This window comes from Peromyscus eremicus, chromosome 5 (genome assembly GCF_949786415.1).
Source record: "Peromyscus eremicus chromosome 5, PerEre_H2_v1, whole genome shotgun sequence".
Lineage (NCBI taxonomy): Eukaryota > Metazoa > Chordata > Mammalia > Rodentia > Cricetidae > Peromyscus > Peromyscus eremicus.
Genome location: NC_081420.1, coordinates 59549618 through 59621706, shown reverse-complemented (window position 1 = coordinate 59621706; position 72089 = coordinate 59549618).

Below are 72089 nucleotides of genomic sequence, written 5' to 3'. Positions count from 1 at the left end.
TTCTACCAAGCTTGACAAGCTGAGTTCAGTTCCGTGGACTCACACAGCAGAAGAGAGACAACCCCTGCAAGGTGTCCTCTGACCTCCTCCACCTGCTCTCTATACTTTAGGCACGCTCCTTCCTCACCCACACCAAATAAATACATATAAAGAAAATGAAAAACAGAAAATCAGATTGTAAAATAATTGACAATGCAAAAGTAAACAGAAAAGTCCGTTTATACTGGGAAATCTGAGCATAGGCAGCATGGCTTCTCCCTCCTTTGACTCTTTTCTTCTCTATGTCTTGGAATTTGCATTTTGTATGATTAAGGTAGATTAAATTTGTGAATAATTTCTCTGATACTACCTGAGTAAGGCACTAATCTATGAGTTTAGCAGAATATCATTAGGAGTCATTTTATCACTACTTTTTTTTTTTTTTTTTAAGACCAGTAGTATTTGATCTTACCCTAGATCTCTGGGCTATCTAGTCTCTGGTTCTTGGTTACTCAAGTAGTATCAGGTATTGGTTCCATCTCATGGAGTGGGCCTGATTTGACTTATCAAATCAGACTATTGCCTCCTGAAACAGATAGGGACAAATATAGAAACTCACAGCCCGACATTACACACACACACACACACACACACACACACACACACACACACACACAGAAACAGAGATACAGAGACAGAGACAGAGACACACACAGAGAGAGAGACAGAGACAGAAATACAGAGACAGAGATACAGAGACAGAGAGACAGAAAGAGAGAGAGAGAGAGAGAGAGAGAGAGAGAGAGAGAGAGAGAGAGAGAGAGAGAGAGATTGGAACACACAGCTCTAAATGGAGTGTCTCCCTCAAATCCCTCCCCTCGGAGCTCAGGGAATCCCACAGAAAAGGAGGTGGAAATAGTGTAAGAGGCAGAGGAGGTGGAGGACAAGGACACCAAGAGAACAAGGTCCTCAAAATCAACTGAGCAGAGTTCGTATGAATTCACAGAGACTGAAGCAGCAAGCAGAGGGCCTGCTTGGGTCTGCACCAGGGCCTTCTCTGTGCACATACTATCTCAGTTCAGTATTTTTATGGGCATCTCTGACTGTTGTGTCTTTTCTTTGGTTGGTTTGCCTTGTCTAACCTTGATGTGATGGTTTTTGTTTTATCTTTTTAAATTTTATTTTGTTATGTTTTGTTGTTATCCCTTAGAAGCCTGTTCTTTTCTAATGAGAGACAGAAAGGGAGTGGATCCAGGTGGGAAAGGAGGAGGGGAGGAACTGGGAGGTGTAAGGGGAGGGAAAACTGTAATCAGGATATATTGTGTGAGAAAAAATATATTTTCAATAAAAAGGAAAATTGTTGACAATTTCATACAAGTGTATATTACATTCTGTTTATCCTCACCTCACTTGCTTTTTTATCTCATGCCACCTCATTTCTCTCATCCCCTTCTCTTCCATACAGTCCCTTCTCATAGTCATGTCTTTTCATTTTATTTTATGACTCACTGATTTTAACCAGAGCTGGCTGTGTGACCAGGGGATTAGAACTAGTCACTGGCTGGTCAACTACTGAAGATTATAATTGTCCCTCTTTCAGAATACATCAGTAGACATTTCCATCACGGTAGGGTAGGGCCCCATGAAATCCCTCCGCAAGCCATGATTGACCCAGTGCAGATAACTGCACAGCTATGAGATTATGACCACAATGACTGTGCTAGACTTAAAGTCAGCATGTGGCAGCTCTTCTTCCTATCTCCCACCTTGTGTGATTTTTTTCTTTAATTTTCTGTAATGTTTCCTGAAACTCAGAGGAGATGGTATACGTGTCCTGTTTCGGACTGAACACTCAATTGTCACACACTCTATGTACCTTGAGTAGCCACAGGTCTCTGTACTCACAGCTCTTGACTGTCCTAGCAGGGTGCAGGCAGACCGAATATGCAATTTTATCAGCCACAGGGAAACAGTTTAGTAGGTAAGCAGTGGCAAACTAGGACATAATCTAACTCAACATTTAAAGCAAGGTTCATTGATAAAACATAAACTCTGGACAGCCTAAAGCTGGATGTGGTCACCAATTTCTTAATACAAGAGAATGTTTAAACTTAACCAGACAACAAAACCAATATTCTTCCTCTCCATGCTGAACTATCAGACTCTGGGCCAAATATTAGCTTTCCTGACTTGAAGGATTATGTTTTATTCAACCACAATATGAATTCCAGTCATTGGCTTAACAATTAAATGAGTAATTTCTTGTTTTTAATTTCTTTTCCTAAAACCTTGACAAGGTTTGCTTTTTAGCAATGGGATTTTAAAAACATTTAAGTGGTCATTTCTTTCATCCCCCTCTCTTGGACAACGACATGGCAGAATCTAAGGACATTGGAATATCTAACACCAGGGACCTACCTTCTGACTTGTGCTCTCCAGCTGTCTGATTTGAGGCCACACTGTGGCTTCCAAAGTGGTGTGTTTCAGGTATATTGGTTTGATTAGATTGCCATAAGGGACTTTTGCAGACCACTCAGAATAAAGAACAGAGACCTTTACAGTTCTAGAGCCCACAAGTCTGAGTTAATGGATCCCTGGAATGATTTTTGAGAAGCTTTCCTTGGCCTACAAAGGCTACCTTCTCTCCATCATCCTGAGGTCTTCCACTTTCCCCAAGTCATCCTGTCCTTATTTCATTTTCTTATACAGGACACCAGTCATGCTTGATTGAGGCCCACCTTAACACTACCAGTATAATTTAATTATTTGCTCAATGATCACAACTTCAAATACATCTATAGCTCAGTGTACTAGGAATTAGGACTATATGTAGCACCAGGTTTTGAAGGAGACACACACAGCCATAACTCCAGGTTTTTAAGGAGTACTGCTTACTGACATATAGGGAGCACCTACTTGTTGAAATTGACAGAAGTGCTGCACCTGAGAGAGAAGTTATGCAGCTAAGCTGAGTATTATTCAGCCTTTCCCTCAGACATCTCCCTGTAGAGATCAAATTCTCCTCAGAAGAATTCAAGGACTAATACATATGTATATTTAAATGTATCAACATGTTCCAGTCCTTCTTCCCAGAAAGAGATCTGCATGCAAGCACATTGATCATCCCTGTGATGCCTTCAAAGCAACGTTTGTAGACAGCACATGTTTCCAAGAACATGGTAATTTACCTCATTTCCACTGCAACACATAGCAGGTGTTAATTACTTTGGTATTTCAATTGATTGAAATGCTCCCATGCCATGGCGACTCTGGACACACTCACCAATACTATTTTCTCTTCATTTGTTTCAAAAGGCTGCCTTGAATATCTCTTCGTGCCACCAAAATTCAGTGTTCCAAATCATCCCTGGCTTATTCTTACCATAATATGAAATAAATTCTCAAAGTGGACCTCTCAGACGTAGGTTTCTGACCCTAACTGCAGCAAATACATAAAGACCAATTAAAGGGCAAAAATCATCATATTAGACCATGTTTTACTACTTGCCATCATTGCCATTTTAGGGGAAAAGGGGGAAGAAAAATACAGGCAATTTAATATTGTAAATATTGTGGGCTTCTTCTATGCATGTACTTACTAAACGAAAATAAGCTCATGGTTTTTAAGAAATTATTCCTATCATACTTTTATTTATGTTGGGTGGTGCATATGGGTGCTTATGATGTGTGTGTATATCTGAGCAGTCCATGGTAGGAGTGTTAGGTCAGAAAATAACTTGGGGGCGTTGGTTCTCTCCTTCCATCATGTGAGTCCTTGGGATCAAACCAAGTTGTCAGGTTTGGTGATAGGCATTTTAATCCACTGAGCCATTGTGCTGGCCCTGACTGGTTTTTTGTTTTGCTTTTTTCATTTAAATGTGCAAGTTTATGAGGTCAGCAAATCACTAAAGCCATGGAAACTGATGCTTTCATCTCTAAATGGAAAAAATAATTCTGGAATGCTACTTTACCTACTTGAATCATATGAGAGAGGGAAAAATATAAAGCTCTATTTGAGTCTTTTAAATATGAAGCAATTAAAACTCAGTTTAAAACAGTGATTTTGGCAGCTAGTGGTTCCAGGTTTTCACAGATTTCCATCTGGCTTTGCAACAATTGCTAATTCTTTTCTGCAGTGTGGACCTCAGTAATGTCATCTGCCTTATGGTAACCAAAAGTCATTCTTGTCAACAAACCACTAACACTTTTGCTTATCCATTCTCAAAGTGGACACCTAGACACAGATTTCTGTCCTGAATGGAAGTGAATATATGAAGAGCAGTTAATATTTCACTAATGTTACACTAATCAGTATAGTTGGTAAATGGTACCATTCTAGACTCCCATCAACAACAGATGAGTAAAGAAAAATGGTACACCTACATGACAGACTTTTACTCATCCATAAAGAAAATTAGAATTATGACATCAGAAGGAAAAAAATGTGTGGAAGTAGAAGTCATTATTTTAAACAAAATAAGCCAAATTCATAAAGATAAATGTCATATCTAGGTTTAAATTTACATATTTATATTTTATGTAAATATATAAATTTTATATATTTTAGATGTAAACATATATGTGTGTATGATGAAATTATAAAGGGGGCTATGACAGGGGAAGAAGTAGTCTTAAGGGCAGGTGGGAAGAGAGAATAATGGATTATATATGGAATCTAAGCAGAAGTGGGGATTATTTTTGAATAGGATATGGACAGGCAAAGAGGGAGCAGTGGGGATATGGGAATGTGGTGGAGGAGCAGGATAAACAAGAGCAAAGTATAGTAACAAGGCATGTGATTGTGCTACAATGAAATCCATTTTTTATGCTGAGTAAAACAATACTACCCATCTGATGCATGCTTACTGGTTTAAATAAAATAAAACCTAAACCACACTTAAAGTTTGATGCCCCTAGCTATTAGGTCAGCAAACAGTGAGAAGGGCTTGTTAGTACTATGATCCATCATATGGTGTTCCGAGGGCTTAGCTAAAGCCTTGCTGTGGTTACATGGCTAAAGAATAGTGCAAGAACTCTTGTTTTCATGAACAGGTGGGATAAAGCAGATCTGCTACTGATGTCTCCTTCTACTCTGGGTTCTGTGGTTCTTTTTGAGAGCAAAGCAAGCTCTTAGAAAAGTTTGAACTAATTAGTGAGAAAAACTCACTAAATCCAAGTACTGTTGTTTCATACTAAAAAAACCCAAGGATAATATAAATACCTTAGTCTTCTAGATAATACAAATGCTATTTTGTTTGTATGCAATTGCATTGGAACAAACAGAATAATGTGTGTGAAATCATCTATAGTATCTGGATTCTACATGGTGCTCACCTTGCAGGCTAAATCTAAAATTATTGAATCTTTTATTTTTTTTTTAAACTTAACTGGGCCATAAATTTGTTTTTAAAATTAGTTTCCTGCAGACTGTTTCCCCTTTGTATGATCCATGAATTACTGCTTGAGAATATATCAGATTTTACAAATGGAATTGGTTCTTAGAGGAACTTGTTTTAGGACCAAGATGAAAAAAAATAGCTATCAGAGTTATGTTTGATCATTCTCTATTTGTTTTTTATTTCTCTTTTTTTTCCTTTTCTAAGTAAGCTTACTCAAGGCCTTGACTGAAATATTATGTTTCTTTCCAACTATTTGTTATTTTCATGGTACCTTAAATGGATTGTTTAAACAAATGGCATTGCTTTTTCACCTCTTACCATAGTAGGCTTCATTTGTCCATATATCACTGAGTAGTTATACCTCAGTTGCTTTATTTGTGTGATTCTATATAATATTGTGCAGGATCCAAGAACTCCTATGTTTACTCCTTTCATTCTTAGTAAAGTATAAGGAGAAATACATGGAGCAAGCTAAAGAGGGAGAATGAGCTCTAGAGATAGGAAACTAGAAGCTGGAATCACCAGCTAGTCTGTGACTGTAGGAAACTCCAGTGGCCTAGGAAAGGCTTAGATCTATTTCTTTCCAAAGACAAAGACTGAAGAGGAAAATAAGTTATAGGGTTTTTATGACCTTGTGAGTCAATACAGATAAGAGATCTACAGTGGCCCCAGAACTACACAGATGTATGCTTCTGTATCTGACAAAACTTGATAGATCACCTTCAGGGGCTCATTTTCCTTTCAGGCTCACAATGTATTCTGGTTCCAAGCATCCTTTGCAGTTTGGATGGCCATCAGACTGAGTTATGGATAATAGAATGGGCACAAAATGACAGCAGCACATCCAACTCTCATGCAAAAGGATGTGACATGAGCCGCTATCTCAGCTAGGTAGCTGTTGTTGGCCAGTGTAACCCTGGAAACTATACATTAAAAAATGATAGAACTTTCCATAGCTCAAGTATCTGAATGATTGTATGATAGTCTAATCCAAATTCCTCTATTGACTAGGCACAAATCTGAATATGTTTAAATGGTATTAACTCACTGATTAAAAAAATAACCAAGCCTGTACCTTGTCTGGCCCTAGTCAATATAAGCAACACTACTGAATGACAGCCAATATAAATTTTGTCTAATGTATCTGGTGATTTTCTGGCCATGTAGGCAGTATGCTTCTAAATATGAGAGACTTAGGTTGCAAACTTGAAAAAAAACACCCTTAAAAACCTGAAAAAACACCAGCTAGCAATAACTGCAATTATACTACAATTGCTCCTGCAGTATAACAGTATCCCAACATCTGTCAAATCATGTGGTCATTGCACTGCTCAGTTAGCCAGCCTTGAATCCTGTGCAGTTATTTGTTTAGTCTTGGCCTCTGCCCTGATCTTGTTTTTGTATTTGCTCAAAAGGCAATTTACTGCACATTCTAGTGACCAAATGAACTCTCTCTTAACTGATACACGAAGCAGGTTGTATTAACATGGTGCGATACAATATTAATAATCTCTGTAACTCAATGGAAGCTTTGAAATGTGCAGCTATAAATAAACAGGCTTTCATTTTCAGCAAAAATATGGCTTGCATGTCAATCACAAGTCCCCAACACACCTGTCTGATAGTGTTCCTTGAAGGTCCAGGGTCTGGATGTTTCAAATGAACCGTTACCTACTTTGTGGCAACCAAAGGATATATATGGAGAAGTGTGATGTGGGATTGGAAGCATCAGCAAATGTTGGTTACCCCAAGGCATGGCACACAGACTGCAGAAATTATCAGTGAGACCCTCCTAATTCATTCTATATTCCACTGATCAAAAGATTATCCCTACCACCCTCCCAGTTCTGCCACTCTGCTTTAGCCTGAGATTGCTTTCATATTTTCTTTGAGCTGTTATCTTTTATCTTTTATCATATTTTTCTGGCAGTTTCTTTTATCTTCAATACTTAACTTGTGGCATCTAACTCATGTTTATCACTCTGCAGTGCCTTGTACAGAACCTGAGCAAATTGGGGACTCAGCAAGGTTGATCTATTATATTCTTTTGTGAATATAACAAGGATTGCCACACCTTTGCACCTGAGGAATGGTCTTCAAAGCACATTCACACTCTGTCCATCATAATTATGAAATTGGAACAGCCAGACTCCCACTGAGAGAACATGAGAGACAAATCATTCTTTTATATTTCCATGACCAATAAATAGCAGATCTAAAACTAGCTCCATATTTCTCACTTCCAATCTAATGTTTATTCTACTGCATCAAAGGCAGAAAATACAACATTCAAGGTTTCTTAGTGACAATGGGGGATGTAGAATTTATTTGGAAGGGATCATAATCATGGACATTGTGCAAAATAGCCTCTAGAATTAAAGTTATCATGTGGTTAATCTTCACTGCCAATTTGATTAAATTTGGAATCATACAGGCAATTGGGAGGCATGTCTTTGGAAGTACTTGTGAGGATGTTTCCAGAGAGCAAGAACTGAAAGCCAGTGACCCACCTAGATATCAGCAGAACTATTCCATGATGTTATGCCTTTCCTGGTCATCAACTAAATTAGATCTGCAATCAACTGAATCTTAAGCTGCTGAGTATGCCTGTGAAGTAGTTTCTTGACAAGATTATTTGAATTAGAAAGACTCACCTAAATGTGGGCAGCACCTTTTGGTGGCAACAGATAAAAGGCTATGGAAGAATCCTGAAGACCAAGAGTCTGGTGTTTTATATTTATTTGTTGAACTTATTAGAAATCATACTAATCTAAGAATGTTCAAAGTCCCTAGGAATTCTGCAGAGCTTCCACACCAGATTGAGACTACTGATGTAGACTGAGCAGGCCAGGAAGCAGCACTTCTTCCAGGCCTCTGCTTCAGTTCCTCCAGCCAGGTCCCTGCCTTGAGCTCCTGCCCTGGCTTCCCTCCATGGTAGACATTATCCTGTAAACTGAAATAAACTCTTTCCTCACCCAAGTAAGTTTTTGCCAGCGTTTTATCACAGCAACACAAAGAACTACAGGCAACTAAGCAATGTTGAGAGTGGGAACAATAGTTTTCCTCGGGGCGGAGCATACCACATGGTGAGCCCTAAAATATACATACAAGTAACATTATACAGACTGAGCAGGACTATATTTAGGAAAACACATGTATGTACACACACTTACATGTGTGTAACAATTAACAAAAAAAAAAGAGGCCATGAATTTGAGAGAAAGCAAGAAGGGGAGGGTTTGGTGGGAGGAAAGGGATGTAATTACATGATAATGTCAAAATAAAATAAATAATAAAAATAACCTAGAACGTATGGGCTGAGGACTGCAACTGAATAAAAGGAGAAAAAGAAGAAAGCCAACCAAAGTCCCCATTACATTCCTCTGCTCCCTGGCCTACCAGGATATCAATCACTCTATTCTGCCACACCTCTCTAAATTCAACTTATATAATATATTTTGCCCTCTGAATCCATGAGTCAAAGAAACTCTCCATTTTTCAGATTGTCAATGCTAAATATTTTGTTCACAGTAATGAAAAAAGTAACTAGTGCAGTGATAGGTGGGTAAGACAGGGTTTAATCCCTAGTAGTCTACTTTGAACATTCTTAGATTAGTATGATTTCTAATAAGTTCAACAAATAAATATAAAATACCAGACTCTCCTGAATAAAGCAACCTTGATTTTAACCACACATTTAAATGAATTTATATACAACACACACACACACACACACACACACACACACACACTCACATGCATTTGAAGTTTGTCTGAAAATGAAGCATTTACGATGGACTAGAATATATACTGAAAGAATTTGTAGTATAAATGCATTATAAGCATATTAATTATGATTTAGTAGAATCTATTAGATAGCATAACAACTTCTTTTGGGTTAAAATGAAATAATTTCATGTCATCTGTATCAAAGCATACAGTCATATGAAGAGAATATACAAATAAAATGAAGGCAAAAATGGTATGTGCTCCATTTAAATCTAACTCAAAAAATGTCCTGACACAAAATACCTGAATTGTTCAAGGAGTCTTGATAGCTTCAAGCAATAAGGAGCCTGGATAACTGCCTGATCACATGGTGGAGAACATTCCTGTCAGCCTGTTTGCTTCCAAGCTTGGGTCTCTTTATTTCACCTGTATATTTCTACAGAATATATAAGTCAATAATGCGGATGGAAAACAACAAAAAAATCAGGCCAAGTATTTGTGTTTTGAAAAAAATCCTATCACAGGGATCAGAATTTTCTAAAGTAAGTTCATAAAAGTAGTACAATTTCAAGAATTCCTTCCTTATTCATTTATTTGAAAAATAATTATTTCTGTTTACCATCTAGGCAACTGACTGATTTTAAAACAAAAAATAAGAGACTGGAATTATATCTTCTGTCCAAATACCTCAACTTTTACTAAAAAGCTTGATGCATAGCCCATAAAAGTCTATAATTTCCTCTGGCTTGTTTAGGAGATTAATAATGGTCAGGGGAAAGATGCCCTCTCCCTCCCACCCATCAATATTTGAAGCAGGTAGGAGAACTGGCCCTGAGGTCACAAGAGCCCAAGAGCTGTCCCTGTCCTCCACCAGCAGCAATACTCGGGAAAGCAGGCCCTGCATCTCACCTGGGCAACACAATAGAGCCAGCCCTGTTCAGCAGAGGTGTGAGTGAGCCAGCCCCAAAGCTGTAAGTGTAGAAGAGCTATCCCTACTACTTGTCTGTCAGTGGACAGTGTTGGTGGGGAAGAGATGCTCCCCTTACCCCTCACCCCTTATCACCTGCAACAGACAAGAGAGAGGACCCTCCTCCTTATCATATGCAGCGCTCAGGAAAGTGGCCCTGCTCCTCCTCTGAGCAACACATCAGATCTGGCTCTGTTGTTGGAGGTGTGAGTAACCAAGCCCTGATGTTGTGTGTGTGGGGGGGGGGGCGGGAAAGCTGTCCCCATTTCTCATCTGACATGTGGCAGCATGGACAGAAGAGAGATGCCCTGCCTTGCCCCATGGATGCCTGGGACAGGTGAAGGAGCTGGCCCTGGGGTCACAGGCGCTGGAGGACTGTCCCTGGCCCTAACTAGCTGCAGCATTCTCAGGAGAATGACCCCTGTACCTTACCTTGTCAACACAGTGGAGATCACCGGGCTGGTGTAGATGTGGGAGAGCCAACTCTGAGGCATGATAGCAGGAGAACTGGCTCTGCCTCTAGCTCATTGCTGCAAGGGGGTCAACTGTCACCAGTGCTGGAGAGTTCACCCTAGTGGTAAGGACAAGGAAGAACAAGAACAGGCAGGCTGACCAACCCTGCAGCTGCCCAGGCCCGGAGCCAGGGTTAGAACTTGGCCTGCCCCAACATTCACCCCATCTATGATCTGCTGGAGCATGTGAAGGAACCTGACCACAGACCCAAAGCTGCAGGATCTCCACAACACAGGGCAACAATAGGACATCAGAGAAGAGTCCCAGTGAAAATCCAGCATCAATAGTATAGTAGAAGCCAGAGGCCTCAAACCAGACCAATGACTCAGCAACGAAAACTTGCAAGTAAAGATGTGTGGACAAAGGGTTTATTGCGTGACTCACTGTGTCACACTGTAGCTTCCGTGATGAGATTTTTATTTTTTTCCTTTTTATCTCTTTAGTTTTGTTTTATTTGGAGGGGTTTCAGGAGTGTAGGGTGGATGTGAAGCAATGGAGAAATGAATGGGATCAAGAAGCATGATGTGAAAGACACAGAATAATAAAAAGAAAGTAAAAAAGAAAGAATGATTAAATTAGCTAATGTTTGGTGCTGAGCATTAAGCACCGGGCCTTGTGCATGCCAGATAAGTACTCTAATAGGGAGTCACATCCTCAGTCTTAGCGTTTTTGACATGTAGGTCTGACTGGACTTGAACTAAGTAGCTGTGCTGGCCTTGAACTCAGGATTCTCCTTCCTCTTCCTTCTGAGTATAGTGCCAGTTAAATTTTAAATGCATTGTTACTGCATATCATTTAGACAGTTGGCTATGCACATTTTTTGAATCTTTATATATAGATTCTACCAACTATTTCTTACAAAAATCTAGATCAGTTAATGTATGTAGATGACATGCAAGTACTGTTTTACATATATGATTGTGTGTCTGTGAATTTGGTGTCCTGGAACAAATTCCCCCATGGTACTAAGAATGACTATTTTTATTATGATTTCACATAGTCTTCCTACTTTTGATTCTTTTTTTTAACTGTATATTTATTTGTCTTTCCAACTATTATTTATGTGTCTCTTCCGAACTATAACATCAGAGTCTGGGTGTTAAAGATGCTTATTAGTGACAAGTTGAAAACCGATGTCTTTTATCTGTTGTGACATAAAGTGAATGTAAGTGTGTTGACTCCTTGGAATCCACAAGGATGACCCCAGCTAATACTCCTAGAAATAGTGGAGAGGGTGCCTGAACTGGCTTTCCCCTGTAATCAAATTGGTTACTACTGTAATTGTCACCAGAGAGCCTTTGTCCAGTAACTGATAGAAACAAATGCAGAGATCCACAGCTAAGCACTGGGCTGAACTTTGGGAATCTTGTTGAAAATAATAGAAACAGTGACAGTCATTGCTTCCGTTTCTTTTCCTGTCAGTGTGAAACAATACCCTGACCAAAGACACTTAAGAGAGAAAAGGTTTGTTTTGGCATACAGTTCCAGGTTAAAGTTCAACATGATGGGACAGGCATGATAGCAGGAACAGGAGGCAGCTGGCCACATTGCACCCACAGTCAAGAAGTAGAGAGTTGTAAATGCAGCTTAATGTCTTCATTTCATGCTGTTTAGGACCTCAGCCCAGTGAATGGTACCACCCAGAGTAGACAGGCCATCCCACTTCAATGAACACAATCAAGATAATCCCTTACAAGCGTGCCCAGAGGCTCATCATTTAGGTGATTCTAGATCCTGTGGAGTTGGCAACACTAACCATCATGGTCATTAATACCATTTCTTGGTTGCTAACTATGTGCCAAACTGGGCACTGAGAGTCTGGAAAGGATGCAGTCTGTGATTTAAGCAAAACAACTATCATAAAGGACAGTTTTAAGAGACAGATTTTGAATAGTACAAGGTACAGTTTCCATAGAAGTTAGTAGAGACCATCCCTAATGGGGGTCAGAGAAACAAGGCCCAAGGTGAAAAATGCAAAGAAAGCCACCTGTACAGATGAAGACCAAAGGCCAGCCCATTAGCCTTCATTGAAAACCAGGGAGAGATGAAGTAACAAAGTAAATATCCTTGGGCCCTTATTGGGGATCTGAGGTGTGAGAATGGCAGATTTGCCTGGCAGTTGCAGGTCCTGGTTTTATTGATTTCCAGAGCCTCGTTCAAGGGTTTAAGTCCAGAAGTAGAAAGAAGGAAGTGAAGGCTGAGGAGATATCTCACTCTGTAAACTGCTTACCATCTAGACATTCAGGCCTGAGGTAGAATCCATGTAAGAAGCTGGCCACGGCAACAAACACCTGTAATACCAGGACTAGGGAGCGGGGAGTGGGCATTTGGATTCCTGGGCCTTGTTGACCAATCAGTCTTACCTTATCCACAAGCTCCAGGTTCAGTGAGAAATCATGTCTCATAATAGAAAAATTAAGAAGATGCTCAATGTTGACCTCAGGTCTCCAAATGCATGTGTACATGTGTACATGCTCTCACAAACATTCACACACACATGGACACAGACAAATGTATACTTTATGCATGGATACACACACATGGCAAGTGTGGGAGTGAGTCAGAAGAGCAGAATAAAAATTTAACACTTGAATGAAGGCACAAGGCACAACCGGGTGCCATCCAGTCAAGGACATATAAGGAGGAAGGCCAGTCACGGTCCACAGTGCACACAATACCAGACAGGTACCTGTGACACAGATGGTCCGAAATGCTATCTGTTCACAAAGGCGGTAGCCGTAAAATTCCGCAGCCGTGTGTGACAAAAGCTTCAAGTAACTCATACATACTTCTGTTTGAGAGCAGGGCTATAGACTTAGGGTCTTTGCTGGACTCCACGAAGGTGCAGAGTGACCTGTTGCAGGAGGAACACAGGTAAAAAAGGGTCTCAGGTCCAAGTCAGCTGACTAGAGTCTTGGGCACCTGTAAAGCCTCCCAGAAGAGACCTAATGTTGTTTGCATCCCCCTCTTTCTCCTAGCAAATAGCTAATCTTTCAAGGAACACTCTGGAGTGGCAGTTCTGCCATCTCTCCAGCCCCATGGTGTTTTTCTGCATCTTAAGTTGGCCTTGACACTGGCAGCTACCAGTCAGCACTAAGCACACTGCTGCTGCACCACACGGCTGCCTAATCAGTGTGTATTATGCAGCATAAAGCTACACTGATGTGCCTCTTAAAATTTTACCACTGACACACCTACCATCTGACATGGTACAATTAGCCCAGTGCTCCCAGCGTCCCGGGCAGACACTGTTGCTGCATTAGCCGAATTGTTGTTGGAGATACCCTGCAGCCTGTACATAGGCAGTGCTCCTATGCACTTCTGGGGGCCAAAGATAGAAGCTGTCAGCCTTTGTATTGTTGAAAAGTGTTAATTTTCTGGAGCATTTTCTCCTAAGAAAACCACAGTGCTATATTGTCATCTGATCCATTACGATTTGCCCCACTGGGAAATGCTACCCTTTTCCTAGACTGAGAAAATAGCACCTTGCTGAGCCGTTTCTTTATGCGTTTGACTAGAGAAGAGTATGCACTTGGGGAGCTTGGTAACATTTCAGTCCAGAAGATAATCACACTGACTGCCTTGTGACTTTGCCTTGTGGCTTTACCTGCATCTCAGACCCCCCAACTTCCTCCTTCACACACACACACACACACACACACACACACACACACACACACACAGATTCGCATACACATGTTGTACTGGTGGTACACAAGTAAACTTAGGGACAAATGTACACTCAAAGGCTGGATTCCAATACAGTTCAAAACAGCAAAATCGGGATACTGCTACAACCATAAACTTATACAGAAATAAAGGTATTTGAAGGTTTTCAAGCACTCTGGAGTAGGCAAGGAAGCTGCTATAAACTTTATGGGAATTCTAACGTAAAAAATAAAAACGAGGGCTTGTGGTATATATATATATATGGAGTTTGGGAAAATGTAAGAACATTAAGAACTTGGATTCTTCTTAGGAAGTCAAGATGTATAATTTATTTTCAGGGCATTGTAAACAGTCAGGGGTTGGGGACTTGGGACAGAGATATTTTGTACTGTAAACTAAGCCATTGTGCTTTCTCTATCAAGATATTCAGTAGAGGAAGAAATGTGTAGGGGAGCTCTATTACACACCGAGCATTCTAAGAAGTGATGTATATTCACGGTTGAGGGGTATCCAGGGAGGCATGGGTAGGGAATTAAAAGCTATATGATAATGTAAACTAGTCCCTTTGGCTCTGGCTTTTAAAGCAGGGAATACAAAAGTTTCCACCTTTCTTAAAATCGGTTTTTATTCATCTATAGTCTCAGGAACACAGACAGCTCTCCCGCTGCTACTTAAAAAGGAAAGAGAAAGAGAAATGAAACCCAAGCCTCTCAGATACCCAAACATCTCAATAGCTGGCTTTTGTGCCTCTGGTTCTGAAAGTGGAAGCTATGATGGAGGTAGGTGTGGTGATATTTTATTTGTGCTTTAATAAAGCTTGCCTGGAGATCAGGGAAAAAGGCCAGCCATTTTAAGTAAACAAAAAGTCAGGCAGCACACGCCCTTAATTCAATCACTTATCAGGCAGGGGCTTTGTGTGTTCAAGGCCATACTAGGGAATAAAGCCAAGCATGGTGACACACGCCTTTAATCACAGTACCAACCATAGAGACCCGGAGGTCTGTACAGACAGACAGTAACAAGGAAGTGAGGTAGCTGGGCTAAGATAGCCAATGAGAGGACAGAACAGCAAAGCAATAAAGGCGTGGGTAAGACAGAAAGTAGCTTGCATTTGGAAGCTGCAGAATTGGTGAGGTAAGGTTGGCTGGTGGCTTTCCCTATTTCCCTGATCTCTCTAAGGCTTTCACCCCTATATTTGGCTCTGTGTTTTTTATTTAATAAGACCATTTAGAAATTTGTCTATAGGTAGGGACACTTGTCTTTCTCCTACTTCCCATCTTGTTCGGGAACCTGCATCATTTCTTAAGAACAGTTGAGCAAACCTGGTGTGTTTTCTCCCAAATTCCCAGTTGTAACTTTTGGGAATTAAAATTTCCCCAGTATGTCAGTAGCTGCTCTATTTCTTGTCCTATTTTGAATCAGATTAGGCTAAAAATATGAACTTCAAGATTCTGGCAAAACAAAAAGTAATATTCTTCAACTTGAAATATTGAAGAGTTTCCAAAGGCTCCTTTGTTTACATGGTTATTTATGTCAGGAAATGGTAGTTACCGATTACTGGCTTACTGAATATTTTGTATCTTAGATATGCTTCCCTACACTTGTTTCTGTTTTGGGGTGCCTAAAATCAGCCTGCTCTGATGTCTGGCTAATTTGCTGGTTTACATTTTTATATTAGGACATCTTAAGTACAGGGCATATCTTTGGTTATCACAGATACCCTCACTGTACATGAAAACATGCTTGAAGAAAATAATGGAATGTAAAGGCCTGAAATCAAAGTCAGTATGTCTGCTAACAAGCTCCGACCACAGTGAACTCCGACACCAATGAGACCACCAGCTCCAGGCAGAAAGATGGAGGCCCTCTGCAGGTCATGGCTCCCCTTGTAAAGAAAGCTGGAGTCACCAAGGAACACAATTTGGGCAGGAAAAAAGGAGACTAAGGCACTGATGCTTCACAGACGACAGTAGTGACTTTGTTGAAGCAATATCATCACTCACAGACTCCCCACTGCCTCTGTTCCCTTTTTTTTTTTTTTTGACTGGACAGTGATAGTCTTCTTCAAGCATATCTCCATAAGAAGAAAAGGACACAAAATGAGTATTATCAGAGGCTTTGGCAATCACATAGATGGAATGGGCTGAATGAACAGGGAAATAAAAGTAAGGACAAAATAATCATGCTCTCCTACGGCAACACATGCTAGTGTTTGATTTGGCATGACTGAGGATAACAATGAAAGGAGATTGAAAGAGAGAGTAGAGAGGGAGCGAAGAGAGAGAGAACAAAAGAAGATGATGAGAGGAGAGAGGGAGGGGGTGGGAGGGCATGGGATGGGAGGGGAGGAAACAAAAACATATGGAGAAGATGCTGTTTTTAGGACAATGTATATTTGAGAAGTACCATGAAAAGGCTGTTAGGAGACACGTTAAGTGAGGAAAATATGAGGTGGTTTTTTCTTTTCATGTGTTTGTTTGTATGCATATACGTATGTGTATTCATATGTGTGGGTGCATGTGAGTGTGGGTATATACGGGTATGTGTATGTGGGGGGCCAAGATGGATGTCAATAATCATCCTTGATCACTTCTCTACCATATTTATTGAGATAAGAACTCTCAACCAAATCCAGAGCTCACCAATATGGGTCATCTGACTAGCCAGCTTGCTCTGAGATCTACTGTCATTGCCTTTGAGTCCATGATTACAGACAGGCCACTCTGCACAATCCACTCTTCTGTGGGCTCTGGGGAACTAAGTCCAGTATTCACAGCAAGTGCTTTAACCTCTGAGCTATCTCTGAAAACTAAAAATTTGTAGTTTTTAGTTGATTAAAAATACATTGTTCATCTGGAGAGATGGCTCAGTAGTTAGAAGCAGAGATGCTCTCTCAAAGGACTTTCAATTCCCACATCATGTGACTCACAACCATCTGTAACTTGAGATCCAGGGGATCTGATGTATTGCTCTGGCCTATGGGGTATCTTCACACGTGTGACATATACCTACACAAATATACATTCATATGCATAATCAAAACATAAAAGCAAATCTTAAAAATATATTGTCATCTAGCTAACAAATGACAATTACATTAAAATAGCCTATTGAAGATGGTAGATAGTCCTTTTTATCTCCTATGAATCTTGACTTTCTTATATTAAAATGTTCAATTTTAAAGGTTTCAATGTCTATGTTCAGTTCTGGAAGGCATATTTTCCATTACTGGAAAGGATGTGGTTGTATTATTATTTAAACTGTACTAGACAAATCCAGACAGCCAGTCATCATTACCCCTGCCCATGCATATACCCATGCTCCACTGTGGTGTTCTGTCTTGCAGGTCATTCAAATGATTGCTTAATACCCACCAAAAGCCTTCACCTATCTCCAGTCATTGTTACAACTAAAAGTGTCTCAAGACAAATCTTTGTTTCTTTCTGAAATCTTTCTGGGGGAGAAACAACCCTCCCCTATCAGCTTCCAAATGAAGTTTCTCTTTCTTCCTCTAATTTTGGGATTATAATATAATTACACAATTTATCCCTCTCTTTTCCTTCTTCTAAACCTTCCCATATACCTTCCCTGCTCTCTTTCAAATACAAAGCCTCCTTTTTCATTGACTCTTGTTACATACATTAGGTGTATGTACATACATAAATATTTCCAAATATATCCTGCTCCTTCTGTATGTTACTCGTATGGTTTCAGTGCTGGCCATTTGATATTCAACAACCAATCCATGTACTCTTTTCTGGAGAAGACTATTTCTCCCATATCTCTTAGTCGCCTGTAGTTCTTAGTGTAGGGATGAGGCCTTGTGGGTGCTGTCACCTACCCCGTTTCCCATTTTAGCATATCTATTGTGCTATCTTTGTTCTGCTCACATTTAAGCAGTCATGGTGAGATTGTATGGGTGTTGCTTCTGACATTACTTAAGAGACACAATCTCACAGCAAACTCCTTGATCCTCTGACTCACAACCGTCTTTCTGTCCTTGTTCTGAAATGTTTGCTGAACTTTAAGTGTGGGAGTGTTTTGTAGATGGTCCTACAGATTGAGGATTTTTTTTTTTTTTTTTTGGTTTTTCGAGACAGGGTTTCTCTGTGTAGCTTTGCGCCTTTCCTGGAACTCACTTGGTAGCCCAGGCTGGCCTCGAACTCACAGGGATCCGCCTGGCTCTGCCTCCCGAGTGCTGGGATTAAAGGTGTGTGCCACCACCGCCCGGCCCAGATTGAGGATTTTTAAAGAGGCTTTAGATAGAAAATAATCAAAGTGGCTTCGAACACTTAGCTATGAACAGTCTGGTGGGAACATAAAGCCACAATTATCAACATCTTACTGATGGATTAGCCCTGATCATTTACAAATCTTCTGTGTAGTAATCAGCTTAGAACTTGCCTCTGTTTCCTTGAGCTCAGCCTAGAACTTGGCCTACAGAGCATCAAAGCTAGGGCATGTGTCCCACAGCTGGCAGTGTGATGAACTTCACTGGCTAGCTGCGTTCATGTGGGATCAGTTTGTTTCCACAGATGTGGTATTTCTTTAATGGAGGGAAGCTATTCAACCTCACTCTACGTAGTCGAGGGATTCCTCTTAGTAGTTCATTAAAGTTCGTGGAGTTGTCATGAATTGCCTTTCTCTAGACCCCACCTCTTAAAGATACTACCACCTGGGCATCAGCACATTGGAATCTAATCTTCCAGAGCATGAAGCTTTATGAAACTCTGAGGGCACAAGTCTTTCTAAAACACACTATAAGACAACAGAATATTTTGCCTTTGGAAAAATCTGTGTGTATTGTGGGAGGTGCCTTGAGAACACTTCATATTAACACTGCAAATTTTATATAAATCTAATAACAGTTTAAATTTTACTTCAACATTTTAAACATTTTAAAATGTTTACTTTCAAAACTCAGGGAGAACATAGACCATAGTTTGCCCTAATGGGAAGATAATGACCTGATGAGAAACGGTTCTAAGTCATAGATGAGGGATTCTTGAAAAATGTTGATTGAGAGAGAAATAGATCAAGTTTTTATTTTAGAAAGATTAAATTAGATGGACTGACAAAAAAGCTTGCAACAAGACAAAGGAGAGGAGTGATGATGGATTTAAATGCAAAGCTTCAGTGATAAAGGCGTGGTCTCCGAAAGAAACTGAGTGAGCTTCTGTGTGTTTGTGTGTATGCCCATGAGCCACAGACACATCAGAACAAAGAGATTCATTGTCAAACGCTGAAAAGAACAAGAGAGTAAAATACTGGCAGTATTTGTATTTGGTTAATTTCATCTAATAGGATCTTATTAGCTCTTGTAAGAAACAGAGGAGGGCTGTGGCGATGGCTCCCTCAGTAAAATGCCAACCATGCAAGCATGGGGACCAGGATTTAGTCCTCTAGAACTCAGGTCAAAAACTGGCAGTTGTGCAGGGCTGGATACTTACAATCCTTGCACTGGGGATGTAAAGACAGGATTTCTGGGCCTCACTTCCCATCCGACTTCACCTAGATGTTAAACTATAGTCCAGTGGGAGATGCTGCCTCACAAGACAAGGTGAACAGCTCCTGGGGAATGTCACCTGAGGTTATCCTTTGCCTTCTGCACGCAATTCTATGCATGTGTACATACATACATGTGCTCACATATCAGAGAAATAAAGAAAACAATATCTGATTAGAAAAAATATGCATATAGACAGCAATGTTTTATACACACATACTCATGCACTATATTCTAGTTTTTCATCAGCTCTTCTACCTATATAATATTGCGTAATCACTTCAGATTTTCCATTTCTGAAGTGAGATTTAGACAGAATGCCTTTTATTTCTAAGGTAACTATCAGAAAGGTGCTTTGAAATGACTGCATTTGGCAAATTATTGTATTAGAAGATGATTAAACAGTTTCCTCCCTGGCCTGAAGGGGGAATTAATAATCTTTGAGTACTTACTGTTCTAAAATATATTTTTAGTATTAATGATTCTTTTATCACATGGAAGTAATGTTGGCCTGAATAACATAAAAATATTTTGTTAGTAAGAATTTATTTCAAAAGTGGCCATTTAATGAACTTCCTTTGAATTTCATCACGAAGATGCATGCCTTTTGTATTCCTTAAGCAATCTGTTTCATAACTGTGAAAATATTTTGCAGTTTCAAAACTTTAAAAATCTTTTAATGCTTCAAGAGTTGCTAGAAAAAAACAAGCATGAAACTATCAGGCAGCCCCATCTACAAAGGATGTTCCATGCCCAAGAACAGATGTTGATGACATTAAATAACTTTGCATTATTTTCTTGGATTATTAATAATTAAGCATTTATTCTGATAGTTAGTATGGGACATTCATTATGGTGAGTAAAAAATGAAAAGTTTGGAATATTTAGAAAAAATATCCAGGCTGAGAAATCTGATAAAACTTTAAGATTTCATTGAGTAATAGCACAAACAAAACAATACTTATTCATCCTCTGATTAAAGCTATTTCTTCCTTAAGGAGGCTGAAACAAACACATTAATCATGACATTTACATATCTGAGACACATCTATTTCCCATTGTTCCCAGTTCCCAAGTTGCTTCAAATTTGATTCTGATCTGTTTGGAAATGGCAAAATATCTCTTATCAATAAAAAGTAGTGTGAAACTGTTAAATATTTTATGTTTTTGTAATGAACAGTATTGAATTAAACACTAAATAAGTTCTTTTGGCACATATTACACACTAAACTACACACACACACACACACACACACACACACACACACACACAGAAAGACAGCAGAGAGACAGACAGAGACAGAGACAGAGAAAGAGAGAACATTTGCTTTTTTAAATATGAGATAGTATTACTGTGTAGCCTAGGCCAACTTTGACATTATGGCCTCCCAAATATTGAAACTATAGAAGATTACCACTAGTGTTGCTTTGTCAACATATGTTTAATATATAAAACAGAACTCTTGACACAAATCATAATCTCTGAAGTTACAGCAGAGATCTCCCTGTAGATCTTTCAAAATTAAGCTCACCAGTGCACCAGGTGAATGTAGGTGATTTTTGGTGGCTTTGATATTTGGGTTCAAAATGGAAATCTTCAAATGTATTAGAAGAACAATTTTTCATTGATTTTCTAAACAATTCCTGTAGAGCAATTATGAATACCAGTACCTGCAGAACTCTTGGAGGAGTGAGTTCTTTGGCTTTGCCTTATAATTTATTGGTAATCTGACTCTGGTTCATTAGAAATCATCCAAGATAATATCCATGAGCATTTCAACTTTTATTGAGGAGTTTCTTTGCTTTCTATTTCATAAAATCTAGAGTTATAAAAGCATATATTAATCATGGAAGGAAAAAGAAGTATGATTACAGACTAAACCCAATAGAAAACAATAAAATACATATATAGTCTTTAAAATGTAACCGGTATTTGGATGACTTAACTGAATTTTAGAGAAATTCAGAAAAAAAATACACATCTATTCGGGAATACTCTGATATTTCATTTTAATTAGTATTAAGTAAATATTGCTTTGATTTAAACATTTCAATAACTTTTTACATTTATCACAGATTTCTAAACCTTAATTTTTACTTGTATCCAATTCCTTCTAATTTAGCTAATACTCTAACAATTTTAAAAATATTACAGGCATTGATTAAAGTCAGTATCTCTGTATCTCTGCACTCTCCATCACCACATGTTCCTGGGACATCTAACACCATTGTAACAGCCATGACTCTCACTTTTGTGTTAATGACCTGTATGATCAATATAAAACAAATGGAGCTCAATATTAAGAAGCATGTTAAGGTACTTTAAAAAGTCCATATAATTTCTTTACATTTGAAAAGTCAACTCAAATACCTTGATCTTCAAGCCTGTTATTTTAGACCACCGAGCCATGCTTCCTCGCTGAATAAGCAGACAAAGACTGAGAAGTCCCTTTATGTGAAGGAAGCAATGGTGCCTTCCTAATTGATCTTCCCATCACTCCTTCAGGCTGACATATCCTGCTTCATACTGTTGAAGACTAAGCAAAGATATATTTTGAATGCTGAAGCATAAAGATAGAGCTCATTTCAAAAATAAAACATGAGTCCTGACTTACTTGAATACCTTGAGAGCACAGAATAAATGCACCAATGATTCAGTAACGTTTTCTTTGACTGCACGTAAATATAATTTGTGCATGGAAAAGGGAAGTGATGAACATTAAGGATAGCACTAGCATATATTTTAAATGATAATGTTAAATATCATTATTTTAAAGCAAATTTCAAACAATTGCTTAATTATTCCTGAAACCATTGCTATTAAATTAACTCTTTTCTATGATGACTCTGAAAAGTGGAACTGTTTAACTCAGGGTGTGGCAGTTTAGATAAATGTCCCCATAGGCTAACAGTTTATTATCCCCAACCTACATATCTACCAAGAGATGAAGAAAACTTTAAAAGCTGAAACCTACTGTACATATTTAGGGCATTGCAGCACATCCTCGTAGGATATTGCTCTCTTCCTTTTTCCTTTTGGACATGATACAAAGGATCCTGTACAGTGTATGCTTCAGCTATGATGAATGAACCATGTTGTTCTAGGCCCAAAGCAATAGAGAGAGTAGGCCATGGATGTGTACCTCCAAAAGTGTGGCTCTAAATGAACCATTCCTTTTTGTAAGCCAATTATTAGAGGTATTTTGCTTCCATAATAGAAAGCTGAAAGGTATAAGCTACAATGATAACCATTAGTGTTGCTCAGGACCTTTGTAGGATTTTGATTTTGTTCATGTATAATATTACTTTTCTTGATTTGTGGATATTAGGTGCCTGTGATGGCTATTTTTGGTTGTCACCATTACTAAATCTAAAACTAAAGTGCCTGGGTTCACCTGTGAGGAACTTTTTTATTAATTAAATCATTTGAAATAGGAAGACATGCTTTTACACTTTTAATCCATGTTTTTTTTTGGGGGGGGATGGGAAGATCCCTTTTTAATCTGGGTCGCACCTTCTGCTGGCAGCCTATATAAAGGACAGGAAAGAAGAAAGCCTGCTTTCTTTGCCTGCTTGCCCTCATTCTCACTGGCAAGTCTATTCATTCACTGGGATTAGAGCCTACTTCTTCCAGATTCTGAAATATACTAAAGACCAGCTGAGATATTCAGCCTCATGGACTAAACAACCACTGGATTCTGGGACCTTCTTCTCTTGGGGTGGTGTGTGTGTGTGTGTGTGTGTGTGTGTGTGTGTGTGTGTGTGTGCATTCTATAATATCTGTTCCTCTTGAGAACCCTGACTAACACAGATTTTGGTACCAGGAATGGAGGATTGCTGTGATATGCCTCAGTGTTGTTTGTTGAAGGAATATAGATAATTACTAGAAAAGAGATTGAACACTTTAAGTGGAATTTAGTGGGCCATACTAGTAGAAGCATGGAAACATGGAAGACAGTGGTGCTGAGGGCAAAGTGAACTGTGAGGGTCCAGATTAAGAAGTTTCAGAGGGGAAGAAATGTAGTAACTTGTCTGAAGACCATTTTTTATGATATTTTGGCAAAGATTGTGGTTGTTTTTTGTACTTGCCCTAAAAATCTGCCTGAGGCTAAATTGAAGAGGTTTGGAGTAATGGTTTTGGTAGAGGAGATTTCAGGATGGCCTAGTATTGACTATGTCTCATGGTTATAATAATCACTCATAGGCAGAGCTGCAATAAAAAGGAGGAAGTAAAATGAAAAGAAGTACAAAATGCATAGTTCAAGGAAAAAAAAAAAAGAAACACCAAGAAATGTAATGTTGGAGCCAAGTCCAGTGCTAAAGGAGATAAAAAGTTTGAAGAAAAGCCCGATGGTTAATGGAATGAAATGAGTGGTGCCCTCAGAGCAAGACCTGACCCAATTAGGCTTCCGTTTTGTGAAAAGGAATTAAAGAAAAGCTTAAGCAGCAAAGGAAACTATCAACCACTGAAAGCTTATGCAAATGTAATACAAGGAGGGGCACAGGTTCTAGTACAGCAAGAAGCAGAACTTGGCAGCTTAGTCCACTTGGTTCTATATTTAGAGCCAAGGGTATAGGAAAGGGGTTATGGAATTTTCCTCTGTGGTTAAGAAAAGCTTCTGAGGCCAGGCATTGGGCAAGGCAGTTCCTGCATAGGTGCCCAGAGAGGACTCTGTGTAAAATTGTGAAGATGAAGGCTGGATTTCATTAGAGACTTCATTGTTGGAGATACCAGAGACATGGGATACCTGCCAAGGTATTAAGAGCTGTTAAGAGCATGTGGAACCAGCCTAAGAAAGAGATATTTGTTACAGTCATCAAAGTTGAAAAGAGTTGGAGATCTGAAGAGTGATTTGACATCAGACATAGAGATACAGAATTTGGAGTTTTCCCTGTTGGGTTTTGGTCTTGCTTTGGTTCAGTATTTCCTCACTATGCTCCCTTTTCTCACCTTTGGAATGGTAATTTATAGTACATGCCATTGTATGTTCCAAGTATGTGATCTACTTTCGGATTTTACAGGGGGTTATAGTCAAGAGATTGCCTAGAGTCTCAAAAAAGTATTTGGACTTTTAAAGGTGTTGAGATTTTGAAGATGGGGACTTTTGAAGTTGGACTAAATGCACTTTGTATTATGATATGATTACAAGCCTATGGTGGCCAGCACATGGAATATGGTGATTTAAATAGAATGCCCCCCCCACTAGGTTCATATATTTGCATGCTTAGTCCGCAGTTGGTGAACTGTTTGAGAAGGATTAGAAGGATTCTGGGGTGTGGCCTTATTAGAAGAAGTATGTCACTGGGGGGTGGGTTTTGAGCTTTCAAAAGCCCATAACAAGCCCAGTAACTCTCTCTCTCCCTGTCTGCTGCCTGAGGATCAGAATATGAAGCTCTCAGCTACTTCTCTATATCACCATGTCTGCCTTTAGGTCACCATGACAATAATAGACTAAGTCTCTGAAACTGTAAGCAAGCGCCCAATTAAATACTTTCTTTTATGAGAGTTTCCTAGGTCATGGTGTCTCTTCATGACAGTAGAATATGAAGACAGTGGCCATGTGGTTTACATTCATACAAACTGAAGAATGATAAAGTGCTACAGACAGCACAGCTGTGGGCAGCTAAGGCTTGAATGAAAGGTAATGGTAAACAGAGACACAGAACTCTGGGTTCACTTCAGGAATTAACCTTTTTTTTTCTGCTGTTTATATGTTGTTTAGCTAGCTACCAAGGATAGCAGTTTAAGCAGAGCTTGAGTAAACTGTCCTTTACCCCTCTATCTAAGTTCTTCCTTCTGCACATCACTTCTTTGCCCTTGTGGTCTTGCTTTGTTACAAAGGGCATTCCTTTAAGTTGTCATATTGTGCCTGTGGTTTTGCACAAACACAATGACCACATCTTTGTTCAGGTTTGTGCCTGAGAAAGGAACTGTAGACCTTCTTTAACATGAAGAATGCTTCATTTTTTTTTTTAAATGAAGAACATTTTATGATCTTTTTCCTCCTGTTTAAAAAGCATGTGCATTCATGTGCTCATTTGAAAGAATTCTAGAAAAATCGTACAAAAGCAGCTCTCAGTACCAAGTACTCTACTTTTTTATTGCTGCCACCCAGTGCTGCTTTGAAGGTGTTGGTACACTTAACGTATTCGTTACTTTTCTCATTGTGAGGTCAAAATACCTGAGAAGAGAGACCTAATGGAAGAAGACGTGGTTTGAGGGATACAGTCTACCGTGGTGGGAAAGCAATGGCCTCAAAGGTGAGAAGTGGCTGGTCACATGCATCTGCACTCAGGAAGGAGAGAGAAAATAATGTTGGTTTTCTGCTCCCTTTTCCTTCCTTCCCTCTTTTGTTTCAGTACTAGACCCTAGTACTTAGGATAGTGTTATCCACATTTAAGGTGGGTCTTCCGTCAGTAGTTAACCCTTTGTAAATGCCCAAGGATATGTCTTCTAAGTGATATCAAGTGCAATCAAGCTGACAATTAAGATAGAACATCACACTTAACTATCCTGATAGATACATATATTTGCCTTGGATAAATGTTTACCCAAATAGGCTAGGAGATTTCTTATTGTGTAGATGATGTCAATATCTATAATTTTCATTTTGGAACTAAATTATCAAGAGAGAGTATCTTCTCTTCCAGAACTTCACCAAAAGTTACTTATCAAGATTCTGGCAACAACAACAACAATAAGATTTCTCTTTGATTCACAGAGGCCATAAATCTATTTTCTATTATCATGTCACCGTTTTTCCTTTAAAATATTTCTCAAAAGACAACAAACCATATTGTTACTTCTTAACAGTATAGTTTGCTATCTCCCCCTTCTCTTCCTTTCAGCTCTTCCCCAATAGCTTGACTAGTAAACGTTAAAAAATATCTGTTATGTCTATTTGAAAATAGTTTATGAAAAAATAAATAGCCATACACAAAAAATCATTCATAGATTTTCCTACATGATAAAAATAAATCATAAATACAATTTCCAAATCAAAAAAATTATTTTATCTGCAAAAAGGCTTACAAACATCCTATAAAATGGCACAAGAGAGATGTTCTACTGCACGCAAAGCTTTACTCCTTGTATTGTATTAATTCATTTAATACTGCAATATAGAAAATTATTCCTGAATTTTTGTAATGATACAATGGCAAAGAAATTTTTAAGCTGGCATATACTGATAATAAACAGTTGAGTTGAACCTCAAACCTCCTAGCTATATAAATAGATATAAACTGCTTAATCTCTGCTCATAAAATCCTGCTGTAGTTGGGGCTTCAAGAAACCCCTAGGGACTTTCTAAATAACTTTGAAAAATTAATGAACTTATAGAAAGTCATATTTCAATAATTAACAGATAATTTTGGAGCTCATCTTCTGTGCCCCATGAATGAAATTTTAGGTTAATGAACCTAAATGCATTATCATCAGTGGGTCAAATTTAGTTTCACAAATGGAACAATGGGGAAATCAATCAACTAAACATCTATTTTTATACTGTTTATATCAACACAAATGAAAGTTTGCATTATCTTCAAATGAAAGCTATTGTGTAATGCATTAGCTATACGATACAGCAGTTTTGATTCCCATTAAATATCTTTGTGCTTGATGTAAGATAGAACACAGGCTTCTACCAAAAAATATTCATTATTTATATATTTACAGATTTATTGAGAATATACATAGTCCTCAAAAAATATTTTGAGAGTCAGGTCCAATTTAACCTTTTCATTATTAACTTGAATTATTTTCTTTTTTTTTTTTTTTTTTTTAATTTTTATTTTGCAATACAATTCAGTTCTACATATCAGCCACAGATTCCCTTGTTCTCCCCCCTCCCGCCCCCCTCACCTTCCCCCAGCCCGCCCCCCATTCCAATCTCCTCCAGGGCAAAGCCTTCCCCACAGACTGAGATCAACCTGGTGGACTCAGTCCAGGTAGGTCCAGTCCCCTCCTCCCATGCTGAGCCAAGGGACCCTGCATAGGCCCCAGGTTTCAAACAGCCAACTCATGCAATGAGCACAGGACCCGGTCCCACTGCCTGGATGCCTCCCAAACAGATCAGGCCAATCAGCTGTCTCACCCACTCAGAGGGCCTGATCCAGTTGGTGACCCCTCAGCCATTGGTTCATATTTCATGTGTTTCCGTTTGTTTGGCTATTTGTCTCTGTGCTTTATCCGACCTTGGTCTCAACAATTCTCTCTCATATAAACCCTCCTCATTCTCGCTAATTGGACTCCCAGAGATCCACCTGGGGCCTAGTCATGGATCTCTGCCTCCAGATCCATCAGTAGTTGGATGAGGTTTCTAGCACGACAATTAGGGTGTTTGGCCATCCCATCACCAGAGTAGGTCAGTTCGGATTGTCTCTCGACCATTGCCAGCAGTCTGTTGTGGGGGTATCTTTGTGGATTTCTGTGGGCCTCTCTAGCACTTTGTTTCTTCCTATTCTCATGTGGTCTTCATTTACCATGGTCTCCTATTCCTTGTTCTCCCTCTCTGTTTTTGATCCAGCTGGGATCTCCCACTCACCCAAGCTCTCTTTCCCTCGACCCTCGCCCTTCACTACCCCCACTCCTGTCCAGGCTGTTCATGTAGATCTCATTCCATTTCTCTGTCGTTGGGCGATCCCTGTGTCTTTCTTGGGGTCCTGTTTTCCAGGTAGCCTGCCTGGTGATGTGAGTAGCAGTCCAGTCATCCTTGTTCCACATCTAGCGTCCTGTTATGAGTGAGTACATACCATGTTTGTCTTTCTGAGTCTGGGATACCTCACTCAGGATGATTTTTTCTAGATCCATCCATTTGTCTGCAAACCTCATGATGTCATTGTTTTTCTCTGCTGAGTAGTATTCCATTGTGTATATGTACCACATTTTGTTTATCCATTCTTCAGTTGAAGGGCATCTAGGTTGTTTCCATGTTCTGGCTATTACAAACAACGCTGATATGAACATAGCTGAACAAGTGCTCTTCTGGTGTGGTTGAGCATTCCTTGGGTATATGCCCAAGAGTGGTATAGCTGGATCTTGGGGGAGATGGATTCCCAATTTTCTAAGAAATCGCCATATTGATTTCCAAAGTGGTTGTACAAGCTTGCATTCCCACCAGCAGTGGAGGAGAGTTCCCCTAGCTCCACATCCTCTCCAGCATAAGGTGTCTTCAGTGTTTTTGATCTTAGCCATTCTGACAGGCGTAAGGTGGTATCTCAGAGTTGTTTTGATTTGCATTTCCCTGATGATTAGGGATGTTGAGCAATTCCTTAAATGTCTTTCAGCCATTTGAGTTTCCTCTGTTGAGAATTCTCTGTTTAGTTCTATAGCCCATTTCTTAATTGGACTGTTGGGCATTTTGATGTCTAATTTCTTGAGTTCCTTATATATTCTGGATATCAGTCCTCTGTCAGATGTGGGATTGGTGAAGATCTTTTCCCATTCTGTAGGCTGTCGCTTTGCTTTGTTGACCGTATCCTTTGCCCTACAAAAGCTTCTCAGTTTCAAGAGGTCCCATTGATTGATTGTTTCTCTCAGTGTCTGTGCTACTGGTGTTCTATTTAGAAAGTGGTCTCCTATGCCAATGTGTTCAAGACTACTTCCTACTTTCTCTTCTAGCAGGTTCAGAGTAGCTGGATTTATGTTGAGGTCCTTGATCCACTTGGACTTAAGTTTTGTGCACGGTGATAGATATGGATCTATTTGCAGCCTTCTACATGTTGATATCCAGTTTTGCCAGCACCATTTGTTGAAGATGCTTTCTTTTTTCCATTGTGCACTTTTGGCTTCTTTGTCAAAAATTATTTGTTCATAGGTGTGCGGATTAATATCAGGGTCTTCAATTCGATTCCATTGGTCCACATGTCGGTTTTTATGCCAGTACCAAGCTGTTTTTATTACTGTAGCTCTATAGTACAGCTTGAAGTCAGGGATCGTGATGCCTCCAGAGGTTGTTTTATTGTACAGGATTCTTTTGGCTATCCTGGGTTTTTTGTTTTTCCATATGAAGTTGAGTATTATTCTTTCCAGGTCTGTGAAGAATTGTGTTGGTATTTTGATGGGGATTGCATTGAATCTGTAGATTGCTTTTGGTAAGATTGCCATTTTTACTATGTTAGTTCTGCCTATCCATGAGCATGGGAGATCTTTCCATTTTCTGACATCTTCTTCAATTTCTTTTTTCAGGGACTTAAAGTTCTTGTCGTATAGGTCCTTCACTTGCTTGGTTAGTATTACCCCAAGGTATTTTATGTCATTTGTGGCTATAGTAAAGGGTGATGTATCTCTGATTTCCTTCTCCGCTTTTTTGTCCATTGTATATAGGAGGGCTACTGATTTTTTGGAGTTGATCTTGTATCCTGCTATGTTGCTGAAGGTGTTTATAAGCTGTATCAGTTCCTTGGTGGAATCTTTGGGGTTGCTCAAGTATACTATCATGTCATCTGCAAATAGGGAAAGCTTGACTTCTTCCTTTCCAATTTGTATCCCCTTAATCTCCTTATGTTGTCTTATTGCTCTGGCTAGAACTTCAAGTACTATATTGAATAAGTATGGGGAGAGCGGACAGCCTTGCCTCGTTCCTGATTTTAGTGGAATTGCTTTGAGTTTCTCTCCATTTAATTTGATGTTGGCTGTTGGCTTGCTGTAAATTGCCTTTATTATGTTTAGGTATGTTCCCTGTATTCCTGATCGCTCCAAGACCTTTATCATGAAGGGGTGTTGGATTTTGTCAAATGCCTTTTCAGCATCTAGTGAGATGATCATGTGGTTTTTTTCTTTGAGTTTGTTTATATGGTGTATCACATTGACAGACTTTCGTATGTTGAACCATCCTTGCATCCCTGGAATGAATCCTACTTGATCATGGTGGATAATTGTTTTGATGTGGTCTTGGAGTCTGTTTGCCAGTATTTTATTGAGTATTTTTGCATCAATGTTCATGAGGGAGATCGGTCTGTAGTTCTCTTTCTTTGTTGTATCCTTGTTTGGTTTGGGAATCAGGGTAATTGTAGCCTCATAGAAGGAGTTTGGTAATGTTCCTTCTGTTTCTATTGTATGGAACAATTTAGAGAGTATTGGTATTAACTCTTCTTTGAAGATCTGGTAGAATTCTGCACTGAAACCATCTGGTCCTGGGCTTTTTTTGGTTGGGAGACTTTTAATGACTGTTTCTATTTCGTTAGGGGTTATTGGACTATTTAAATAGTTTATCTGGTCTTGATTTAATTTAGGTATGTGGTACCTATCCAGAAAATTATCCATTTCTTTTAGGTTTTCCAGTTTTGTGGAATAGAGGTTTTTGAAGTATGACCTGATGATTCTCTGGATTTCCTCAATGTCTGTTGTTATGTCCCCCTTTTCATTTCTGATTTTGTTGATTTGGATGCTCTCTCTCTGTCTTTTGGTTAGTTTGGATAAGGGCTTGTCTATCTTGTTGATTTTCTCAAAGAACCAACTCTTTGTTTCATTAATTTTTTGTATTGTTCTCTTTGTTTCTATTTTATTGATTTCAGCTCTCACTTTGATAATTTCCTGGCATCTATTTTTCCTGGGAGACTTTGCTTCTTCCTGTTCTAGAACTTTCAGGTGTGCTGTTAAGTCACTAGTGTGAGATTTCTCCAGCTTATTTATGTGGGCGTTTAGTGCTATGAATTTCCCTCTTAGTACTGCTTTCATAGTGTCCCATAGGTTTGGATATGTGGTGTCTTCATTTTCGTTGATCTCTAGGAAGTCTTTAATTTCTTTCTTTATTTCTTCCTTAACCCATTGGTGATTCAGGTGGGTATTGTTCAGTTTCCATGAGATTGTAGGTTTTCTGTAGTTTTTGTTGTTGTTGAAATCCAACTTTAGACCATGGTGGTCTGATAGAACACAGGAGGTTATTCTAATTGTTTTGTATCTGTTTAGATTTGCTTTGTGACCAAGTATGTGGTCGATTTTAGAGAAGGTTCCATGGGGTGCTGAGAAGAAGGTATATTCTTTTTTGTTAGGATGGAATGTTCTGTAGATGTCGATTAAGTCCATTTGAGTCATGACATCAATTAAGTCCTTTATTTCTCTGTTAAGTTTCGATTTGGGGGATCTGTCCAGTGGTGAAAGTGGGGTGTTGAGGTCTCCCACTATTAATGTGTGGGGTTTTATATGTGATTTAAGCTTTAATAATGTTTCTTTTACATATGTGGGTGCCCTTGTGTTTGGGGCATAAATGTTCAGAATTGAGACTTCATCTTGGTGGATCTTTCCTGTGATGAGTATGTAATGCCCTTCTTGATCTCTTTTGATTGATTTTAGTTTGAAGTCTATTTTGCTGGATATCAGGATGGCTACACCCGCTTGTTTCTTAAGACCGTTTGATTGGAAAGTCTTTTCCCAGCCTTTTATTTTTAGGTAGTGTCTATCTTTGAATTTGAGATGTGTTTCTTGTATGCAGCAGAAAGATGGGTCCTGCTTTCGTATCCATTCTGTAAGCCTATGTCTTTTTATAGGTGAATTAAGTCCATTGATATTGAGGGATATTAATGTCCAGTGATTGTTCATTCCTGTTATTTTTTGGTGGTGATGTGTGTGTACTTTTCTTCGTTGGGGTCTACTGCTGTGGCTTTATCTATTGCCTGTGTTTTCGAGGTTGTATCTGACTTCCTTAGGTTGGAATTTTCCTTCTAGTGCTTTCTGTAGGGCTGGGTTTGTGGATAAATATTGTTTAAATCTGGCTTTGTCATGGAATGTCTTGTTCACTCCATCTATGAGGATTGAAAGTTTTGCTGGGTATATTAGTCTAGGCTGACATCCATGGTCTCTTAATGTCTGCATTACATCTGTCCAGGACCTTCTGGCTTTCAAAGTCTCCATTGAGAAATCGGGTGTTATTCTGATAGGTTTGCCTTTATATGTCACTTGGCCTTTTTCCTTTGCTGCTCTTAATATTCTTTCTTTATTCTGTACGTTTAATTGTTTAATTATTATGTGGCGAGGGGACTTTTTTTGGGGGTCTAGTCTGTTTGGTGTTCTATAGGCTTCCTGTATCTTCATAGGCATTTCCTTCTTTAAGTTGGGAAAGTTTTCTTCTATGATCTTGTTGAATATATTTTCTGTGCCCTTGAGTTGGTATTCTTCTCCTTCTTCTACCCCTATTATTCGTAGGTTTGGTCTTTTCATGGTGTCCCAAATTTCTTGGACATTTTGGTTCATGACTTTGTTGACTTTAGTGTTTTCTTTGACTGATGAATCCATTTCTTCTATTGTATCTTCAACGCTAGAGATCCTCTCTTCCATCTCTTGCATTCTGTTGATTATACTTGCATCTGAAGTTCCCAATCGTTTTCTCAGATTTTCTATTTCCAGCATTCCCTCTGTTTGTGTCTTCTTCATTTTTTCTATTTCCCTTTTCAGGTCTTGGACTGTTTCCTTCATTTGTTTCATTGATTTTTCTTGATTTTCTTTCAGTATTTTATTGTTCTCTTCCAGGACTTCATTGATTTCTTCTAATTTGTTTGCCCTTTCCTCTAGTTGTTTACAGCGTTCTTCACATTTTTTTGTCTTTTCCTCTACACGAGCCTCTAGCTTCTTCATGATGACATTCATAAGGCTATTTTCTTCTGCTTCTTCCAATTTCTGATGTTCAGGTCTAGGTGTTGGAGGAGGGCTAGGGCCTGGTGATGGTGTATTACTATTCATTTTGTTGTATGTGTTTCTGCCTTGACGTCTGCCCATCTCCTTGTGGTTCGTTCCTGGCCTTATTCGCACACTTGGTTCAGAGCTGACAGATTCAGGAAGTCTCTCTCTCTCGTCCAGATGGGAGCTCTCTTGTCCAAATTGGAAGTCCGGGACAGGATGGAAGCTCTTGTTCAGAAGGGAAGTCCGGGGGAGGATGGGTGCTCTCCTCTCTCTCTCTCTCTCTCTCTCTCTCTCTCTCTCTCTCTCTCTCTCCTCCAGATGGGAAATCCACGGCAAGATGGGAGCTGGGGGCCAGCCTCTAAGTCTCAAGAAGAGGCTTGGGGCTCAGGCAGATGGGCTTGGGGGCAGGGCGTGGAGACTGCAGGGTCTGCCAGGGGTCTTGGAGAAGGAGATCCTTCCCGGTGGGGCTAGAAGGGCACCTGCCCAGGGACCAGAACCTGGGGCCAAGTTGGGCAGGTCTTCCCTGGAGTTGCTGGTGCCCAGGGATGGGGTCCGGGGCAAGCTAGGGCACTCACCTGTGCTTCAGAAGGGAAGTCCTGGGCAAGATGGGAGCTGGGGGGCCTGGCCTCTAAGTCTCAGGAAGAGGCTTGGGGCTCAGGCGGATGGGCGTGGGGGCAGGGCGTGGAGACTGCAGGGTCTGCCAGGGGTCTTGGAGAAGGGGATCCTTCCCAGAGGGGCTAGAAGGGCACCTGCCCGGGGAGCAGAACCTGGGCCCAAGTTGGGCAGGTCTTCCCCAGAGTGGCTGGTGCCCAGGGATGGGATCGGGGGCAAGCTAGGGCACTCACCTGTGCTTCAGAAGGGAAGTCCTGGGCAAGATGGGAGCTGGGGGCCGGCCTCTAAGTCTCAGGAAGAGGCTTGGGGCTCAGGCAGATGGGCGTGGGGGCAGGGCGTGGAGACTGCAGGGTCTGCCAATGGTCTTGGAGAAGGGGATCCTTCCCGGTTGTGGTAGAAGGGTACCTGCCCGGGGACCAGAACCTGGGGCCAAGTTGGGCAGGTCTTCCCCGGAGTGGCTGGTGCCCAGGGATGGGGTCTGGGGCCTTGAATTATTTTCTTTACTCATCTCAACCACTATTTATAAGTCAATCATCCTCACTCTTCTGCAAAATATATTGATTAGCATAAACATGTGATCCTAAGATGTTTCCTCAAGATGGATCAATAATTGTTATTTTCTCTCTGAGAATTAATGACTTGCCAACACATTAAGATCTGACTTACATGGAACACATACAGACATAAGTAGTATGAGCACATGCCTTAGTCATTGTTCCAGTGCTGTGAAGAGACACCATTGACAATGGCAACTTTTATAAAGGCAGGCATTTAATTAGGGCTGGCTTGTAGTTCCAGAGGTGTAGTCTATTGTCAGCATGGTGGGAAGCAAGGCAGTACACAGGCAGACATGATGCTTCAGAGGAGCAGAGAATTCTACATATGGATTGGCAGGCAGCAGGAAGGACAGACCCTGGGCCTGGCCTGAGCATTTGAAACCCTAAAGCCCACCCCCATGACAAACTTTCTTCAACAAGGCCACACCTACTCCAACAAGGTCACACCTGTCAATCCCTGTCAAGTAGTGCCACACCCTAATGACCAAACATTCAAATATATGAGCCTATGGGGTACATTCCTATTCAAAGTACCACAGCATATATAATATGTAATATATATTCATATATTATATATGCATATTCATACGCGCATATGAAGAGAAGAGATGGGTTGATATACACATAGATATTTTAATAGAAAAATTGATTAGATAGCAACTGCCTGAAAGAAGAATCTTCCCTCTGTAGTGAAGGCCTTCAAGACGAAGAAAAGGAAATATCCCATGCAGATTGTAATTCACAAGTGTGCATAGAAGCTGTTGGCCAGAGGCAATTTTTTTTCTTCTTGGAGAAACTGAATCTTTGCTTTGAAGATATTTTAACTGATTGAATCAGGGCCATGCTGAACATCCAGGATAATCTCACTTACTTAAAGTAAATTGATTAGGGGTTTTAATTATATCTACAACAATACTTAGAATTGGACTGAATAACTAGCTAAGGTAAGCTGACAGATCAAAAGAGCCATCACAGTAAAACTTTCTAGAAGGTATTGTTCAGGCACTCAAACTGTCTACTTTCTTACAGTTTCCTTTTTTCTAGCTTTTTCAAAAATTATTGCTTGGCAATAGTGATGTTTAAATATAATGGGGGAAAAAACAGTCAAGGAACAAAAACCAAAATATGTTCTGGACAATTTTTCTTCCTTCACTTTACTGTTTCTCATGATAAACATATTCAACAGTAATTTTCCCTTATTTTATTTGCCACATCATAAAGATTGAGCCATATGTATAAATTCTACATTTTTATTACCATTCACTTAATGTTTAACTTGTTTTAAACAGCAATGCCTCTTCTGCTAAAGATAGAAGGAAACAATTAGTAAAAGACCAGGGGTGCTGGGCAATGAAAAATGCACCAATGATTTATAAGGAAATGAAACACCCAATAGTGGGAATGAATATATATTAGAAACGTAGTGAGGAAAAAGACTGAATCGTTAAACATCAAATTGAATATATAGACAAACAATCACAGAGAAATTATGGGAACAGGGAACCAGCAACAAGAGGAAATAGTTAGCTCTGTAATAGTTAATACCGATTGTCAACTTGGAGAGATTTAGAATTACCAAGAAAAATATTGAGCGTATCTATGAGGATTTTTCTAGAAAGGATTAACTGAAGTGGAAGACAACTATATGTAGATAGTGCCATTCTGTGGGATAGGGTCTTGGACTGGATGTAAAGGAGAAAACTAGTGAGCTCCAGCATTTCTTTCTGCTTCTTGACTGTAGATACAATGTGACCAGCTGCCTCATGCTTCTGTCACAGCGGTTTCTCCATCATGATAGCCTGTTATGTGAAGTCTGTACGGACACCACAGCCAGTAGAGTGCCAATCTAGGGGAGACAAGAAGAACGTTAAGTTCAAGGCAATGTGATAGACAGTTTTGCTTCAAACTTCAAGGGTCTGACACCAGTTAGTTTGTTTTAGTCATATCTAAGACTAAAACAATTTCTAGAATGTTTCTTGGTGATAATTCACTCAATCCCCTGTGCACACCAAAGAAATGATTACACGAAACACTTGTAAAGTACAAGTGACATCTTCCTTAAAGATGAAGTTTATAGATTAACTAAGGAAGCAGGTTCAAGGTAAATAGTACTCATGATAAGGGTCTGGGGAATGATAGTGCTATAGATTGACTGAGACAAATAGGCTCAAGATAAGGGTCTGAGGTGTAGCCTGGCCATGCAGATAGCATAGAGGACACCAGGCTATTAACCACCTCTGTTCCTAGCCTTCTGGGTGGAAAACAGGTTATACATCTCTCCCTTTGAAGAAGCAACCCTGGTGTTTAACATTCCTAGTTGTCCTAGTGTTTACTTGTGAGCTGAAGGACATTCGTGCCCCCTACAGACTGTCTCCACAAACTATGAACCAAAATAAGCTCCCATCCTCAATTTGCTTTGGTCAGGTATTTGATCACAACACTGAGAAAGTAACTAATACACCATGGATTTTTAAAAGCATAAGGAAAAACAGCTCCTGCACTTAAGTCTCAGAGTATATCCAAGAAGAAGGGGCAGAAAGATTGTAAGAGCCAGGGAACCAGGAAATCTGCTGTGAGATTTTGTCTCCTCCAAATGACAGGGAACCTTCACCCATGATTTCTCATTAATAGAGCTGTCTAAAGAAGACCTGAAGAAGTACAATTCCGGTAGGGGGGAAATCTCATGGGGCTCTACTAGTAGTTAAAGAACTGTAGGCAAGTATTGACTGTTGAGAAGGCGAGCAATAGTCTTCCCTAGAAATGAGCTCCCTAATTGATTACCCAATGCTAAGTGGTCATCCCTGAAATTATATGTACTCAAGTAACACTTTGAGTGTATACAAAATACAGGTTGTATTTATATACTTAGGAGTGTGTGTGTGTGTGTTTGTGTGTGTGTGTGTGTGTGTGTGTGTGTGTGTATAAAACAATATCAATTAAAGAGAAGAGGTCATGAATTTAATAGGAAGTCAGGGAGACATGAGAGGGGGTGCTGGGAGGAAAGGAAAGAGAGGAAATGTAATTACATATTAATTTCAAAAATAGTTAAAAAGAATAAATAAATAAGATGATTTGAGAAGAAACTGCAAAAATTTAATGAATTTATAGCACCTGTGTCCAAATAAGAATGTATATATGTAATATATATTACATGTGTGCATACTATATGTTTAATAGTATATTTAGTAGTATTTAATAATATAAGCTATTATATACACATAGAATAGATATATTATATAGAGTATGTGTATGTGTATGTGTGTGTGTTTAATGGAGGCATTTCATACAAGGTGGTAATTCTTCCCACAAGAGCAGTAAACTATCTGACAAAACCTTCTGTGTCAGACAAAGGAAAACTCTCATCTAGTTTTGTTTCGGGGCGTGATTCAAGAGACTCCCAAAACAGTATCAGATATTGTCATTGCACTTAATTGTTGCTAAAAACTTAAAGGAAAGACTCTATTGACAAAGATACAACAGAATTTGGACAGAGTACTTTGAGGAATTGAGCTGGAACTGACTTGGAAGTCTCCTCCATGAGGATTTTCATAATAATACAAAGTGCCATGTAAGCTGCCAAGAGAGGAAAACAATCAATAGTGCTACCCAGCTGTAAAGCCTGTGAGCCACAACAACGACAGGCCTGGCAAAATAATAGTGGCACAAGAGTGGCATTTTTGTCTGTAGTTAACCAGATAGATTATGCTTAAGGTCCGCTCAGCATGAGGGAATTCAAGCCTAGTACTATAACTCTAGCCAATTACTTAGGAATGGAGGTCACAGGTCCTAGAGGAGAACCTACTACTGCTATTGCCCTAACCCTATGCAATATCTACCTGCATTCTAAGTAATGAATACATGTACACACAGAGAAACATACCTGTCACCCTTCAACAAAGAGGCTTAATTTCATAGCAGACAAAGACTATTGCAAAAATCTCCAGCTGATCAAAATGCAAAGATGAGAAAGCAGGCCCTGTTGGTACAGATTCAATGCACACCCCTGTAACTAAGGCTTGGGGAATATAAGAGGAGAAGAATGAAAAGACTGTAAGAGTCGTAGGACCAGAACATCTGCTGGTAGACCGTGTCTTCTAGATCTGACAAAGATATAACACTCACAAAATCTTAACAGTTTGATCACCTAAATAAGACCTGCATAATGACACACAACAACAATACAACTTTACATGCCGTTGTGGACAGGTGAAATTTTAGAAGTACCTATGGTTAGATTAGGAGTTACAGGCATTCAAAAGCTGCCAATAGAGGGGGAATGTTTTTTTTTTTTTTCCAGTGACAAATCCCCCAAAGAGGGCATCCAGTCCAACTGGTAAATCCTAAATACATGCATATAGGAGCAATACTAAATCGACCTACTACCACACATACACACACACATACATAATACCTATCCTATATACAAGTGATCTCATAATTAATACTAACTATAGAAGAAGAGGTCATGAATTTGAGAAGGTGCAAAAGAAGAATGGAAGGGGGAGAGGATTGGGGGTAAGTAAATTGCTTACATATTAAATTCTCAAAAAATAAAATTCTAAATAATAAAAAAGAAAAACATAATGGATTAATGTTACCTAAGTTAAAAATATTGTGAATGAACATAAATGATATTTATTATCTGCTAAGGGTCACTGAATTTGTCTGTAACCAGATAACTTCAAGTATTTCACAATTGGCAAAGCAACAAAAAAAGGTTAAATATAAGAGTACTATGAATGAGTGAACAAAATATATCTTTGATTGAAGGAAATAAACCTAGGCACATCTCTCCACATTTATATCATTAAATTTAGAAAGCAAATGTATAAGGGAAAGTATCTAGACTTTTGACCAAAATATATTAGAAATCCAATTTTATAATCATTTATTGCATTTTCTATGAATTCATGTAACAATGACACTTTTTATTCAATACTATTGACTTTTTTAAAAAAAGTTTGAGAATGTAATTTAATTACAATGCTTCTCCCTACATTTCCTCCCTCCAAATCCTCCCATTTAACTCTCCCTGCTCCCCTTCAAATTCAAGTCCTCTTTGTTTATTAATTGTTACTGTGTGCATATATGCATTTGTATACACACACATATATTCCTAAATATAAGCTGTTGAGTCCATATGGTGTTACTTGTATGTATGTTTTTAGGGCTGATCATTTGACACTGAACAATCAATTGGTATGCTCTTGCCTGAGGAGGACCTTGTGAGCTCATGTTTGGGTGGTCATGTCTATGAGACTTTATAGGTATAGATTCTGATATTACTAGAGAAATATTCTCACAGCAAACTTCCTGATCCTCTGACTCTTACAATCTTCTTTTTTTCCCCATTTATGGTGGCTACTCTTGGTTTTCAAATTGACTATATCTGGAATGAACTACAATCCAGAAATGGAGGGCACACCTGTGATCCTGATCTTCAGGTGGGAAGCCACACCTCTAATCTGAGCTACACCTTCTGCTGTAATCCTATATGAGGACATAGAAGAAGATAGGTTTTATTCTTTCCTGCTTGTCCTTACCTTGCCAGTACATCCACTTTTTCACTGGGATTGTAGCCTACTTCTTCAGGAATCCAGCATATACAGGAGACTAGCTGGGACACCCAGCCTTAGGGGACTGAGCAACTACTAGATTCTTGGTATATATATGATAGATTGGGAGAGAGAGAGAGGGAGAGAGAGAGAGAGAGAGAGAGAGAGAGAGAGAGAGAGAGAGAGAGAGAGAGAGAGAGAGAGAGAGATTCATTTCATAAGTTCTGTGACTTCGGAGAACCCTGACTTCTAGAAGAACATCTTTCTTACTCAACATTCCCTGAGCCTTAGGTGCAGGAATATTTGTAGATGTATTTACCAAGACATGGATTTAAACTCTGCATTTAATTGGTTGTGGTTTTCTGTAGTGATCTCTGCCTGTTGCAAAAAGAAGTTTCTTTGATGAGGAGTGAATACAACAGTTTTCTATGGGCATAAGGATAAATGTTTATAGATTGTTGGTAGTGATTATGTTGGTTTAGTAAATTAGTGGTAGTAGACTCTCTTCCAATAACCAGGATTTTATAGCACTGAGTATTTAGCTAGATTTTCCATACCAAGCATGGTATCCCTCTTGTTGAGCTGGCCTGAAGTCCAATTAAAGAACTATTGATTACCACCAATAGTGAAGATACTTTCTCTTCTCCATCATGTTTTTGGTGTTTGTTAAATATTAAGTGGCTGAAGTTACAAGTGATTTTGTTCCCTTGGTCTACATGTCTGTTTTTGCACCAATACCATATTATTTATATTACTATGGCTCTGTAATGTATCATAAGATCTGGAATTGTTATCTCTTTAGCATTGTTATTATTGTTCAGGATTTTTTTGGTTATTCAGAGTCTTTTGTGGTTCTGTACAAATTTTCTGATCATTTTTCTATTTCTACGAAGAATAAGATGGGAATTTTGATTGAGATTGTATTTAATCTGTAAACAGCTTCTGGTAGAATGTTCATTTTTACAATACTGATTCTCACTATTTATGAGCATGGTGTGTGTTTTCATTTTCTAGTGTCTTTCCAATCTCTTTCATCAGAGGTTTAAAGTTTTCATTATATATGTTCTTCATTTCTTTGGTTAGGTTTATTCCTAGGTATTTAATTTTTTTGAGGCTATTGTGAATGGGAGTATATCCATAATCTCCTTCTTTGTATGTTTGTTATTGGCATATAGAAATGTTATTAATTTGTTCAAGTTGATTCTACTTTCTGCCATTACTGAAATTGTTTGTCATTTCCAGAAGTTTTCAGATAGAATTTTTGGGTATATCATGTAGCTAGAGTTTTCCTGCCTGGCCCACAGTCAGGACAAATCTCTCTCACCTGCCAGTCCCACAGCCGCTCAGACCCAACTAAGTAAACACACAGAGACTTATATTGCTTACAAACTGTATGGCCATGGCAGGCTTCTTGCTAACTGTTCTTATATCTTAAACTAATCCATTTCTATAAATCTATACCTTGCCACATGACTCGTGGCTTACCTGCATCTTTACATGCTGTTTGTCATCATGGCAGCTGGCAGTATCTCTGACTCAGCCTTCCACTTCCCAGCTTTATTCTCCTCCTTGTCCAAAAGGAGGAGAATATTCCAAACCATTGGTTGGTTTCATTTACCAACCAATCAGAGCAACACATTTGCCATACAGAACATCCCATAGCAATATCATATCATCTGCAAATGGGGATAGTTTGACTTCCTCTTTCCCTATTTGAATCCTCATTTTTTACCTTTTCTTGGCTTATTGATCCAGCTAGTATGTCAAGCACAATGTTGAAAAGAAGTAGGGATATTGGCATCTTTGTCTTGTTTCAGATTTCAATTGTATTGCTTCAGGTTTTTCTCTATTTCAAATGATGTAGGCTAGGGATTTTTTGTATATAGTTTCTATTATGTTGAGATATATTCCCTCAAGTCATACATTCTGTAGGAATTTTTTCAGGAATACATGCTGGATTTTTACCAAAGGCTTTCTTGCATTTACTGCAATAATCATGTGATTTTTTTTAAAAGTTCATCTCTCTGGTTTATTACATTTATTAACTTGCATTTGTTGAACTATCCCTTCATTTCGTGGAAAAGCCGACTTGGTCATGATGGATAATCTTTTTGATGCACGTATATATTCTGTTTGAAAGTATTTTATTGAGTATTTTTGAGTCTATGTTCATCAGAATACTGGTCTGGATTTTCCTTTTTTGTTGTGTCTTTACCTGCCTCTCTAGAAAGAGTTTGGGAGTGTTCCTCCTGTTTCTTTTCTTTCAAATAGTTTAAGAAAGAATGGCTGTAGATATTTTGAATCTCTCTCAATCTCTCTCTCTCTCTCTCTCTCTCTCTCTCTCTCTCTCTCTCTCTCTCTCTCGATAGCTTTTTTGTTACTACTAAATCTCCTCATTTGATTTGTTGACTTCTTCCTGGTTTAATTTTGATTTGGCCAAATCTAGAAAATCATGTATTTCTTTTAAATTTTTTTTCTAGCTTAATGGCATAGGCATACAGGGTTTAAACTATTTCCTTATAATATTTGGGGTTTGTTTGGTGTCTGTTGTGATGTTTCCCCGTCCACTTTTAATTCTATTCATTTGGGTCCTCTGTTCCTTTCTTCTGTACAGTTGGGTCAAAGATCTGCCAAATTTTATTTTCTCAAAGAACCAGCTTTTAGATTTGTTAGTTCTTATTTTCTTTGTTTCTATTTCAGTGATTTCTGCTCTGATTTTTCTTATTTCTAGGTATGATTCCATTTGGATTTGGTTTCTTCTTGTTTCTCCAACTTTTGGAGTTACATCAGAAAGCCAGTTATTTGTGCTCCGTGTTGTTTAATGTAGGTGCTTAGCTCTACACATTTCCCTCACAAGACTGCTTTCAAGGTTTATCAGAGGTTTTGCTGCATTCTGTTTTCATTTCATTTTAGTTACAGAAAATTTTTTTATTCCTTTCTTGAGTTCTTCATCCCCTTCATTATTTAGTAATGTGTTGCTTAATTTCTATGAATTTGCACATTTACCAGAGGTTTTTATGCTGTCAACTTTAAGTTTTATTGCATTGTGATTAGATAGGATACAAGGAATGATCTCAATCTTTTTGAATTTGTTTTGTGTCCCTGTGTTTGATCTAATTGTGATGTGCTTTCGTGTGCTTCTCAGGAGAATGTGTATTCTTTGGTGTTTAGATAGAATATTTTGTGGATATCTCTAAGTTGATTTGATAAATGATATCAAATAATTCTGGTGTTTTTCTACTTATATTTTTTTTGTCCAGGTGACCTGTCAACTTGAGAAAATGGGATATTGAAATACTAGTTTATTTTACTCTGTGTCTTCACATCTAGGAGTAGATTTCTTGTAATATTGGGTACTCCAGATTTTGTTGCATATATGTTTAGGGTAGCAACATCTTCTTGGTTAATTACTCCCTAGATTAGAAGGAAGTGTTCTTTTTTATCTCTTCTGGTTAGTTTTAGATTAAAGTCCATTTTGTCAGGTATTAGGATAGTGGTGCCTGCTTGCCTTCTGATCCCATTTGATTAGAGTAATTTTCTTCATCCTTTTATTCTAAGGTAGTAACTATTTTAAAATCCCAGATCTGTTTATTGCAGGTGGCATATAGATGCTTTGTTTCTTAATGCATTTAGTTAGACTGTGTTTTTTCACTGGAGAATTGAGGCCATTGATATTTAAAGTTATTATTGATATATTTATTATAGTCACTGTGTTGTTTATTTTTGTGGTTGTTGTTTGCGTTTCAGTGGTTCTTTGTGTTTTAATAATTACAGCTTTGTATTTCTTTCCACAGTTTCTCTGCTACACTTATTCCTTGCTTCAGCCTGAAATATTGCTTCTTGTATTTTCTTTAGGTTTTATGTATCGGTAGAAACTTCTTAGGCTATTTAGGTGTGGGAATTTTTTCTTTATTCTTTAATTATGGCAGATAGTTTTGGTGAGTATATTATTTTAGGTTGGCTCTGATAGTCCTTAAGGTCCTAGAATGTGCTGCTCCAGGCTCTTCTGCTTTCAAAGTTTCTATTGAGAAAACAACTGGTAACCTGATCAGTTTTCCTATATATGTGATTTGAGGTTTTTTTTTTTTTCTTTTGCAGCTCTCAATACACCTGCTTTTTTTATGCATACTTAGTGTTTTAACTACGATATGCCCTGGAGATTTTCTTTTCTAGTCTTGTCTAGTTGGTGTTCTGTGTACTTCTTGTATTTGTTTTTGGTGTGTCTTTCCTTAGTTTGGAGAAGTTTTCTATTTTTTTTATTAAGAATTTTTTTATTTATTTTGCATAACAACCACAGATCCCCCTCTCATCCCTCTTCCCACTTGCCCTCAGCCTTTTCCCCCACCCCCATCCCCTCCTCTGAAAAAGTAAGGCCTCCCATGGGGAGTCAGAAAAGCCTGGTACATTCAGTTGAAGTAGGTCCAAGCCCTTCCCCCTGCATCAAGGCTTTGCAAAGTGTCCCACCATGGGTAATGGGCTCCAAAAAGCCAGCTCATGCTCTTCTATCATCTTGTTGAAGATCCGGTCTATGCCATTGGTCGCATCTCCCTCATCTGGTCTGGTCTCCCTCACCTGTGCCTATAATTCCAAAGTTTAGATTCTCTGTTTTACCTTTGAGACCTGATAGTCTATCTTCTGTTCTATATGTTCTATTTATAAGGCCTTCCTCTGGTTTTTCTAGTTGATCCATTGTGTCTATCAATTCCACCATCATTTTAGCTTGAGCCCTTCAATCTTATGATTGAATTCTATTCACATATCTTGGATTGTATTAATTATTTCCATCAGCCTTGGGTTTGTGTTTTCTTGGGCATCATTTAGGCACTTAAAAAAAACTCTTTCTCTTTGATTTCATTGAGTAGTTTCTTTGTGTCCTCTTTAAACTCCTTGAGTTCTTTGAGGAAATTTAGGATGGCTCTTCTAACTTATTTCCTGGAGTTCATCTAGGTAATTCTTGTTGGCAAGCATTTCCTCAGGATAGTTAGGCTTTGGAGAGAAGATACTGACTTTCATATTGTTGTTATTCCTTAGATGCGACATGGTCATGTGGATTTCCTTAGTTCTGAGTTTGTTGTGGATAGAGTAAGTTGGTGGAGAAAAGAAGATGAGGGAGTGGGTTAGATCTAGAGATTGGAAATGGCTTGAGTGGTATGAATTCAGGTGGGCAGAGGGAAATGGGATGATATAAGGTATGCGTTTATTGTTCCGAGGCAGGAATTCGAGGATAGATAGGTCTGAATGGAAAGGTTTGGATATTAAGTGAGAGAGTCCTGTGGTTTGATGGTAGAAAGGGAGGATACTCATTTAAGCTTAGAGCTCCTCTACAGTGATCGTATGGAAGGCCAGCCTAGGCTAGTACACTGGTTGGGGAACCCAAGCTAATTCAGAGAGATTGCAGAAAAGGTATGAATGAGGAAGTCAGGGATACTCAAAAGGCTAGACCCTAGAGTATGATGTGGGGAGCCTGAGTGTGGAGTAGGGTGATGGAGGCAATCTAAAGGGTTCTGTGTGTGTGTGTGTGTAGGTATTATATATATATATATATATATATATATATATATATATATATATATGTAATATATATAATATAGATATATAGATATAGATATATAGATATCTAATTAACTATAAAAGTTATGAAGGTCAAACTACTGTGGATGTAAAATTTACTTTATGAAACAAATATTTCACAATATGTATATTTGTTTATTTGTCTGTCTCTGTGTATATATGTTCTCATGTGTGCTCATGCCATGCATGTAATGGTCTACATGTGGAATACAAAGAATAGCTTTAGGAGTTGGTTCCCTCCTTCCACCATGCATGATCTGGGGTTACAATTCAGGTACTCAGGTTTGGTAACAAGTACCTTTACCCGATGAGCTATTTCATCAGCCCTCAAATGAATTAAAATTTAAGAATCAAAAAACTTGCCAAAGTTTAGCCGGGTGGTGGTGGTGGCGGCGGCGGCGGCGGCGGCGGCGGCGGCGGCGGCGGCAGCGGCGGCGCACGCCTTTAATCCCAGTACTCGGGAGGCAGAGCCAGGCAGATCTCTGTGAGTTCAAGGCCAGCCTGGGCTACCAAGTGAGTTCCAGGAAAGGTGCAAAGCTACACAGAGAAACCCTGTCTCGAAAAACCAAAAAAAAAAAAAAAAAAAAAATTGCCAAAGTTTGTACTAGTCTCAATCAAGAAAAAAGAAAGATTAAAATCTGATGGCATATTGATAAGTGAATCTTACAAAGTATCTGACATGATAGTATCATGACAAAGACAGAGTCTTTGACATGAGATTTTCTCCGAGTCTAGAAAAAAACAAAAACAAAAACGAGTTAATGCTATGCTTGCAGAGCAGGATTACTACTATGTGAAGAAGGGAACTATTTGAGGAAAGGTGTTTTCCTGGATTTTTGCCTGGAATGCTACTATGACCACTGTAGAAGGCAGTGGACATTAACAAGAACACAGACAGTTCACCAGCATGTAGAGGCACCTATTAAATAAAGTACAGAGTTTATATTCTTGGTACAATCAGAATTTGTGGTGCAGGACCCTGAATAATGGCCAATCCACAAAAGAAGATGATACAATTTTTAGTGTAGATTTCATGTTGGTGTCCAATTTTATCGTCATGTTAGACTTTGAGGGGCATGGAATGATAGACAGCAGCAGGGCTGGGATACTAGAAGTCACCTGTTTCTGAGTTCCAGTGGAGTTCTGACTCAGCCAGTAAAGAGTTAAAAGAGCATCATGGTATCTTGTACAGGTTGTAATGTAGGAATAATGACTGTCTTATCCAATCCTCATTACTATAAAACAACATTATAATTGTCTTAAAAACACCTGCTGGGCAGTGGTGGTGCACACTTTTAATTCCAGCACTCGGGAGGCAGAGGCAGGTGGATCTCTGTGAGTTTGAGGCCATCCCGGACTACAGAGTGAGTTCCAGGAAAGGCACAAAGCTACACAGAGAAACCCTGTCTTGTAAAACAAACAAACAAACAAACAAACAAACAAACAACAACAACAAAAAAAACCCACCCTTTATGTCTTATATTTCTGAAGCCTGGAGACCCAAGGCCAAGTTACCAGAAGACCCAGTGTCTGAGGAGGTACCACATTATAATTTATAGGTGCAGCCCTTTTACTAATTCTCACATGGTTTATGAGAAAAAGGAGGGGGTGGCAGAGCAAAGGAGGGTGGGAGAGAGAGAGAGAAAAGAAGAATAGAGAAAAACTGAGAAGAGAGGACAGAAACCTCTCCAACATCCTTTTTATAAAAGGCATATATTCCTCTTAGGATCCTTCTTGTTTCTTATCTTCTCTGGAGCTTTGCTTCACATCTAGTATCCACTTATGAGTGAGTACATACCATGTTGGTCTTTCTGAGTCTGGGTTACCTCACTCAGGATGAAACTTTCTAGTTCTATGCATTTGCCTGCAAATTTCATGATGTCATTGTTTTTACAGCTGAGTAATACTCCATTGTGAAATGTACAGAGACAACTGAACCAAGCTCAGAGGAACTCATGAACTTTAGACCTACAGCTGTAGAACCTGCATGGGACTGGACTAGACCCTCTGCATGCAGGAGATGTTGTGTAGCTGGGTCTGTCTGAGGGGCCCCTGGCAGTGTGATGGGGATCTATCCTTGGTACATGAGCCAGCTTTCTGGATCTCATTATCCCGTTACCTATGGTTGGACACTTTGCTCACTTGTGATAAAGCAGGGAGGGGCTTGGTCCTGCCTCAGCTGAATATATCAGGATTAGCTGTCCCTCCATGAGAGAACTACCCTGTTAGAGAAGGGGAGGAGGGATGAGGGAGCAAAGGCAATGCAGGGGAAGCGGGAGGAGGGGTGAGAGGGGCATCTGCGTTTGGTATGTAAAATGAATAAAAAAAGTTTTAAAAAAAGGCATTCATCCCCATGGTTACTTATTTCCCAAAATGCCCAACTCCACCTATTATCCTATTGGGGATTAGGATCTCAACATATGTGAGTTTTAGGTGACAAAATATTTAGGTCACAGCAAAGACCATATGCTAAAATGAGGACCACAAATCAGTCTTTTAAACCCAAACAAAATTGGGCCTTGTACACAGATAAATATAATTGAAGATTTATAGGTTTAAAAATTTTCAACAGAAATTTAAATAAGTGAAAATAAAGTACTGGCTCTCTGAGGAGGAAACATGTTTCTGCCCAGCGACCAATGGACTGAGCAGGGCAAAGAGACAGTGAGAATGGGATACCAAGTTACTCTCCTCTTGTCTGCCACGCGTGGATGAGGGAAAGATGTCTCCCATTGCCCCTCGACACCTGCAGCAGGTGGGGGACCTGACCCAACCCCTCACCATCTTCAGCACTCTGGGGAATGGGCCCTCTTCCTCACCTGGGCAGCACAGTAGAGTCGACCCTGTAGACAGGGGCACGGGTGATCCGGCCCTGAGGGTGTGAGAAGGGCGTAGCTGAAATTGCTTACCTAGTCTGTAGTGTGGTGGTGGGGATGAGGGAGAGATGTCCTCCCAATTTGCCCCTGCTGCCTCCAGCTGATGAGGGAAGCTAACTTTCCCCTTTACCCTAGTTGCAATACTCAGGAAAGCTGGCCCTGCACCTGTCTCAGAAGCACAGAGGAGATGACCCTGTTAACAGGGCATAGATTAGCCAGCCTTGAGAATGTAGGTGAGGGAGATCTGGCCCTGCCCCTCATCTGCCATAAGGTGGTGTGGGTAGGGAAGAGATGCTCCCCGCCCCACCTGTGGCAGGTGGGAGAATTGAGGTCATAAGAGCAGGAGAGCTGTCCCTGCTTCTCATCAGTTTCCACTTGGGAGAGTGGCCCCTGTACTTTGCCTGGGCAATACAGTAGAGCTGGCCCTGAAGGTGTAAGAAGAGTCAACCCTGATCACCTGAAAGCAGAATTGGCCCCTCCCCTTGCTCATCTCTGTAAGGAAACTAGCCAGAGGTGGAGGGAAGGGAAAGGACACGACACTAGCCAAGGCAATGCTAGGGAGTTCACCCTGGTGGGGAAGACAAGGGAGAGGGGGTGGGTTGAGCAAACCTGCAGCTATCCAGGCCCAGATCTGCTAGAGCAAATAAAGGGGCCGGTCCTGCAAACTCAAAGCTGCAGGATCTCCAAGACACAGGGCTACACAAGATGCCCAAGAAGAGTCCCAGCAAGGGTTGAGCATTGATGACGTAGTAGAAACCAGAGGCCTCAAACTGGACCAATGACTCTTTGCAATGAACACTTGCAAGTAAAGATATATGGACCAAGGGGTTTGCTGTGTAACTCACTATGTCACACTACAGCTCCCATGATAAGATTTTTAATTTTTTCCCTTTTTTCTCTTAAATTTTATTTTATTTTATTTTGGAGGGGAAGTTTCAAGGGCAGAGGGTGGATATAAAGGGGAAGGAAATGAACAGGATCACGATGCATAATATGAAAGACACAAAAAAATAAAAAGAAAGTTTAATAAAACAAAAACAAAAACAAAGTGTTAAATATGATGGTACATGCCTTTAACATCTATACTTTGGATGCTAAGACAGAAAGATTGCCATGAGTTTGAGGCCAGCCTGGGATAGACATTGATTTCTAAGACAGTTAGAGCTATGTAGTAAAACCTTGTCTCAAAACACCACACACACACACACACACACACACACACACACACACACACACACTGTCATCCACAACAAAAGAAACAGAGCCAGTGTCCTTTAATGAAAGGCAGTATAGTTCATTCTTTCTCATTTACCAAATGCAATACCCAGGAGAGTTTAAAAATCTTAGGACAGTAAAAGAGAGAAGAATAAGAATAAGAACAAGAGTAGTAGGAAGAGAAAGACAGGAGAAGGGATGGAATGCAGTCAACAAACACACTGGGAGTTATAAGAAAGAAAGACAAGTAATTAAATAGGGTAACATGGAAATTGTAGAACTGAAGTCAAAGTTTCTTAAATATAAAACAAATAGGCCTAACAACAGATTAAAGTTCTGTGAAAAAGTGTAAAACAGTCAATGAACTTCATGATAAACAGATAATACAGAAGAAAAACAGAAAGAAAAAATAAAAGAATAAAGTCCTGTCTACATTCTTTCACAGTATCTACTATGAAGAATTGAACTATGAAATGATGAACCTAAAACATAATAGGGAAAACAATTACTTAAATCAACAAAGCCCAGAATTTCTCCAAATTTGTTGCAAAATGAAGTTTAAGATTTCAGAAGCTCAGAAAATACTGAGAAACTTAAATAGAAGGAAATGTAGAATGGCTACTACAGGCAAGGCAGGATGAAATAAATGATGGTATCATGATGTAGTGGGTAGCCATTCCAGCTTTGATCTGGAAGTTCCAACCCCCATTGAGACTTTGGCAACTGTCACGCCTACAAGGTGGGGCCAAGGGAGGCGCCTGGAGACCCGAGATCTGGATGGGCCAGCACTCACTCTGTTCCAGGACCCTGAACGGTGGAGGTGGGCCAAGCAGAGCTCCAGAGAACACCACTGGACTGCGATACACCTTCCCCAGACCCCGCGACCTACCTATCCCTTAATTTTTAAGTTACACCATTAAATAAATCTCCTTTTAACTACGTGGAGTGGCCTTAATAATTTCACCAATATCTGGCGCCCAACGTGGGGCCCAAACCCATTACCCTGAGATTAAGAGTCTCATGCTCTACCCACTGAGCTGGGTGCCAGATATTGGTGAAATTATTAAGGCCACTCCATGTAGTTAAAAGGAGATTTATTTAATGGTGTAACTTACAAATTAAGGGATAGGTAGGTCGCGGGGTCTGGGGAAGGTGTATCGCAGTCCAGCGGTGTTCTCTGGAGCTCTGCTTGGCCCACCTCCACCGTCCAGGGTCCCGGAACAGAGTGAGTGCTGGCCCATCCAGATCTCGGGTCTTCAGGCGCCTCCCTTGGCCCCACCTTGTAGGCGTGACAGTTGCCGAAGTCTCAATGGGGGCTGGAACTTCCAGATCAAAGCTGGAATGGCTACCCACTACATCATGAGGTTAGGAAGAACGCCAGAGAATAGAATGAGGCTGAAGTACTGAAAGGAAAAAAGTCTATAATTTTATATCCATCAAATATTCAAATATAACTATATAGTTGTCAGACTAATAACATTAGAAATGATTTTTTTTCTAGATAACCTACACTAGAATAAAAGCTAATGAAAGCTATTCTCTTTAAAGGGAAAACTTTAATATTAAAAAGAGAACACTATAAAATCCAAATATTTGTGCAGATAGTAAAACTATTTTTCTAAATAAAATACTATAAGTTTTGATAAGTGTGACAAAACATTGTATCGTGGGACTATTACATGCACAGAAGTAAAATTTATGAAAAAATATAACATGCAATTGGGAACTGTTGAAATTGTATCATGGTATGCTTTAGGCAAAGTGGTACAATGTTAATTCAAATTGGATAATAGTAATATGCAGATTAAAACTGAATAATTTAATATTTAGCCATGAAGAAGACAGTCAATACCAAACAGAGGAAATAGAAAAATGAATACTTTAAGAAAGCCTGAGTGACTCACTCCCCATAAGAAAAAACATATGACCTTTTTAATAATTAATCAATTACAGAATAAATACAAAACAGAAAGCACAGTTGAGGGTTATTAACTAAACCATATTAATAATTATCAGCTTCTCTGAAAGTCAGAGATTTCCAGACTGTATACAATAGGAAGTCTCAAGTAACCTTTTTGTCATCTCATCTACTATGTTCCTTCACTTTTTTAAAATATTAGTTTGAAATAGCTGTTGATTTAGATATGGACCCTGATTTAAAATGGCAAAAATAGTGTTTAGTTGCTTGCTCTTGGTTATCACCTTTGGTACAGTAGGCTAGGGTGGTCAGTAGAAGAACAGTAATAGCGTGAAAGGGGCAGAGGCAGCCACAGTGACACACCGACAGTGGCAGTTGTAAAAATTATCTGGGCAGATGAGATGATGAGGAGGAAAGGTGACAGACTGTGTCACCTTTGCACAGGGCTGTGCAAAGCTAGAGATGTTAACTATGGGTCCTAGCTACTGAAAAAGGGCCAGGGAGCTGCCAAGCCCTCATAGTGAAGAACCCCACATACCCTTAGCCCCAGAGCTGTCTTACTAGCTGCTATCCAAGAATAAGAATGGTGATGCCCTATGCAAAGGCAGAGGCTCCTCACATGCTAGAATAATGCCAGTCATTGTAGGGCTGAGAGCTCTCAGTCTGTCTGGTAGCTGGCTATAAATATAGTAGATAGTGCTTGCTGCTGCTTATTCCTGTCTATTGCTTCCACTTACTGCTATGGAAAACTGGATTTCAATAGGCTGTTAGATGCCAGGGCCACTCGTAGTTAAAGTCCACAACAACCTGACTCCTAATTAATGTCCACAGTCACAATCTGGACTTCTTAATCAGGAATGATAGGCACTTAGGTCTCAGAGTTTAGAGTGCTAATCTTTCTGGTCTGCTAGACTATATCAGGTAGACTTCAGATGCTCAAAGGGCTGGAAACGCCAAAGTTGGGAGAGCATATCCTCACATACCCATGATCAAGATAAAGTAAAATGACACCTGCCAGCTGGTCAGTAATGCCTGGATCCATTGAATAATGTGTGATTGGGAACATTTTATGCTCTAACGCTTTGGGCACTTTGGGTGGTTTTGATGCATAGTCAAATTCAGAAATTTTCTGTCATCTCAGGATGGTTGGAGGGGAACTCACTGACTCTTTTAATTTGTAGCTCTTCCTAATGAGACTTGAGCATAAACGAAACAATGACAGCCATTGGACATAGACTATGAGATGAGACCTGATAGTTAAGGCTATATCTCAGTTGGTAGAGTGCTTGCTTATCGTGTACAATACCTTGGGTGTAATCTTCAGCACCATATAAATGGGGCCTGGTGGCACAGGCTTTTAATTCCAGAATTTTGGAGGTAGAGGTAGGAGGATCATAAATTTAAGGTTATTCTCAGGCATGTAATGAGTCTGAAGGAAGTCTGGAATGCCAGAGAATGGGGAGGTACGTTGCAGAAAGACATCTTCTGGACATGACATAGCCATTGCATGCTTTCATGGACTTACTGAATTTGTGGTTACCTGTTTAGTCCCTATACAAGTTTGGACATGTAAACACATCATCCTGGATGGGGGAGGGGCCCATGAGGTCCCATCTCTCCTTGAAGAACTATTGGTAACTAAAGATTATTGGAGGAGAGGTTGCCATCTTCTGTGCCATAACTATGAAAAGTGTACTATGATGCAGTAAATTACCCATACCTGACATTGCTTGTGTGACCAAGAACCTGAGACTAGAGAGCCAAGAGACCTAGTTCTCTACTACTGTTACAAACAAAAAACCAAAAGTAACAATAAAATGACCTCCTAAGGATATTCTGCCATTCTTACACATTGGGTTGTGTTTTTTTTTTATTTATTTAAGACATGTTTTTATTCATTTTACATACCAACCACCACAGATCCCCCTCTCATCCTTCTGTCTGCTCCCCGCCGCACCCTCCCCACTCTGACTCACCTCCCATTCTCTCTTTCAAAAGGGTAAAACTTCCCATGGGGAGTCAGCAAACCCTGGTACATTCTAATGAGGCAGAACCAAGCCCCTCCCTGCTGCATCAAGGGTGAGCATAGGTAATAATGGACTCCAGAAAGCCAGCTCATGCACCAGGGATAGATCCTGATCCCACTGCCAGGGGCCCCTCAAACAGACCAAGCTGCACAGCTGTCTCCCATATGCAGAGGGCCTAGGCCGGTCCCATCCATGTGCCACAGCTGTCAGTCTAAAGTTCGTGAGTACCTATACGCTTGGTTCAGTTGTCTCTGTAGATCTCCCCATCATGATCTCGACCCCACTTGCTTATATAATCCCTCTTTCTTCTCTTTGACTGGACTCCCCGAACTTGGCCTCGTGCTTGGTTGTGGATCTCTGCACCGGCTTCCAAAAGTTACTGGAGGAAGGCTCTCTGCTGACAGGGTATTCAGCAATCTGATTATCCTGGTAGGTCAGTTCTATCACCCTCTTCACTATTGCTAGTAGTCTAATCTGAGATCATCCTTGTGGATTCCTGCGAATGTCCCTAGTACTAGGTTTCTTCCTTACCCCATGATGTCTCCCTCTATCAAGATATCTCTTCCATTGCTCTCCCACTTCATTCCTCCCCCAGCTCGACCATCCTGTTCCCTCATGTTCTCATCCCCCATCTTCTACCCTCTATTGCCCCCCATCCCCAGTTTACTCATGGATATCTCATCTGTTTCCCCTTCCCAAGACTATCCATGCATCTCTCTTAGGGTCATCCTTGTTTCCTAGCTTCTCTGGAGCTGTGGGTTGTAATATGATTATTTTTTGCTTTACATCTAGTATCTGCTTATGAGTGAGTACATACCATATTTGTCTTTCTGAGTCTGGGTTACCTCACTCTGATAAAATTTTCTAGTTCCATCCATTTGCCTGCAAATTTCATGATGTCATTTATTTTTATTTTTATTTATTTTCTTTTAAGTGCTGAGTAGTACTCCATTGTGTATATGTACCACATTTTCTTTATCCATTCTTCAGTTGAGAAGCACCTAAGTTGTTTCAAGGTTCTGGTTATTACGAATAATGCTGCAGTGAATATAGTTGAGCAAGTGTCCTTGTGGCATGATGGGCATCCCTTGGGTATATGCCCAAGAGTGGTATCATTGGGTCTTGATCATTGGGTAGATTGATTCTGAATTTTCTGAGAAATTGTCATACTGATTTCCAAAGTGGCTGTACAAGTTTACACTCCCACCAATAGTGGAGGAGTCTTCCCCTTGCTTCAAATCCTCTCCATCATAAGCTGTCATCAGTGTTTTTGGTGTTAGCCATTCTGACAGATACAGATGGTATCTCAGAGTCATTTTGATTTGCATTTCCCTGATGACTAAGGATGTTGAGCAATTCCTTAAATGTCTTTTGGCCATTTGTGATTCTTCTGTTGAGAATTCTCTGTTTAGATGTAGCCCATTTTTAATTGAATTGTTTGGTATTTTGATGTCTAGTTTCTTGAGTTCTTTACATATTTTGGAGATCAGCCCTCTGTCAGATGTGGTGTTGGTGAAGATCTTTTCCCGTTCTGTACGCTGTCATTTTTTTTTCTTATTTGCCATGTTCTTTACCTTACAGAAACTTCTCAGTTTCAGGAGGTCCCATTTATTAATTGTTGCTTTCAGTGTCTGTGCTATTGGTGTTATATTTAGGAAGTGGTCTCCTGTGCCAGTGCATTCTAGGCTGCTTCCTACTTTCTCTTCTATCAGGTTCAGTGTAGCTGGATTTATGTTGAGGGCTTTGATCCACTTGGATTTGAGTTTTGTGTATGACAATAGATATGGACCTATTTGCAGTCTTCTGCATGTTGACATCCAGTTATGCCAGAACCATTTGTTGAAGATGCTTTTTTTATTCCATTGTACAGTTTTGGCTTCTTTGTCAAAAATCAGGTATTCATAGGTGTGTGTGTGTGTGTGTGTGTGTGTGTGTGTGTGTGTGTGTGTATTAATGTCAGGCTATTCAATTTGATTTCACATGTCGGTTTTTATGTCAATACCAAGCTGTTTTTATTACTATAGCTTTATAGTAGAGCTTGAAGTTAGGGATGGTGATGCTTCTAGCAGTTGCTTTATTGTAAAGGATTGTTTTAGCTATCCTAGGTTTTTTATTTTTTTCCATGAAGTTGAATATTGTTCTTTTGAGGTCTGTGAAGAATTGTGTTGGGATTTTGATGGGGATTGCATTGAATCTGTAGATTGCTTTTCATAAGATTGACATTTTTATTATGTTGGTTCTACCTATCAATGAGCATGAGAGATTTTTCCATTTTCTCATACCTTCTTCAATTTCTTTCTTCAAGGACTTAAAGTTCTTGTCATACAGGTCTTTCACTTGCATAATTAGAGTTACCCCAAGGTATTTTATATTATTTGTGGCTATTGTAAAGGTTGATGTTTCTCTGCTTTCTTTCTCAGACTGTTTATCATTTGTATATAAGAGGGCTACTGATTTTTTGAGTTAATCTTGTATTCTGCCACATTTTTGAAGGTGTTTATCAGTTGTAGGAGTTCCCTGGTAAAATTTTTGATATCACTTATATATACTATCATATCATCTGCAAATAGTGAGAGTTTGACCTCTTCATTTCCAGTTTGTATCCCTTTGATCTCCATTCTTTGTCTTATTGCTCTAGCTAGAATCTTGAGTACTATATTGAATAGGTACGGAGAGAGTGGACAACCTTGTATTGTTCTTGATTTTAGTGGAATAAAATAAAACAACTTAATTTAATGTCGGCTGTAGACTTGCTGTAAATTGTCTTTATTATGTTTATGTATATTCTTCTATTCCTGATCTCTCCAAGACTTTTGTCATGAAGATGTGTTTGTCAAAGGCTTTATCAGCATCTAATGAGAAGATCATGTGTTTTTTTCATGTGTTGAACCATCCTTGCATCTCTGGGATGAAGCCTACTTGATCATGATTGATGATTTTTTTTGAGTGTGTTCTTGGATTCGGTTTGCCAGTATTTTATTGAACATTTTTGCATCAATGTTCATGAGGGAGATTGGTCTGTAGTTCTCTTTATTGCATCTTTTGTCGTTTGGGTATCAGGATAACTGTAGCTTCACAGAAATAGTTTGGCAATGTTCCTTCTGTTTCTATTGTATGAAACAATTTAAGGAGTATTAATATTAGCTCGTCTTTGAAGTTCTGGTAGAATTCTGCACTGAAACCATCAGGCCCTGGGCTTTTTTTGGTTCAGAGACTTTTTAATTACTGCATCTATTTCCGTAGGGGTTATAGGTTTATTTAAGTTGTTTATCTGGTCTTGATTTAATTTGAGTATGTGGTACCTACCCATAAAATTGTCCATTGCTTTTAGATTTTTCAATTTTATGAAGTATAGGTTTTTCGAAGTATGACTTGTTGATTTTCTGGATTTCCTTGTTGTCTGCTGTCATATTGTCCTTTTCATTTCTAATTTTGTTAATTTTGATATTCTCTCTCTGCCTTTTGGTTAGTTTGGATAAGGGTTTTTCTATCTGTTGATTTTCTCAAAGAACCAACTCTTTGATTCATTGATTTGTTTCTATTTTATGATTTCATCCCTCAGTTTGGTTATTTCCTGGCATCTACTCCTCCTGAATATGTTTGCTTCATTTTGTTCTAGAGCTTTAAGTGTGCTGTTAAGTTGTTAGTGTGTGATTTCTTCAACTTCTTTATGTAGGCACTTGAAGCTATGAACTTAGCTCTTAGCACTGCTTTAATAGTGTCACACAAGTTTGATTATGTCATACATCCATTTTCACTGAATTCTAGGAAGTCTCTAATTTCTTTCTTACGTCTTCCTTGACCCAGTTGAGCATTATTCAGTTTCCATGAGATTGTAGGCTTACTCTAATTTTGTTGTTGTTGAATTCTAACTTTAAGCCATGATGGTCTGATAAAATACAAAAGGTTATTCCAATTTTTTTGTATCTATTGATATTTGTTTTGTGACCAAGTATGTGTTTAATTTTAGAGAAGGTTATACTGAGAAAAAAGTATATATTTTTGTGTTTGGGTGGAATGCTCTGTAAATGTATATTAAGTTCATTTGAGTCATAACATCTGTTAGTTCCCGTATTTCTCTGCTAAGTTTTTGTCTGACAGACATGTCCATTGGTGAGATTGGGGTGTTGAAGTCTCCCACTATTAGTGTGTGGGATTTGATGTGCAATTTAAGTTTCAGTAATGTTTCTTTTACATATGTGTATGGCATTGCATTTAGGACATAAATGTTCAGAATTGAGAATTCATCTTGATGGATTTTTCCTGTGATGAATATGTAATAGCCTTCTCAATCTCTTTTGATTAATTTTAGTTTGAAGTCTGTTTCATTGGATATTAGGATAGCTACACCAGCTTGCTTCTTAAGTCCATTTGATTGGAAAGTCTTTTCCCAACACTTTACTCTGAGGTATTGTCTGTCTTTGAAGGTTGAGGCATGTTTTTTGTATACAGCAGAAGGATGGATCCTGTTTTCATATCCATTCTGTTAGCCTATATCTTTTTATAGGTGAATTGAGTTCATTGATACTAAGGAATATTAATGACCAGTGATTGTTAATTTCTGCTAATTTTGGTGGTAGTGTGTGTGTGTGTGTGTGTGTGTGTGTGTGTGTGTTTCCCTTCTTTGGGATTTGTTGTTGTGGGATTATATATTGCATGTGTTTTTGGGCACATCTAACTTCCTTAGGTTGGATTTTTTCTTCTAGTGCTTTCTGTAGGGTTGGATTTGTGGATAGGTATTGTTTAAATCTGGCTTTGTCATGGAATATCTTGTCTACACAATCTATGGTGATTGAGAGTTTTACTGGGTATAATAGTGTGAGCTGGCATCCGTGGTCTCTTAGTGTCTGCATAACATCTGTCCTGGAACTTCTGGCTTTCAGAGTCTCCATTGAGAAGTCATGTGTTATTCTGATGGGTCTGCCTTTATATGTTACTTGGCTTTTTTCCTTTGCAGTTCTTAATATTCTTTCTTTATTCTGTATGTTTAGTGGTTTGATTATTATGTGGTGAGCAGACTTCTTTTTTTTTTTTGGTCCAGTCTATTTGATGTTCTATAAGCTTTTTGTATATTTATAGGCATTTACTTCTTTAGGTTGAGAAAGTTTTCTTCTTTGATTTTATTGAATATATTTTCTGTGCCTTTGAGCTGGTATTCTTCTCCTTCTATCCCTATTATTCTTTGGTTTGGTCTTCTCATGGTGTCCCAAATTTCCTGGATGTTTTGTGTTATGACTTTGTTGGCTTTAATGTTTTCTTTGATGGACAAATCTACTTCTGCTATCGTATCTTCAATGCTAGAGAGTCTGTCTTTCATCTTTTGCATTCTGTTGGTTATGCTTGCATCTGCAGTTCCTGTTAATTTCCTCAGATTTTCCATTTCCAGCATTCCCTCAATTTGTGTCTTCTTTATTGTCTCTATTTCAGTTTTCAAGTCTTGAACTGTTTCCTTCACCTCTTTGATTGCTTTTTCTTGACTTTCTTTAAGGGAATTTTTCTTAAAGAAATTGATTTCTTCCATTTTTTTTGTTTGTCTTTTCTTCGATTTCTCTAAGGGAATTTTTCATTTCCTCTTTAAAGACCTCTATTGTCTTCATAAAGTCATTTTTAAGGCCATTTTCTCTGGTTCTTCTACATTGGGATGTTCAGGTCTTGCTGTAGTAGAACAGCTAAGTTCTGGTGGTGCCATATTGCTCTTTATGTTGTTGAATGTATTCTTGCACTGGTATCTACCCATCTCTTCCTCCAATCAGTGTAAATGGTATCTGTGTCTCAGGAAGCTGCTCTTGGTCCAATCGGCAGTGGCAGTGTTTGTGTCTCAGGGAGCAGCTGGGGTCTCAGGAGAATGGGTGGGTTTGGGGAACAGAGTGGGACTTGTAGATTACAGAGTCTAATGGGCAGTTGTGGTGGACAGGCCTGCCTCAGGAGTTTTGCCTGCTGTCCTGCAACTGGGGCTGCAATTGGTGGGGATATGGAGGCACAGGTTGTGCCCCTGGGCCTAAGGCCTAGAGGCTGGGGTGCCCAGCTAGGGGAACAGTGACTCATCTCTTGGTCCTATCGGAGTTAGTGGAGTCTGTGACTCAGGGAGCAGCTGCAGTCTCAGGGGATGGGTGGGTTTAGGGGGACAGAGTGGGGCTTGTAGATTACAGGGTCCCATGGGGGTTGATGGTGGTCAGGCCTGCCTGTAGGAGTCTTGCCTGCTGACCTGCAACTGGGGCTGTGATGGGTGGGGGTGTGGGGTATGTGTTGTGCCCTTGGGCCTAAGGCCTACAGGCTGGAGTGACAGGCTGGGAGAACAGTGACTCAACTCTTAGTCCAATTAGAGTTAGAGGAATCTTTCCCCAAATCTTATTTTCTAATTCACCTCTTTTATATCTTGTCCCTCTTTGTAAGTTTCCTCTTTGACAGTACTAACAATGAGCATTAGCATTGGTATTTGTGTTTATTTATTCTTCTTGCACATATTGATGTCTTTGGCCACCAACAATCTTGCTCTGACCAACTCCATCATCCTTTTTTTTTTCTTTGTTACTACATAATGGCTTTTTGCCTATGCATAGGCTGCACATTCTATCTATGGATCTATAAACCTAAGACCCATGCCTAGGCTTATGCACCTAGAGCCTAGAGCTGTCTTTTTCTATACATGCTCACCTTGCTTATTTCCCCATGATAGATTTAGAATAAAATTTCAAGAAATAAACACAGACAAAATTGAAGGTGTAAAAGCATAGGAAAGAGAAGAGAATGAGCTATTAATATTTTTAAGGGCAAGAGATGATATATTGGATTTGAATTTTTGAGAGATGCATATGGGAGCTGGTTAAGAAAGGTGTAAGTCTATTGGGGTCAGGAGTGAGAATTTGCATTTCTGCATGCTTCATATCATACTGACCTAGGTCTGAGATATGACAGTGACAGAAATATGAAAAAGGGAGAGAAACACCACCCCTTTTTTGGAATGCAAGATATTAATGATTAAATAGCCTAAAGGTGGGAGAAATGAAGGGGGTCAGCGCTTACACTAAATTTTGCCTTCATTTGAGGAATGGGTGGAAGGTAACATTTTGCATTTTAAGAGTTCATCCTTTGGATAATCTTTTCTCTTTTCCATTCCAAATGCTTAGGACTAGTCTCCACCCTCCCTCACACTATTCTTTTAGAGATATGCCTTTATAAGACTCCACTTAAGGTCTTAAATCTAAATTTCAATATAGCTTTTAAATTTCTTATGAAAGAACTCTGGTCAGTAAATATTCTCAAGGTATCCAGGTTTCCCAATTGATATAAGCCTATATAAAACTATAAAATCTTTCATTTTGTTCCCAGGGACTTAATCTTTTTCATATGTTTCTACTATTAAATATTAAAATATATAGCATAGAAATCTTGACAAAGTACATGGATATCTAACTGTATAATTTGGTCTATAATATGACTCACTAGTAGGTCACAATAGCTGTAGAAGCTAGGGGAGGTAAAACCACCAATGCCACTTAAATTGCAGCAACTTTAGCAGCCATAAACTAAGACTTTTTTTATGAGAAAAATGCCTCATGTCCAATTAAGATGGCTGAGGAGGACATCAGAGAAATAAATAGAAAACAACAAAAATAATGTCACACACTCAGTTTTGAAACATATGCAGCCAGTGAAGGTGACTTGTTTTATTTCTGGAAGTTGAAGTCTACAGCTCCAATTTCTTTTTCATTTCTCTTCTCTGTTTCAATATCCATAAGTTATCAGCAGAGGCATAGCTCAAGTAACTCAGTCATGGATAACCCTTCATCACTGGAAGTAATAAGACATTGAATTCTTTGTACAGTAATGGTGCCTTGAAGAAAAATCAGTCAATGTGTTTTGGACAGAAAAGTCTACAGATACACCAGAAATATCAGTTAAAAGAAAGTGAATATTTGGAAGTTATTGGGCTTTAACTAACCTCAGATACCAGTAGACATCATGCAAACTCAGTTCATCATCCCTTGATCAATTTCCTCTCAATTAATTTTGTTTCCTAAGTCCCACTTAAGGACTTGCCATGTGAAATTCCCATTGTTTTCTATCTAAAGATAAAGATATTTGGCATAATTTCTGCTCTTTCTGTACTTATCAAAAAGATAGAAGAAAAATTCAAATCATATTAAGCAAAACAGATTTTGCGACGGGCGGTGGTGGCGCACGCCTTTAATCCCAGCACTCGGGAGGCAGAGCCAGGCAGATCTCTGTGAGTTTGAGGCCAGCCTGGGTTACCAAGTGAGTTCCAGGAAAGGTGCAAAGCTACAGAGAAACCCTGTCTCAAAAAACCAAAAATAAATAAATAAATAAATAAATAAATAAATAAATAAATAAATAAATAAATAGATTTTGCATGGTGTATAGTTCTTAGGATGCTGTTTAATCATTAATGAAATGTTCTGTGGATCTACTCTCTTTAAAATGTCAGATGTAAACTGAGAGAATAAGTGGCCATTAAAGCCTGCTATTTTAAAGGAATGCTTGATAACATAAATAACAAGATATGAGCCGGTTAGTGGTAGCATATGCCTTTAATCCCAGCACTCTGGAGGCAGAGGCAGGTGGATCTCTGAGTTAAAGGTCAGCCTGATCTACAGATCTAGTTCTAGAACAACCAGGGCTATGCAGACAAACCCTGTCTCAAAAACACAAACAAACAAACAAACAAAACAAAAAAGAAAAAAGAAAAAGAAATTACAAGATGTGAGAATATTTAACTATAATCAGCCTGTACCTTTCAGAGTCTTAGAAATTTGTTAAGATTTAGAGGAAGAGGAGTGCTGTGGGATGTTCTGTATGGCAAATGTGTTGCTCTGATTGGTTAGTAAATAAAACACTGATTGGCCAGTAGTCAGGCAGGAGGAAGTATAGGCGGGACAAGGAGGAGAATAATTCTGGGAAGTGGAAGGCTGAGTCAGAGAGTCACTGCCAGCCGTCACCATGACAAGCAGCATGTGAAGACGCCAGTAAGCCACGAGCCACGTGGCAAGGTATAGATTTATAGAAATGGATTAATTTAAAATATAAGAACAGTAAGCAAGAAGCCGCCACGGCCATACAGTTTGTAAGCAATATAAGTTTCTGTGTTTACTTGGTTGGGTCTGAGTGGCTGTGGGACTTGCGGGAGGTAGATATTTGTCCTGAATGTGGGCCAGGCAGGAAAACTTTAGCTACAGAAGAGAGAAACCATTAGTATATGAGTGAACAGAAAAGAGTTTAAAAGATCTTTTTATTTGTATTGTGTGTTCATATGCAGATAATGTAGGGGTTCAATGTGTGTGCATTCATGTGTAGGTCAGAAGTCAACTCGAGTGTTGTTACTTAGGCACTGCCATCCACCTACCCACCTTGTTTTTGAGGCAGCGTCCTTCATTGGCTTGTCCCTTAGCTAGTAGCTTAGGCTTGTTGACCAGTAAGCTCAAGATATCTACCTCCCCAGAATTAAGATTACGACTGTATACCTTTATATCTGGCATTATATGGTTTCTAGACATTGAACGCAGGTTTTTGTGCTGCACAGTAATCACTTTACCACCTGAGCTATTTCCTCAGAGCTCAAGGTTTCTCATTGTTTCAATCTACCTTCCCTTTTTTAATTATAATGATATTCTTTTTAACCCCCTTATGGTAGGGGCACCAATTTATGTTAAAGACTCTATTTGCATTTCTTTCTGAATATTTGGAAGAATACATTTCATTGTCTTCTGGCTTCTACGCAATACCGTATGTCAAGCTTTGGCAGATGAAATGTGCTTAGAAATGATGCACAGTGCCTCAATACATACCCTCTAAAGCCCTTTAGACTGCAATTGTTATTATGTCATAATTCTGATTTCAGGTTATTCTTGTGACCTGGATTAAAATAGATAGGGTTACATTATCTAACATGCCTTTTATCTAATACCGTACATATATTTCAGAAACCTTACCAAATGCTATCTTCTTCATGTTCATTATCCTTCATCTACAACCAGATGAAATATCTCACTTTGTGATACCAAAATTTTATATCCTATGTGTTTCTTTCTTGAAAAAAATTACATTTAGTTTTCCCACCTCTATGTGTGCGTGCGTGCGTGTGTGTGTGTGTGTGTGTGTGTGTGTGTGTGTGTGAGTGTGTGTGTGTGTGTAAGTCAGAGAATAATTTCATGATAGTTGTTTTTCTCCTTCTACCATGCAGGTCCATGAGATTAAACTCAAGTCCTCAGTTTTGGTGACTAGTGCCTTGAACCCCTGAGCCACCTCACAGGCCTCCTTAAATGTTCCTTACATGTGTATTTCCCTCACATCATTAATCTATTTCAAGGTGTACCTTCATGGTATATTATTCATTCTGAATTTCCAGTTGTGTTGTTATGTAACATGTTCTAAAATATAAATATTTACTGATTTAGTAACATATTTGTACCTAAAATTTTAATAAAGCTAGTAGTCCCATGATACTTGCCATATTATGTAAATTTATGATACTTAGGTTACTGTATAATTTTGTTTATGATTACATAATTTATCATAATATTTTATTACATTTCTTCTTAGAATAAAAATTATGAAGCAGGACTTAACCTAATGTGGTATTTGAAGACAAAAAGGGAAATAAAAAAACTAATATATCTCAGAAGAATACCACCATAAACTTACTAGGCAATTTGGAACTAACCAGAGACAATACAAATGTTAATATAACGTTAGGTCTGAGGGTTTACATTCCTCTTAAATACATGAGTTGAAATCCTGACCCTCAAATTGATAGTGTAAGGAAATGTTGATCTGGGGATGTGACTAATTCACTGGAGGTTTCCTGAGAAATCTCGGCTTAAAGAAGCTCAAGAGAGCATTCTGACTACTCCCATCATGTGAACACACACTGAGAAACTGGGAGCATACAACCTGTGAATGGCCCCTGCTAGACTGACCTCAGACCTCTACCCTTTAGAACTTTCTATTGTTTATCAGCCTCTTAGCCCATAGTATACATTAATAATCAACTCTAACAGACTAAGCTAAGAATATAGAATAATCCAAAATCTGGCATCCCAGATAAGTAAGGCTGTAGAGAACTATACTGATATATGGGAATTTTCAGATAACTTTTTCTGTTTTTCCACGTGTATGTAATGTGATATATATATATATATATATATATATATATGCATTTTCATGTGTGTGGGTGGATGTGTAGGTGGGGGTACACAAACGTGTGACTCTGTGTGCCTCTGGAACGTTTGACTCATCATCAGGTGTCTTTCTCCATCTTGCACCATCTCATGTATTCAGGCAGGCTCAGTTACTAGAGCTTCTTCTCATTTTTACTATTCTGGCTAACCAGCTTGCTCCAGGAATTCCTTCATCTATGCCTCCCTAATACTAGAATTTTAGATAACTGCCATCCTTGTCTGGGTTTTATGTGGGCCCTGGGGATCTTACCTACAGCCTTTATGCATTTGTCGCCAGTACTTTACTCACGGAGCCATCTACCCAGACCCTGAACAATTTTTAAGAATGAAAGGATTAAAGTTTAAATGTAAAAATACATGCTTTTAATAATTTTTGAAAACTCATGTTTAGGTAATTTCTTGTTGTTGTCATTGGATTCTCCCTCTTAAGAGCGTTAGCTGTCACCCAGGTCCTGATTTCTCACAGGCAAAGCTTCAAAATAGATGCATGTACATTTCTGACCCATGCTCATGTGAGCATTTCCTTATTTAGCACCTATTATTGAGTAAATTATCTTGGTAATTTCACTTGATTTTTCTCCTGGATAATTTTTCCCCTTGATTAATCTATTCTATTTCCCTACTAACTTCATCTGAGGAAATGTATTGCTTTCTAATTGACCCCTCAACTTGAAAAAAAGTACATTTAAATGTATTGAATATTTTGACTTTTCACAAAAGAGAAATCAGTCTCATAATTAACAGGATAGATTAGTGACCCTGTATTCCCATCCCACATTCAGAGGGAAGTTAAATGTAAGATCAGAAGGCATCCTGGTGTGAAGTTATAACCATGGTGCATCTTGCTAACCACATGGATGCAGCCCTCTTTTCTCTTTATATAAGCTATTTACAACTTGGAGTAAAAATTCATACAACAGCTGACACATTCCTTTATATGTACATTTTTTTAAAAAATGACAAGAATGGAAAACCATATGTGTGTGTGAAGAGAATTCCAAGTACCAAAGAGGAGAAATGCAAAGCAGGCAAAGAGGAATTGTCTTGGAAATTTTGCCATTACATATTAGAAGGAGAGGCCACTATGGCCAGAGAAACAGATAGGTAGGTTAAGTGCATATTTTTACCTCTCCCTGAGCTCCTCCAAATCCAATCTGCCAGTCGCATCCCCAGTCCTGCAGCAGAAGTCACCTTTTGCCCCTGTCCCATCACAGGCCACTCTGACTAGGGAAGCAAGTAAACTAACTGCACATCTTCACCTATAGCTCAGCTCCTCCAAATACAACCCCTCACCCCAAGTTTAATCCACAGCTCTGCAGCAAACCACTTGCTGTATCCTGTCTGCCCCTGCCCTGTGCCTATATCTAGTGGAACACACAGATCTCTCCCTCCTAACTTCCTTTTCTCCTCTCACTGCTTTATCCCAGTCTCCAACTCCAGCAGTCATTTCCTGGGAACTCACATTTCCTGCCAAGATCACTAACTCAAGATCTTTATATCTCACTCCCTTCCTCCAAGTCCAATATACAAGTCTCATACCAAATTCTGTAGCATACCTCTTGTTGTGGATTTTCCTCACACCCTGTACTCATTCACAGGGGACAAAAAAGATCCTGGTGAAACATCCTGCTTTCCTTCTTCATATGGACTCTCTCAGCCTCCCTCCTGAGAACCCATCCCCCTTCCTAATATGACAGGGCAAGATGGAGCAGAGATTCCTCTATCTTGTATTCTTGCTGAAGGCATTTCAGGGTTAAGTAGAATTTGATCTCTTTGATGGAAACTCCCATGGAAAATTACCCAAATCTATTTTAAGAACCCATGGTCAAGATGCCCCAGCTAACTTACCTTAGCTTCTGTTAAATTGTTTGCTTCTGGGAAGCTCTCCCCCTCCCTGCAGCTGCTGAGCCAAACGCCAGGACATCATTTTTGCCTTCAAAAAACCATGCTTTGGACACTCGGGGCAACACATAGGTCCTGAATAACTGAGTGTAGTTCAAGACAGCTGGAGTAAAGACATTCAGTTGCTTATAAATTGTGTCTGAGTAGTCATCTCTGATGAGTACCCATAACACTAAGTGTCAGCTCCTCATATCTAGAAATGCATTTTACCTGGAGCCCCCAATGTCCACATCTATCTGGATCTCAGCAGAATTTCCTAGCAGGCAATAGACAGCCTTACTCTCCTAAAAATTAGAGAGGAAACAGAATCAAGGAACAAAACGCCCACCCAAAAATATAAGACCAGAGATCAGCACCTAAAATTATAATCTTCCCAAACTCAGGTGCCTAGATGGCAGCATATAAATACAATCAATAACAATAATATGTCTTCACAAAAGCTCAGCAAGCATACCAGAGTGGGACCTGAGTATTGCAATATAGCTGAAGCACAAGAAAAAGACCTTAAAAATAGCCTTTATTAAGGTCCTTAAAGAGGAATGAATAAATCCCTTATAGAAATCCATGAAACACAAGCTGTGTGAGAAAATGAAGAGCTCAAGCCTTGAAAGTGGAAAGAGAATTGTGGGGGTCTCTGCAAACACTATGACCAGCAGAGTAATGATCAGTCGGAAGCAAGAAGGCAGTTCAGTTAAATGTGACCCAGTAGCTGCTGTTGGTTCAAACTTTGAGAGTCTGACCTCAAGTAGTTTATTTTCAGCATATTTAAGCTCAGCATAATTTTGGTAAAAGTTTCCTGGTGATAATTAACTCAATCCTGTGTATATAAAAAAGCTTAAAACACGGCTAAATTGAAACACATGTGACATCTTCCTAAAAGATAGTTTCTATAGATTAACTGAGAAAAACAAGCCCATGATAAGTGTCTGGGATAGAATCCAATGTGGTCTGAGCCACACAGATGGTAAGAAGGTTATCAGGCTATTAATCACACTTGCCCCATCCTTTTGTGCAGAAAACAGGTTATACATTTCTCCCTGTGAAGAGGCAATTCTGTGTGTTTAACATTTCTGGTTTTCCTGGTTCTTTTCTGTGGACAAGAGCCTCCATGTCTCCTATAGAGAATTAATACAGAAAAGCCAAACTGAAGGAAATCTGGAAATAAAAAATTTAGGAACTTAGATAGGAATTTCAGAAGCAGGCCTCACTAGCTGAATATAAGAAATGGAAGAGAGAATCTCAGGCATTAAAGACAAGAAATGGTAGAAGAAATAGATACATCTGTCAAAGAAAATGAATGTTAAATCTAAAAATATCCTGGCAGAAAAATCAAATAAATCTAGGACACTGTGAAAAAGATCAACTCTAAGAATAATAGGAATAGAGGAAGGAGAAGAAACCCAGATCAAAGGTACAGAAAATATTTTCAACAAAATCATAGAGGAAATTTTTCCTAACTTAAAGAAGGAGATGTCTGTAAATGTACAAAAAGCATAGAGAGCACCAAGCACACTGGACCAGAAAAGAAAGTCCCCTTGGCACATACTAATCAAAACACTAAGCATACAGAACAGAGAAGGAGCATTAAAAGCTGCAAAGGAAAAGGAGCAAGTAACATATAAAGGCAGATGTATTAGAATTACACATGACTTCTCAATAGAGACTCTAAAAGTCTGAACAGATGTGTTGCAGACTTCAAGAGACCACAGATGCCCTACCAGACTACTATACCCAGCAAAACTTTAAATCACAATAGATGGAGAAAATAAAACATTCCATGATGAAACCCAATTTAAGCAACATTTATCTATAAATTCAGACCTACAGAAGGCATTAGAAGAAAAACTCCAACCTAAGGATGTCAACCACTCCCAAAAATACACAGTGAATAAATAATCCAAGGCAAGCAAATCAAAATAGTAAACACATACACACACACACACACACACACACACACACACACACACACTCACTAACAAAATAACAGGGATCAACTAACACTAGTCATTGAGATATCAACATCAATTCCCCAATAAAAAGACATAGACTAACAGAATGGATGTGAAAAAAATCTATCCTGTTATTTCATCCAAGAAACACACTTTAAAATAAAAGATAGACATCACCTTAGGGTAAAAGAATGGAAAAATATATTCCAAGCAAATGGGCTCAGGAAAGAAGTTGGTATAGCTGTTTTAATATCTGACAAAATAGATTTCAAACCAAAACTAATTAGAAGAGATAGAGAAGGACAGTACATACTCATCAAAGGAAAAATCCACTAAGAGAATATTTCAGTTTTTAACATCTATGCACAAAACACAATGGCACCCAAGTTCATAAAAAACAAAAACACTACGACTGTTTAAATCATATATTGACCAATAATACCTCTCTCTTGCCAACAGACAGGTCAGTCATTCAAACAGAGAAATGTTGGAGCTAACTGATATTATAAACTAAATAGACTTAACATGTATTCATAGAACATTTCACCCAAACACAAAAGAATATATAATCTTCTCAGAACCTCATGGAACTTTCTCCAAAATTGATCAGACACAAAGCAAATCTTAACAGATGCCAGAAAATTAAAATAACACCATGCATTCTATTGACCACCATCTATTAAAGCTGAACATCAACAACAGAAACAAAAGGAAGCCTACAAACTCATGGAAACAGAGCAACTCTACTGAATAAAAAGTGGTTCAAGACAGAAATTAAGAAAAGAACTGAACTACTTCCTATAATAGAATGAAAATGAATATACTACATACCCAAATTTATGGGATATAGTGAAGGTGATTCTCAGAGGCAAGTTCAAATAGCACTAAGTGCCTACATTAAAAAAAAATTAGGTACATATCATACTAGTAACTTAAAAGCACACCTTAAAAACCTAGAACAAAATGAAGAAATCATACCCAAAAGGAGTAGACGACAAGAAATAATCAAACTTATGGCTAAAATCAATAAAATAGAAGCAAGCAAACAAAAAACAATACAGAAAAAACAACCAATGAAACGAAGAGTTGGCTCATTGACAAAAATCATTAAAATTGAAAAACTTGTATCCAAATTAACTGAAAGGCAGAGAAGATCCAAAAGGGGACATAACAACAGATGCTGAAAAAATCCAGAGACACTTTCAAAACCTGTACTCCACCAAATTGGAAAACTTAAAAGAAATGGATAATTTTCAAGATATATACCACTTACCCAAGTTAAATCAAAAGCAGATAAGAAAATTAAACAGACCTATAACCCCTAGTGAAACCACAACAATAATTAAAAGACTCCAAATCCACAAAAGCACAGGGCCAGATGGTTTTAGCACAGAATTCTCACAGATTTTCAAAGAAGAATTAATGTCAATCCTCTTCAGTTTATCCCACAAAATAGAAACAGAAGGAACATTGCCCAATTTGTTTTACAAGGCCACTGTTACCCTGATACCCAAACCACATAAAAACCCGACAAAGAAAGAGAATTATGGACCAATTTCCCTTATAAACACGGATGAAAATGCTCAATAAAACACTTGCAAACATAATCCAAGAACAGATCAAAAATATCATCCACTATGATCAAATAGACTTTATCTCATTGATGCAGGAATGGTTTGTTATACACAAATTAATAAATGTAACCCACCACATAAACAGACTGAAGGACCAAAAACACATGATTATCTCAGTAGATTCTGAAAAGGCCTTTGAGAAAATCCAACAACCCTTCATGATAAAAGTCCTGGAGATGTTAAAGATTAAAAGGACACTTGTTCAACCATGTTCATTTCTGATCTATTCATAATAGCCAGAAATTGAAAACAACCTGGATGTCCCTCAACAGAAAATGGGTAAAGAAAATGTGGAACTTTTACACAATGGATTATTTTTCATCTGTGAACAATAATGACATCATGAAATTTGCAGACCAGTGGATGGAAATACAAAAAAGTTATCCTGAGTGAGGTAAACCAGACCCAAAAAGACAAATATGATACGTTGTAGTGGGTAGCCATTCCAGCTTTGATCTGGAAGTTCCAACTCCCATTGAGACTTCGGCAACTGTCACGCCTACAAAGCGGGGCCAAGGGAGGCGCCTGGAGGCCGGAGATCTGGATGGGCCAGTGCTCTCTCTCTGTTCCGGGACCCTAAACGGTGGAGGTGGGCCAAGCAGAGCTCCAGAGAACACTGCTGGACTGCGATACACCTTCCCCAGACCCCGCGACCTACCTATCCCTTAATTTGTAAGTTATGCCATTAAATAAATCTCATTTTAACTATGTGGAGTGGCCTTAATAATTTCACCAATATCTGGCGCTCACGTGGATATTAGCTGTTTATTCAATGATAATCAAGCTACAATCCATAGTACTAGAGAAGGTAGGTATAGGGTAAAAAACTTGTGGAGACAGATTTTTTTTTTTATTTTTTTTTTGGTTTTTCGAGACAGGGTTTCTCTGTGTAGCTTTGTGCCTTTCCTGGAACTCACTTGGTAGTCCAGGCTGGCCTCGAACTCACAGAGATCCGCCTGGCTCTGCCACCCGAGTGCTGGGATTAAAGGCGTGCGCCACCACCGCCCGGCCGACAGATCTTATTAGGAAAGGGAAATAGAATATATAGAATAGAATATATAGTTATGGATATGTGGAGGAAGCTGGAGCAGGAGGATCAAGTAGTTAGGTGGAGGGGAGAGTGGGATGAGGTAGGGAATATGGGGAAAGTCAGATAAAATTAAAGGCCATCTCAGTATGGAACCTAATAGGTTATAGATGGAAGAGTCTGTCTCACCTGGTCCTGCAACTATTCAGTTACAAATAAACACACAGAGGCTTATATTAATTATAAAACTGTATTGCCTATGTCTCAGGCTTATAACCAACTAGACCAGCTAGCTCTAACACTTAAATTAACCCATTATTCTTGTCTGCATTGAGCCATGTGGCTTGGTACTTTTTCTCAGTCCAGCATTCTCATCTTACTTCCTCTGCATCTGGCTGGGGACCCCTTCTCCCCTTTCCTCTTTTCAGAATTCTCCTAGTCTGATCACCTTGTCTATACTTCCTGCCTAGCTACTGGCCAATCAGCATTTTATTAAACCAATACAAGTGACAAATCTTTACAATATACAAGAGCATTATTCTACAGCAATATGTTATGTATTATAATAGGTAGAGCATAGTATGGAAACTTAACACAGTAGAAGCTTTCTAAAATATATACATATATAAAGGCAATCTAAATGAAATCACCAATAATGGGGGATATAGAAC